Source organism: Trachinotus anak, unplaced genomic scaffold (genome assembly GCF_046630095.1).
Source record: "Trachinotus anak isolate AG129_WGS33_773 ecotype Australia unplaced genomic scaffold, CSIRO_AGI_Tana_v1 ptg000011l, whole genome shotgun sequence".
Taxonomy (NCBI): Eukaryota; Metazoa; Chordata; class Actinopteri; order Carangiformes; family Carangidae; genus Trachinotus; species Trachinotus anak.
In genome coordinates this window covers 15782886-15838059 of record NW_027273862.1, presented here as the reverse complement: position 1 = coordinate 15838059, position 55174 = coordinate 15782886, and the positions used below count along the sequence as shown (strand labels likewise).

Here is a 55174-nt window from a genome sequence, read left to right as displayed (position 1 = left end):
ATCATTTCCTAAGTTAAATTCATACCACTGCTGTTGTATCCTGCCTTCCTTCTATATTCACAGCAGATAAATGTGTATGCTTTGTGTTGATCATTGCTGTCAGGACATTAGACTGATTGGACAAACGAAGAGCCCATACAAGGCCAGGGTCAGTTTCATCTAAACTCTCAGAGCCTCTCACAGAAAGAAAACTTTAACAAAGTAGATGTTAGCTGCAGCAGCTTATTCCTTCTTCTTCTGTGGTTTACTAATTGTGTCCTGGCACAAACTCTCTGAGGATAGAGCTATTTAAACAGACAATAACGCTGTCCCTTAAGCCTGGTTTATTTCAAGTTAACTTTCCACTTGTCTCACTGCTTCACTCAGAATAAAGTGGTGACAAACTCTATGCTGCTACCTATTTGATTCACATGTTCACCCAGTCAGCAGAGGAGCTACAAAAGAAGCAGCCAGCCATTAGCAGCATGTGATTATTGACTGTCAGCTCCACTGTGTGATGCTGGAAAACAAAACTGGACTGTGAGTGTGCTCTTTGTTGTAATCTATAATAAGGTTCTCTATATTTAGACTGCTTTACTGACAGCCAGTTTATGTAACAATGTTTCAGTGTTTCATGTACCCATCATTTGCCACTTACTCAACTAATGGGAGTCCTTTGAAGAAAGTCATTTTACCGGACCTCATTATTTAGGACTCATTGTCATTGTGAAAAAATGTTAGCTTCCTGAGGCTCTTTTGTCCCCAGGAAATACTGAGATTTCTAAAGGCTTCAGTTTCAATGACATACATAAATAGATGTGGACCTCAGACAGTTTTGTTCATTTCAATCACTCTTTTCAATATACATCAAAGTAGAAGATATAGCCTACAAGAAATAAATGCCAGGGAATCACCAGATAGTCTTAGTGCTAATTAACAAATGTTAGCATGCTAACACACTCACTTAAGATGTTAACATAGTTAACATTATACCTGATAAAACTCAGCATGTCATTGTCAGCCATAGTACAGGCGCACAGAACCACTTGCATGGCTAATTCACATTAACACTAAAGATTAAAGTTTAATTCCTAACCCTAAAATCAGTTCATGCACAATGTTAAAAGCAAAAGAAAAGTCACCTCATCACTTAATGACAGAAACACAAACATTTCAAAATGATTTTTTCTTAATCATCACCCACATATGCAGTATGTCTGCAAAATAACATGGATTATGGTTTATGCCACAAAACACTGACTGCTGAGTAGCATATGTGCACGTACTCTTGTACGCCCATTGGGCTCTGACTCTTCAACACACCCTTCCCAGAATGGACGTGCGTCATGAGGGAAAAAGAAAAACTGTGTGTGGCTGTCAACACCAAGATCACTGAGGTCTAATCATTTCAGACTAATACATGGAGCCTATAGATCTACCCATACCACGAGGCTTTAGCTGTTCCAGTCCACATTGGTTGACTATACACAATCAGCACAGATTCCTCATCATCTCTCTGACAAACAGCCATTGTTCTCTGGCTTGGGGCTACCTCCTTCTGGGCCAGTATTCAAACCAAGTTCAGAGGAAACACAGCAAGGGATTCACTGCGGTGGCTCTCATGAGCAGAAAAAACAAAGAAGACCAAACCAGATAAAACCATCATGGGGATACATTAGATCATCATCGCATGAATTTCACTGGGTGGTTTGGCAGCATCAGTGCCGGAAGTTGTCACTTAAAATTCTGTGTTTTAGGTCTTTCCAAAAGAATATTGCCTGACAGAAGCATATTTTTATTACCATAATACTCTGTATAAAAAGATCCTCCACACCTATTTTATGCATTTCTAATATCAACTATGCAAGAGTATAGGTTATAACAGAGAGAGGAAACGGGACACAACTTCATGTCCAAAAAAGTGTAAAATGTAAATAAAAACAGAATGCAAATTTGCAAATCACGTAAGCCCATATTTAATTGAAAATATTTTACTTTACTTTACTTTATTACTTTATTCCAGACACATAGGTCCATATTAGTTACAAAATAAAAATAAAAGTAACAAAATAAAAATAAAAGTAGAACAAAGATACATATCAAATGTTGAAAAGCTGAAATGTTATTGTTTTATGAAAAATATATGATCAATTTGGATTTCATGCCAGCAACATTTTTCCAAAAAGTTGGGACAGGGGCAACACAACTGGAAAAGTTGTGTAATGCTAAAAAAAACACCTGGTTGAATATTTGACAACTAATTAGGTTAATTGACAACAGGTCGGTAAGATGATTGGGTATGAAAAGAGCCTCCCAGAGAGACAGAGTCTCTGTGCAGTGTAGATGGCAGGAAGTTCACAGCTCTGTGAAAGACTGCGTGGGCAAATAGTGCAACAATTTCAGATGGTATGGGGGGGCATTAGTGCCCATGGCTTGGGTAGCTTGCACATCTGGGAAGGCACCATTAATGCTGAGCGATACATACAGGTTTTGGAGCAACATATGCTGCCATCCAGATAACGTCTTTTTCAGAGAAGGCCTTGCATATTTCAGCAAGACAATGCCAAACTGCATTCTGAGCACATTACAACATGGCTCCTTAGCAGAAGTGTCTGGACGCTAAACTGGCCTTCCTGCGGTCCAGACCTGTCACCCACTGAAAACATTTGGTGCATCATGAAACGAAAAATACGACAAATGAGACCCTGAACAGTTGAGCAGTTGAAATCCTGTGGGGAAGATGAATTGAACAAATTTCTCAGCAATACAATCACAACTGTCAAATATGTCTCTCAGAAGCAGATGACATCCTGCTGTTTTTAGGAATAGTGTTCATTATATGGTAATCAAAAAACAAACTTCTATACCAGTCCATGGAGATGTTTCACAGGATAAGTGAAAACTTTGTTGCCGGTGGTGATAGAGGTAAAGTAAAGGGATCATCAAAGTACTGAATGTAATGGCAATCTATCCAATATTTTTCTCAAGATAATTCATTAAATACAAAGATGTCAACCTCATGGTGGCACTAGAGGAAAGGGTCAGTGGATCACCAAACTCAGTAGGGTTTATCCTCTGGGGACAATGATCATCATGGCAAGCCATCCATTAGATCTCAAGCTATTTCAGGCTGGACCAGAGTGTTGGACCAGCAAACTTACCGATCAGCCAACGGACAGACATTGCCAACACTCAAAAGATGGCCTTAAGCAAGACTGAAAAATATGCTCACATATATCATCACTTAAGTAGAGTATTCAATGCAAGATCAAATTGTGACTCATCAATCAAGGTCTGAATTTCAGTGTTGGAGAATCAGCCAGGGTACAGACCATATGGATATAATTGGGTCCATGCAAGACTACTCACGGAAGTGATGACAATACTGCTACTGCTATTACTTACCAACATGTACAGTTATAATACAAAAAATATATATAACCATGAATATGAAAAGTAACAAGAATAGAAATAAACTAGTGTAATAAGATAAAACACAAATAAAATAGAGAATCATCACATCACACAAATAGAATAACACACTTAAGAGAATCTAATTATTACAATATTGCACTTCTTCAATACACCATAAACCAAGAGTTAAGACTAAACCAATTCACCTTGGTGTACAGATTCATTTTGTATTATTTTTTTGACAATTTCACACAACCCAGAAAAATAACATGTACATGAAACTATAGGCCTGTATTCACAATATTATGAATGAAATGTGTATTATTTGGAAGCAGTTCGTGGTGTGATTGACTTCATCCTACAAATACATTAGCTGTGTGCTATTAGATGGATCCCCCGCTCCAGTAAGGAGACCTGAGGTCCAGAGGTGAGTTCCAGGGGAAATGATCAGGGTCCAGGTGTTTGCTGGAGCAGGTGAGTGGTGTGGTTGGTAATGGCGGTGCAGCAGGAAGGTTCAGCAAGAGCAGACAGCAGCAATGGAGCAGGCAAGAGCACGAGGAACGGAAGAGCCGAGGTTCTTATCCTGAGCTTGATTGCGAGATGAGAAACTGGTGAGCCAGGTACCCAGTGCTGTGCCACGCCCATGCTGAGAAGCATGCTTTCACACACAGACAAGGGGGAGGAGACACCAGGAAACAGACAGGGAAACAGACACAGGAAACATTGGGCCTAGAGTCACAGCAGGGCTGTGACATTCAAATTAATATAGGATATTAAGTATGGAAAGACTTTAGGTGAATCAAGTTCAATTGGTTGTGACACATTGTGACATTTCATTCCTCTCATTCTCTGTATATTTTCGCCCATGTTATCTTGGTTTACTTCCTCGCAGACAGAATACAGGTATATCATTTACTGCAGGTAATACACCATCAGCCTGGCATCATCATAATGTGACAGAAACAGATGCAGAAACTATGCAAAACATTTTCTGTCTGAAAGACTCCCATGACAAGATGGAACTATTGGACATTTTAAAAAATTGTTGTGAGGGACTTACAGTAACCCTTGTTTGCACTATAGCCTTAAAAAAAAAAAAAAAAAAAAAAAATATTGAATAACATTCTGTTGAAAGGCATTTTTCACTTTGAGTCAGAAACCAGAGACAGAGGAGGTAAACTTAGCTTCCTATCACTTCCAAATGCATTCCAAATGCTCCCTTTAGATAGATGGCTTTAGTAAACCCTCTACCCCCCTTTCGCATCTACAGAACTTACTACATTCTCATGACAAACAAGCAGGCCAGACACAACCTGTCATAACATCATCAGCCACAGCTCCCGTTCATGTCTTTTGGAAGATGATGTCTTTAATTCCAGCCTCTCTGACATTCCCTCTCCCAACTGGCTTTCTAAAAGCCATGTGGCAGATTATAAGGCCTCACTGACCAGAAAAATATCATCTCAATCATGTAATTTGGACTCTACTACTTATAATCTCTCCAGTGATCATGATCCTGCCTGGAGGTCCTGTCTGGAGGTCCTGTCTGGAGTATATGAACTACACGGCAATAAGCTCTTATCCTATCTTCCAAAACCCCACTAATAAAATCCCCAATATTCAATTCTGTTATTAATACAGTTAGAACAGCCACACACATGGCTCTCCCTTTACAACCACATAGAATTCCACATGAGTGCACAGAGCAAGGCCTCAAGAGGGTTCAAATTTGAACAATGCAGATGTTACCATTATGTATGAGGGCTATAGTGTATGTTACTCTGGTTTTGTCAAATCCATATCACTCATTAAAATCTAATTCCAAATATTTATCAGCACTCTACAGTACACTACTACTACTACTCGGCTGTAGAAATGCTTGAGGGCGATTACACAACAAACCTCTGCTAGACACAGTGCTTTAACATCCCTTGTCTTTGATCTTGTGAACCCGCAGAGGACAGCTGATTGATGAAGCTGTTGTGTTGCACTTCTCTAAAAGCCATGTGGTGGAGGATCAGTGCACTTAAGGCAATTACTGCAATGTCCATTTTGTGTCCATACACAGTTGGGAACACATAATGATTTCCTCACAGTCAATTAACCTCTTGTGATATGCATGCAATGATTATGCCCCTATAAAATCATCTTGATCATAAAATCATCCATTATTGCCAAATAATGGATCGTGTTTATCAGTGCAGCAGCATGCTTCAACGAGCTGTTTTAAGGGATCTGATTTGAATGAGGAAAATAGAATATATTGGTGAGTTTTGATTCATAGGCGTTAATGATAATAGACAACACAAAGAACTCTTTGCTGCTATTCCCCTGTTGTCCTATGAGATGCAGTTGTTGTACAACCAATGCAATCTGTTGCACAAGGCGCATTTGAGGACAAGAAAGCTCAAAATTGGACTAAACCCCAGAGCTTTTTCTAAGCAGTCAGGGGATTTACAGTGTGAGTACAAATTTTTTATCTCCATTGACAATGGGAGTAAAACATTCGTCACACAAGCCAGTTGCAGCTGTTTATCAGTAAGATGGCCAGAGACCTGTCCAACTTGGGCTTAACTGAAACCGAACATCTGCCTCCAATGAAACTCCATGGAGGTATGAACAGTTATTGGTTACAAGCGTTCTCTTCTCTCTCTGCTATTCTCCTATCCTCTTCCCATGTCTTTAGGGTTTAAGTAAGCAAGGCATTTATTAATGGCACATACACAGGGATCTTATCGCCTTAGTGAAGTTGTCACCAATGACAACTTGACCCTAGAGTGTGAAATTGGAAATTACAAGGTCATGAGATTTTAGCTGAGTCCATGCAGTTTCTTTCTTTCTTCTGAAATCATCCCACCGTAAGGCAAAGCCCTTAAGTATTGGCAGATTATGTGCGTGGTCCTTGAGTTAAAGTGACTGCTTCAATTTATTGTTCCACTTCGCTTGGCATCCATTTGACCACAAGAAGCAGAGCCAGGTTATGAACATGGTCAATGATATTCTTCCAAAGATAATGGGCAGATGCTGGGTGGCCTGGGTCTGAATTTCATTCATAATGCATGACACAGATTTTACCGTGATGCTATGGTCAAAGTGCATTTACAATAATAAAGTAATGAGATCTTGTTACAACAGGTTTTTTTCCCATATTTTGTCACTCACTACCTTCAAGATACAATAATCCACATGTGCACTTGGGAGCTGGTTTTAATTAAATGGTGTTGTTGTTAAATGTTTGTTTCTTGTGAATTAAAAAAGGACCCTTGACTTTTTATTGTCCATGTAGTCACATCTTAATGTAGTTGAGAGTTAAACACTGGGTATCCTGGTTAGTTGACTTGTCTGGTTTCACCTCACTAAACATGAGGGCAGTTCCTTCTAAACCTATTCTGAACTAGCAGAACATAAATGAAAAATAATTGGACTGTCAAATACCCTCATTCAAAGAAAATCACTTAATTTCTTTTTCTAATTTTTCTCAAATGACAGTTACCTGTACAATTTGTTAAAAAAAAAAAGAAACACAAAATATTCTCACCAACCTGGAAATATCAAGAGAGTTTTCCTTAAATATCACGTGCTAGTGTCTTTTAATGAAACAAAGCATGTTCGGCAATATTTCTATTTTTAAAAATGTGCCAAAAATATAGAACTCATCCTACACCTGTATAAAAATAAAATGACCAAGACAACTGAGTTAAATTCACACATTTTAATTATAATCTTACTGCACAGAAGATGATTCAAAAACAAAAATCATAGTATTTACAGTTTGCATAATTTTACAAAACCTTTAAAAATTTCCCATAAAAATTCCCATATAGAAAAGACTTACATGTCTAGCAATGCGATAGGACTGAGGTAGAATAAAGAGATAAAGTTTAAATATGCTTGAAGGAAAAGATTTAAAGTTAGTCATTTTGTCTTGGCTTTTACTTTTGAAACTTTAAGGAAAACATCAGGTAGAGAGACAACGTTTAATGATGCTCAAATGCATCTGGTAGGATTAAGGACCTCAAATGGACACCTCAGTCCAGCAGCATAAACTGCACTTTACATTTGTTTAATTTGTTTCTGTGCATTTATGTGACACATGAGAAATAATTTAGAGACCTAAATCAAGACAAGTGTAGTCAAGTCAATAGACATTAAAGGTCTGTCTCCTGCTTGCACTGCATACTGTAGTGTAGTTTGTTCCATAGTGCATAAACTACAGTTCATGGTTATGGTCTGGTCTTTACATAAAAAAACTCTCTTTGTACCTGAAATATGTGACACATTCATCTGTCTGGTGGGGAGGGAACAAATTTAGCATTTTCATTTACCTTAGAGGAGCCAGAGAAATAAAGAAACAAGGAAAGCACTAAGCAATAATAAATATTAAATGGCGTATTACTGCTCATTTTTATGGCCATATCTGCTGTCTGTGATTGTCCAGAATATTGCCACCATTCTGAAGGACCATCTCCACCAACAATCATGTACTATACAATGAACTTCACGATGTAACACCTTCACTTTATCCCCTCCGTATGTCTGGCACTGAAGTTCCCTCCTTAGGGAAGACATTATTTCCCTGTTGCAGTGCCTGCTGCCTTTGCACACTTTCATTTACCATACTGTTTCCTCTCCCTTTATGTGTGCCTGATGAGTTCTGCTCTACCCAGCCAACAAAACACCCCACCTCACAATGAGCACACCCCTTAGTTTATAAATACAATTTAGACTTAGATTTCCTTTCACAGTCTAAATTTTCAGGAGCAGAAAAGCAAATATTATCCAGGGGAAGAAGAAGAAGGCAGCAGTAAAATAAAAAATAATAATCAGAATAGAACATGATAATGTTAATATATGGTACTCCATTTTTAAAACAAACAAAATATCATATATTCTGTACACGATGATTAAATACAGTGTGATCAGTATACATTCCTGTGTATGAAAACCAACTTATATTTGTAATAGGAACATCAATGTAAACATAGTACTTTCTGTAAAACATGTCTTAACTCAAAATTTCCAGCACCAGCTGTTCAATGTATCATAATATATAGCATTCACAGATTAAGTATGTCTAAGGAACATCCATATCTGGAGTTACAAGATGAGAAGAAATAAAAATCCATTAAAATATCAGACAATTACTTTACTGGGCGGCTACTGTTTGTTAACTAAGAGGGAAAGATTTTGATTGATCTGCTGGGACACTCCCTTTCCATTGAAGGCAAAGAGATAGATGAACAGCCTTGGTATCCAACCAGTGGGCACTTCCTGCTCTTCAAGAGCAGCTGAGGTGACTCTGTTGGTCTTTGGACATCTGAACTGAAGTCTCACTCCCTCACAGCAAAGAGTCGGAAGGAGCCCCCCTCTATGTTGCTCTTGCTGCAAACAGATGATGCAGAAAACATGTTACGTTGGGGAACTGGAAAAGAATGATCAAAACTGAAACAGGAGAAACCCGGTTATCCTGAATTCTAATCCCTCATAGGGTTAAGCACCAGACATATTACACCTTCTGTGCCTCCGAAATGCCCACTTCTTTCAAGCAGCACACCTCCAGGCTTTCTATTAAGAAATATAAGTCTAAATATAAGTAAGCTCAGATAACCCTGAGTTATTTTCCCAGGCTTAAGAAATCTCCCTCTGGAGCCACAGTAGACATTTTACAACCATGATCAGAGGCAGAGAAGTTCTCCCTCTGATGATTAAACTGAATTTCAAGCATAAAATAGGTGGAATGCCCCTTTATGTCAAATGAAAACATATTTTTTCAAAATGTGTTTTTGTGATACTTGGAAGTCTTCTTTTTAGCATTGCTTAAGTCCTCCCAGTAGCCAAATCTATTAAAAAATGCACAATCATGTTTTTCACAATATCTTTGGGAAAAAACAGCCACTAAATGACACACTGGAAGTATTACTCATTGTTGCCGTATTTCTGAGAATGACCTTTCCAGCTACCGCATGTGTTAAACTTAATGACTTTGTAACTTGTTCATCAGTGGAGAAACCTTGAAGCTGTGCCATGATCAATAATCGTGATAGAGCAGTGCGATTGGTATCCCATCACAGATAATTATCCGTATAGGAAAGCACTGACTAAGTGGCTGACAGCATTTCCATCCTTGAGTAATTGGATAGGCTGTGATTACTTCCCCAGCAACAGAGTCCAGTCAAACCTGCCCACCCTGCCATGATGCTGGCACATGGCATGGACTCCCACTCAGCAGTTTGACCTCCTATCCCAGTGCCATGAGTGGGGCCTTCACAGCTTTGCATTAGATTTCATTGAATCAGACTTGGATTATTTTTGGCCATTCAGCATTTTGCACACTCAATTGAAATGCTTGGGTAAAGTAAGCACAGATCCCATGTGTGGCCCATCCACACACCAAACCACACCATTACTCTTACAACCCCACATGCCAGCAGAACTGGCCACAACGGCTTCTTTGCCCGAGCTTAGTCCACTGGAGCCAGCCACAGACATGAGAGTGATGTGAGAAACATGGCGTGCACGCAGGGAACCCACTACACGCAGTATTACGGGAGACATAAATCAAGTTAGGATAAAGTGAATAAAAGCACCTTTCTCAGGCATATTTTAGATTCTCTTGTCAGATTTACTTATCTAATTTTACTACAGGCTTCTTGTTTTTCATTTCAGCACTGGTGAACATATTCCCTTACATTACAACTAAGGAGTTTTGGCACTTTCACAGCTACTAAACACATAGTCGCTCGCTGATGGAAGTTGCCACACAGCATGGTTGTTCTCATTTTTAAACATAGCCTCTCTGAAATACTCTACAATGAGACTGCAAGGAACCAAATCTAAAAACACAGATTTCTGAAATTTAGGCTATCTCTAAAGACCCTGCAACTGTTTGACATGGTGCCTGACCCATCTGTCTTGATACCTTATGTTATTGTGCAACAGTACTCATCTGGGAAGATCATTTCTCTAAAAATTGAGCAGTACCTTTCAGACTGGATGCCATTTTTCAGGACTCCAACATAGCTCTTTCTCTTGTCCAGTGGCAGAACATCCACAAAACCACCATCTGCTTTGATTACCCCTGCATGGATGGCTGCTTTACAAATACTGGAGCTCTGTGAAGAAAGAGTGGAAACATGAGAAAGGCTTTTAGAAATGGAAAACGACTTTTTCACTACACGAGTATCTTTTTAATTCATTTAATACAGATACAACACAAATACAGCACAAAATATAATGCAGTAATTCACAGACACACAAGTTAGCACACACACACACACACACACACACACACACACACACACACACTCAAGCATTTGTTTCACAATCTGAGCCAGGAGTCTGGCTCCAGCACAACAGACCATGAGCTCTTATCAACAGTCTGGAGCTGAATCATTAATTTCTAGTCCAAACACAGATCACACTGTCCATACACCCCTACAACATTTCTAACCAGACAGTTTATGTCTTGTGTGTAACCAGCATCCAGCCTCTACACCACAATAGAAACACATCCAGCACCTGAGACCGCAAAACATTCTTGGGCACGTTTGCTTCTCCTACATCTGAGATAACGCGTTAGTAAGCCTCAGAATGGTCAGGCCCCTTACAGAGTATTACATCCCTGGCAGTCTCTGGCTTACCTCACCATTACTCCCATTCTCCATGAGCCAAATTCAGACTGTGATTCAATAGCTTTCCATAGATACCATGCATCACAAACCCTGCAAAATGCTCTGACTTAACCATGATAACAATCCACATATACATTGCTTTCTGTTTGAACTAATATACATTTAAAGAAAACTGCACAGACCTGAAGAGCCTGCTTTGATTTGTGATATGGTTGCTAAAGGTCATTCAGAACATACACATAGAAAACTTGTATTACTCACATCCGTGTAGATGTTGTTTCCAATAACAGGTGACCAGTAAGAAGGCTGAGTCTTGCAGTTAGCTGGACAGAAGATTCTGAGGAAGAAATTGGATTTTAGTATGAATTTGAAGGGTCATATTTATAGAAACAGAACAGAAAGAGTGGTTAAAACAATTAATTGGCTAATGATTTGATGCTTTAATGAATGGTGAAAGTTGGTGGATGTGAGAAGGCACCTTGGGCAGTGCGAGTAGGGCTTTTTAAAGGGGCAGATTTCAGCCACTGTGGTGTAGCAGTCTGCAGTCATTTCTGTCACAAAGAAGGAGAAAAAACTTAATATTCCTAATATGTGTATTTTTATAGAGTCATGACTCAAAGAGTGATTCACTTACCTTCCACTTTGGCCACCACAAAGGCATTGCCGGGTTTATATTTGCTGTAAAAGTCATCACAGTGTTTAGAAGTAAGGAACAAGTGGTGATTGGAAAAACCCATTATTGCGCAAAATGTGAATCAAAGAAGCTGGGAAATGTGTTTCAAAAGTGCTACAGTAAATCAGTACTGCATCAATAAATGGGATTCCACCCTATTTGGTAAAATTAGGCCAAGCAGAGATATTTACCTGAGAGACTCAATACCATTCTTTGTGCCTCTGACAAAGAATGGAAGCTTTTCCATTCTTGTGATGTCGACCAGTCCTCCATTGTTGTCAATCACACCAAAATGAATAGCAGCTCTGCAAATACTTGATTGCTAAAACAATTTAAAAAAAAATAATTTATAAATATTCATTTACAGTATTAACAGTTACATGATGCACGGTGTTTGTTGTTCAGACTCACCACATCATAAAAGAGAGTTCCCCAGACTTTCCCTTTCTTATTCATGCAGTTAGCTGGACAAAAGTATCTGAGGTCAAAATATGAGTTGGAGACAAGAGTCAGTTTCACACACAATAGACATATCTATAGTATATCCAAAACTGCCTTTACATTGAAATTTATAAAGATAACCAGACCTGTTGCAGGTTGCTCCTTTGCACTTATCTCTCAGTCTAGTCTCGCACTTAATGTTTTGAGCTGCAAGAAAAAAACAGACAAAAAAATAAGTGAAAAGATGCACACAATCATGGAGGGTTTGGGGTTATTTTGTATAATCACTGTAGATACCTAAGTAGGTGTTGCTGGTAGTCTTTGAAGATGGCGTCCTTGGTGTGGTAAGCTTCGGAGTGGAGGGCTTGGATACCGGTTTCTTCGGAGTGGACGGTTTAGGTTTGGGGGCAGGTTTAGCAGTAGTACGAGGCAGCAGTGGTACCTGAGGCTTCTCCACCTCATTCATGTCCTCTGTCTCTGAGCGCTGAGAGTCTATAGATGGATAAACAAATAGGGTTCAGGTTGGTAGAATATTCTTTTTTATTTTTTTTATCATCTTTGAATGAAATCATGTAGGTTTTCTCACCTTTGTAGCACAGGTTATTCCTACATCCTCCTCCATAACTGGGAGGGCACTGGGAACAAGGGCGGCCATGTTGGTATGGGGCCTCTCCAATCCAGTTGCCCCTGCAAAAGCAGCACACAATGGACAGCTTGACTAAGGTGGAAATTAATCATCAGTCAGGCATCACTGGGCTCATGGCCGTGTAATTACTTCAGCACTCTTTGCTCATGGTCAACACTCCTAGTAGTCATTAGTCCCACACTCCTCGTTGTCTCTCAGGCAATTACATCCTGTGGGCTGTCTGGAAAACAAACGCCTGCTCTGCTTTTATTTTTCTTTCCCTCTGCTTCATTATTATTTTACTTTTCTGACTTATGGAGGAATTTTAATGGCACCAATATGTTATACAAACCTTCATATCTGCACTAAAGCTATATTAGGAGCATTCAATGTAGCATTTGTCAGCACTGTAAGGAGGAGGAATGTAAACAAAAATCTCGAGAGCAGAGGTGTTGATGAACAGTGGAACATGAAGGAATACTGATCTTACTTTGGGGAATAGTTGCACACAAGGTAAACGGAATTCTCCCATATTTCTCCCCACACATCCATCCTTGGACACACGTGCACAGCACAGCCCACTCGGCTAGTGGTTGCCCAGACCAGCTGTAAAGAAGGAAATAAAGGAATGGCAAAAGTTAGCACAAACGCTTACTGAAAGAACAGACACATTATAGCAGAGTAAACTATTATCTTATAGCCTAGACGTCCTGCCTCACGTTTCCCACAGCCCATGGTTCAATCAGTCATTCCAGAGGAAGAAACTAGACTGACAGTTACGATTAATGTGGCCACTGGGACATCCAGGAGTGCCTGGTCTGTTTATTCTGCCCCAGTCAGATGCACATCATGTGTGAACCCAGTTTGCCCTCTGTGACACAATCATGATAATTTTCATCATCCAGTTAGAAGTGGAAAAAATGGTCAGTGTAGGCCCAAAACAGTCCAAGGTAAAATAAAACGCCTTATTAAACGGAAAGCTGCTGCAGTGGTGTTACAGATGAATGATGTGCCATTTGACAACGAATACAACACAGCATGTTCCATAACTCCTCCTCACTTTCCTCCCAAACTCTCAAACATGTGCGCTCTCCCTCCTCAGGAATGTTCATCTTTTTCCTGGTAGAGTTAGAGGCCGCTGGAAGCAGTGAGTCAGCACATAGACTGATGTGTGCAGAGTGCTGGTAGTTCAGCACAATGCAGTCTCTAACTGCAGAGGGTCTACCATTTCTCTGCAGAGGTAGTAATGGAGTATGACTGCCTGGATTGCAGATACATCAGCACTTCCAGCAAATGAAAGACAGAGACAAGGTGATGATGCTCCTATTTGGCACAGTCCCCTCTTGCAGCATCTTCAAAAGAATCCAGGTCAAGCAGCGAGAGATGTCTGGCGTGTCTGGAAATGACTACCAGATGACAGTGATCAGGTTTCAGGGTGAAGGCAGAGGGAGGAGTCTGGATGTTTCTGCAAACTCATCCCAGCAGCTACAAAGTAAAATCTAGGGGAAGAAGACGCCAGCTCACCCATTGCCGTTTCCTTTTGATTGATTTCTTCATTTTCTCATCTCATTTTCTCCCTAGATGTCCCACTGACTTTCTGTTTACTTTTCCAACTTGCTTGTCTTCGCTGTCTACAAGTTACTATATGCACGCCTGCCATTTAACACCTCAGTCACACCACAACTCTGCCCATAAATACTGTGAACTAATATACACGGTGTAGTGTAATATTTCTGTTACAGATAGAAGAAGGCATATGACCTGATACTAAACAGATTTTATCATAAATATAGCAGAAATTACAGTATATGGTCCAAAGGGAAATAGAAAAATATAATTCAACCTATAAAGACAGCAAACTGGATGCAAAACTTGAGACTCATGATGGACAATTCAAAAAAGAAAAAGACAGATGAAATTGAGGCAGCAGAACCAAAGATATCGTCTTTTTTACTCCATGTATTGTTCTTCCATGTAAAACCTGATGCCTACATTACCCACAATGCAACTCAATCACTAAAAGTTAAGTCAGAGATTCTGGACTGTTATGCTAGGCAATTTATCAGACTTCACGCAGCTCCTCTGGAGCCACAAAAGCCTTTAATGTGCAAAATCAGTGGAGCTCCCTTTAACCTATTTTTCATCTTTCAAAGTTTCTCCTGAACTCTTTCACCTCATCTTCTGCTGCCTTAATTTTCTTAATCTGTTTTACCTGGGTGTAATGGGTGCACATGGGCCCTGAGCAGCGTTCTGGACACCAGGGATTGCACTCATGGGGGTAAGGAAAGGTGTAGTCTTTCACCTCATCATACCAGGCCTGGACGTGGAAGGCAGGAGAGCGATATCTGTAGAGCCCATGCACAGACACACACACAAACAAACACACACAGACAGACAGACAAACAGGAGGCTCAGTCACAGGCCATCCAGGTACTAAGGGGCAAAAAGGGAAATATCTAAGGGAGCTGCCAGGTGCTTTGGCTTGACTTAAGAAACATTGCTTGAATCTCCCTGCTCCTCCCCCTCCCTTCAGGCCTCAAGATGAGTCTGACTTTGTCCTGACACATAGAACAGCAGTCTGTTCCCCTCCATAACAGTGGAAATCAAATCAGGTTTAAAAAAAAAAAACACACACACAATCAGAGCAAATCTAAACATGTCTCCACAGCTTAAGAAATCAGTTCTAGCTCTTATTATAAACATCGCTTTTTACGGTATTGAAAAGTGCTGAGCTTATAAGCGGAGAGTAGAAGGGGAGTGAAAAAAAAGGTTTGTTGGCACAGGAAGAAACGGAGGGAAGAGGGGAGGGAGGAAAGGGGCTGTGAGAATGAGAGCAGATTCCTGGAAGGGCACCTGCTGCGATAGCCACACGCTGTCATACACAGAGACCTACTGTGTCTGGTGTCTACTTGGACAGGCACTAAGAGTCCAGGGGCATGCTAGCAGTTCTGTAAAGCTGAACATGGGCATATAGTGGTGCTTTGAGCTAAATGCTAATATCAAGCAGGTATACTGTTTACCGTCTTAGTTTAACATTTGCTAATCAGGACTAAACACGAGGTACAGTTGAGGCTGTTGTGCCATTAGTTTTGCAGACATTTGTATTGGGAGCAGAAAAATATGCTCGATGATGGCACCAACGCTAATTGCAGGGGATCACCAAATTGATCAAAATTCATCTTGGAGGGGATAACCAACATCTGTACCAAATTTCATGGCAATCCAAACAATAGCAGTTGAGACATTTCACTCAAAACTACAAATGTAAACCTCATGATGGTGTGAGAGAAAAATAAGTCAACAAGTAACATAAGTAACAAAGTGGTCAACTGACCTCAAAGTATATATTATAGATATTCCTCAAAATAAGGCATCAAATGTTTTGAAATCAGAAATTGTATGATGGATGGTTTAGCATACCGACTGTGTGTCATATCTCACCTGCCCCAGTGAACAGCCAGGTTTTGTCCAATAGACATTAGCAGGTCCTGAGGTCCATGGTCCCATTGACACTCCCCTGCCCACTGAGTGGCAGACCGCTCCAACTCATCATCCCAAACCTGTACACATCAAGTAAAACAAGCTTTTTCACAAATAATTTACATATTTTACACCAATGGTGCAGACCCGGCAACAATCACCTGCAGTATCCACTACAATAGAGAGCAGTATAATCCACATCTTGTTCTGACTCAGTAGACACCTAACCACAACCTGCTCAAGGCCTCTGCTCCTGCACTTCCTTCCTTCCTAGTGAGGTGAAACTGAGCTGGACACAAGTACAACATTAACCTTAGACAGTGACATTTGAGTGGAGCAGCTGGCGCCTGGCCCTGGTCCACTACAAATCTCCAGCAATCACAGCTGAATTATCCACATTTCCTGAGAGGGTTTCTTTACAGTGTTGGAGAGGAGGGTGGAAAGCAGAGAAGACACCTGACTCCCACCATGGAGGGGTTGCTATGAATGTAGGAAGGTCTGCGTACAGCATGGCCCCTCAAAGCACATCTCCTCAGTAAATTTCCAGCCCTTTTGGTGGTCGCTTAAACATGCACACACAGACACCGCTGTAACCCCAAACAGCCATACACCAACACAAACACACACACTCTGCCTGTTCGCTGGAATTTGAGAGTGCACTGGGCAGAGTAAATCTACAGACACTTTCCTCGCAGGCTATAACCACACTCCAGAGACACACAGGCCACCATTGCTTCTTTCAACTTTATGGACCTTGTGGTTTTCAATAACTCTCTGTGTGTCTCAACAATAATCCCTCTCCTTTTTTACCCATTGATGTGCCACGTTGTCCCTTAAATTTCCAGTTCAGGCCTTATTCCCTCTGTCCTCTTTTGACCAAGCCCTCTCTCACTCTCCTGTCTTCTCCAGCACTGAGCTGTTTGCAGGTAGGACAGAGTCAGCATTATTATCCTTCTTGTAAAAGAGCAGCACAGCAGGCTGGCAATAACTCACCTACATGACTGCATGTTTCCAGCAGAGAGAAAAGGTTGTTTTTATTATACCAACACCAATTTTCTCAGTAGAATAAAACCTTAAACCTTAATTACCAGCCTCATTTCAGAGCTCAGTGTTGCTGACACATTTAAATTAAGTTCTTTGTGATATGAAGCCAAAAAATTTAAGCTGCTAACTTTTGATTATCTTCATTAATTAAGAATAACACTGAAATGGGTAATTGGGGTAATGGGACATGTCTGACCATGTACTCCATGTTTGAGGCAGTTGGGTAGACGGCGCCCCTCAGTTTGTTGTGCAGCTGGATGATCTCCTCACGGTCCGACCAGCGGATGGCCCGTCGGGTCCTATTGCCAGCTGTGTTGCTGGTGCTGTTCTGGTCTGCTTCCTCCTCGTAGCGGCTCAGCAGCTGCCTGAGCTCCTTGGAGTCAGGCAGAAAGAGGGAACCCGAGTCCCTGATGCACAACAGCAGGAGGGAGAGGGAGAGGACAGTGAGCCAGGTCATGGCAGCGCAGGTCATTCCGACACAGACTGCTGTCTGGGTTGAACTGTAAGACTGCTGTAGACGGTGGATTTTGTGTGAACGCTGCTCCTCAGAGTCCCAGACACACCCTGCAGAGAGGAAATGTTTAATGAGCCTTTCCCCACTGTGTGCGTCAACAAAGTAGAGTACAGATTACAAAATATGGGCACAGAGATTACTCAACTAATGTAGGAGATACTTCCTCTAACAAAGTTCAGAAAGTATCGCCCAGCAACACTTTCCATCAGTTGCTGTCACCTGCTTCTCTGTTGTTTTTCTGATGAGACTCAGTTCAGTCTTTTGCCAGCTTATGACTGTCTCATAAAAACTGTTACTGCTTTATTCTCTACACCAATAGAATCTGATGCAATCCAATGAAACTGCCCTGCAATAAGTCCTTCCTTTGAGAAGCTTTGTTCATTTTCTGTTTAAGTTGAAGTATTAACAATTTATGTGCTTCATCGCTTTGAGGCTGTACAGGTGGTGTATTGGAATAAAGTATAATGAAAGATGTTCCTTATGTTCTCTCCTCCACCTGTGAGTAAATGGGGATGGTCAAAACATTTGAATTGCCTGTTACCATAATATAAGCCAATACAACCTCCCCTCATAGTAACTCCAGGCTTAATAATGACTATAGATTTGAACTGACTCCTCTGTGATACAATATAATCAAAAGCAGATCATTACAAGCTTGCAAAACTGCTGTACTGGACTGAATTAGATTGCAATGGTTTACCTAATAAGCTGATCACTATATATTACAGTATATAATTAAATGTACATTGAACTACATTTAAGAGGCATGGTTTCTTCTCTCTCTCTCTCTCTCTCTGCACAGATACTGTGATGCATCAAAGATGACTGTCTTGCACTATATTGTGCAACAGAAAACATGTTATATGATTGCATTACAGTATGTGCAACATTAAATATACCATTGTCTTATTTTGAAATGCTTCAATTATTTTCTCATTAACATAAAATGACATGAACTGTACCAAAAATAACCAACCAGTTAACTTCTAAGTCCAAAAGATGAACTCTCAGTTTATTTAAGTTTATTTAACCCTCACTGCCTGACTACCATCATTTTAGTTAAAGCCCTTTAAAGAGCATTCAACCATTAATAATATAACTTTAATAAGACCTGTTATATAGAGCAATTTAAACTTCATCTGTAAATACAACACTGTCTTTGCTTTGGACTTGTACCATTGTTACACACAGTACGTTGAGAAATACTATCTACCTCTTCACCCTCATCCTTTGACTGATTATTTTCTAACCAAACTGAGCAGCAGGGTGGGAGACTAAGGAGGGAGATCTGAGTTCAGGTTGACAAGCTTTCACCCTGCTGAACTGTCTTCGAGGAAAAACACTGCATTCCTGATACATGCAAGGGCAACATTCTGTATCTGACCCTGCATCTGACCTCTCTCTGGAGGGAACAAGCAAGAGAGAAGGCGTCCAAGACTGAAGCTAAACCAAATAACACCAAGTCACAAACTGTTATAAAGAGAGAAGAGCAGTCAGTCAGTATGATCAGAGAAGAAAGACAAAAAATAAACCAAGCTCTAGCACGCACTGGTTGCTCTTATCCTTGAATCCCTTCACTTCTTTCCCTCTGGCTGAAAAGACGGCTTGAGGTCTGGCACCGGTTCTGTGTCAACATGCTGTGCCAGCTCTGGGCACTGCGAGCCAGCGGGCAGCCCAGGCACCACACCCTTCTCCTTCTCCCTGTGCCCCCTTTTCACACTGAACCTCTACCAGCTTCTGTGTCTGGGCCCTTCTCATGGCTTTCATGAATTTTATACCCGAGTGACAGACAGAGCTAAAGAGTCGGACACGCATGCATGTCCACATCTTGTCTATCTGCTGGGCTTGTTTCTGATCTGAGGAAGGGACTGACCTCCTCTCCACCCCAATATGAAGCTGAATGTAAACACAACTCATTAGGCAATACAGACAATATAGACAATTGTCCAGTTTTCTATTCTCACATGGTTTGCCCCTAGAACCATAAAAGGGATTATTTCTAAGTGTGGCTTTTTAACTTCAAATCTAGCATTAGATTTGAAATACATTTCTACTTTGCTCATAAGCCTACTGCCCATATATGTTATTTTCCATCTTGGTAGCTGCTGTTCTCCTATTGACATTTCCTTCGCAAGGAGGCAGACTCACAATGAATGGCAGTGTCTCCGCAACAGCCTCTCTCACAGTGGCATGGTTTGTAACCCACAACTCAAATATCAGAGTTGCTGGTGTCATGGGTTCATAGTGTCACACTGAGTAAAATCAGTACATCTGAAACAATGAAATGACATAATGTCAGTCAGAAGATATACCGTCTGCAAATCAGACCAGGTGCACTGCTCACCGTCTCACTTTTACAAGGTGATGTGAATTATAACATAGTAGACAGAGCCTTACCTTACCAATAGATGTGTGTAATGTCTCTTAATTGCTCACCTCTGTTGTAGTTAGTATCCAGCTGCTTGAATAGTTCAGTTTCCTCTGCGCGCAAGAGAATGGACAGGATTATTCCCTTGAGAGAGCGGCGGGCTGTTGCTTGTTGGCGGTGTTCCTGGAGCGCATAGGAACTGAGTAACTCCTGTGCAGCTCAGAGTGCCTTATATAGAGAAGGAGACCCCTCAGGACCAGAGGAAAAAATTACTGTCTCTACTCACTCCCACACTCGCCAGCCTCCCTGAAGTAGGCTATGTTCCTGGCAAAGAGCGCGCAGTGTGCGCCCGATGACGCGCAGCCTAATGTCGGTTGGAAATCTGCAGATATTGTAAATCAGCGACTGTCAGCCGAGTCAGCTGCAGGCAGATAGATCAGCATCTTTGAATCACAGAGTGACAGTTATTACCCGGACATGTATCTTCTCAAGCAGCTCCACACACGCTTGAAACATTACCACAAATTTAACAGGGGGCGGCGGTGAACAGGGAGACCCACAACTGACAGACCCGAAGTCATTGTAACAAAGTTTTAAAAAGAAAAGTGTCATTACCCTGGACTCCACGGCCGTTACTCATAACCCATTTGACAGCAATATCTGGGTTATGGTGCTTTTTAATAATTCATAAAGGGATCAATAAGTTAGAACGAAATATCTTCTTTTAAATGGTTAATAAATAGTTTACTAATACTTTATAAATGAGGTATAAGCTATAAACGAGTTGGGGTTGCCAGGCCGTGAAAAATGTATTGGCTGTAATTTATCCTTTCCATTTGGTAATAATGCAAATGTGCCTAAGTCATTATGCAGGCTGTAATCATCAAGTCTGTGGTTGTGAGTGACATTAAAACCTGGGTTGTGGTCCTGTTCTTGTAAATGAGTGATCACTGATCTGTAAAGCATTAGTAAATGATTTATCAGGGATTACTAACATTAGTGACAACTTTTATACCCTTTGTAAATGGTGCCTTATTTTGAAAGAGGCATCGATACTTGTAATAATGTGATGCATAAAGAGATGTGTAAGATCTGTCAAAATGATATGGGCCATTTCTGTCATTAATTTAAGTGCATTTTCTTGCTTTTTAAGTGACCACATATTTAGTTTTGACATATTTGTTTTGTTTTGCTGTAGTTGTGTTTCTTCACCACAAACCTTACAAATCTTCCAGCACCACTTATAGTAATGTTAAAAACTCTCAGACAATACCTCTTAGTCCTCCTTCCTACTATGTCCCTTACAAACCAGGGGTGTCAAAAGTCAATTAAGGTACAATATACATGTTTTTCATTCCTTCCCACTCACAGCAATGAATGAATCCTCATGGTTTTTGAGTAGGAAGCAGCTGCCTTGACAAATCAATTATCCAAACACAAGTCCATCCACATGTAGGAAACAGGAGTGGAAGATAACGCTGTTGGTTTTACTCCTTACAGAAAGTTCCGTTTTTGTGCATTGACACTGAATTGGCAGACCATCCCAACTCATTTTATAGACTGCAGTTTCACTAGGTGGGCAAATCAAGCGCAATCAGTTTCTGTGGTTTGTCTGGAACAAAAAAAATTAAGGGAACCTATTATAAAACCCATCAACTTTATTTGGATCATCATATTACAGGGTTCATCAGTAAATCAATATGTAAATGCTTCACATAACTTAGGTCAGGTGTTGAGAGAATAAAGCAGGGAAGAGAGCCGGCCTAGCTGGCACAGGCTAAAGCATCTCCTGCTCTCAAATGGGTGTCATCATGTTTCAGGGTCCTATCTCCTACCTGATCCAACGGACGGCTCGCTGTGTTGTGACCCACATAGTTCACATTTTATTCCACCATGAGCGTGATTTCAGATATTTACTAGAACACGGTCACTCAGGAGGAATGCCAGCAAACTGAACCCTCAGACAGATTTTCTTCCCACAAGGACTCTGCCTGTTTGGGCTTAGCACTCAGGCAAAATACATGTTTGACAGGAAGTCTGGCCCATCATGCATCTGCTTTTCTTCTTAAATGTCCTGCAGAGATGCTAGCAGGGATGGCTGCGGTCTGTAGTGAGATGTTCACAGGAAAATCACATTTCTGAGACATAAGAAAAGAAAACCTAAAGATCAAGCTCACAGCATGACCTGATGGGCTCCATCTAAATTTACCCTACCAAGCTAACTACCTGGAAATGCTAAATATTATGTATGTGTGAAAGGTGACACCACATATTTTTTATACACACACACACACACACACACACACACACACACACACACACACACATATATATATATATATATATACACATACACACACACACACACACATATATATATATTTATATATGTGTGTATGTGTATACACACACACACAAACACACACACACACACACACACACACATATATATATATATATATATAAAATATAAGTTCTATCTCTGTAAAATGTGCGTCATCATCCTGGCTTTGATCGAATTGAAAGTATGACATTTAATTGGAACATAGAGAGTCTGGTTATTCAACTTCCTGCACACATGATCATAAACAGTCTTCAGTTTCTTCAGCCACAGCAGTCAAGGAGGGACACAGTTTGGTTCTGTCTGAAGAGTAATAATACATCTGTTCTGGCTTAGTGGAATCACACTTTATTTTTGTGTACAGATCATCATTTTGATGTTTCTGATTATAACAAGTGTAAGCTTAACTTTAAACCATATTTCCTATTTGTCAAAGATGTTTGTGCATTTTTGGTGTGCTGCCATATTTTTTTTTAAATCATTTCCTCTCTAACAAATATTTTCTCTTTGTGGGTGAAGTGAGACCATCCACAAATACCAACCAATTTGCTGTGAGAAACTGTTATTGTATCATGTTCTTTGCAAAGACTTTATACACAGACCTTTAAAAACACAAATCTGATATTTTATTTAATGGCTTGCCGGTATAACACCCTGTCTTATTGATGTCTTTAATTTTTTTGTTTAAATGTTTTGTTCTTCATTACTCATCTGCATCAACCAAGAGATATCATTCATAACAGACCAAGTGGAAACTGGAAACTTACAACTCTACATTAGTCTCAGTTGAAGACAACAGTGGGATTACATAATTCAAACATCCTTCTCTTGTTTACCTTTTGACATTATATAATCTTCAGCAGGTTTTTGTAGTGTTCAAGGGGAATCACCTTCCACAACACACACACACACACTGCAGAGACTACTCTCCATACACTAAACTGAGAGCTGGTTTATTTGGACGGGGGTTTGCTGAGGTGCTTGAAGCTCTGGTTGCCATATTATTTACTTTCCTTAGAAAATGTGGAGTGCTGGTGAACCTCTAAACAAGACACAAAAATGAGATGCGGAGGAGGAAAACTGTGAGAGAATGAATGAGAAGACCATATGGTGTACGAGGCTGATTATGAAAACAAACCAGAGGGTGGCTTCTAATGAAACAGGAAATGCATTCTTTTTTCTTTCTTTTTTTAATGTGCCCTATGTGAGAGAGGTGATGGAAGACCTGATCAGTCAAATGTAATAATACAAGATGAGAATGCTGAGTAGAGAATTTTCCTTAAGGTAACATCCTGAACAAAAGACTGGTACCAATGGAAGACAGGCCAGTCCTTTATATTTGGTGAGTGTAGAGGCCATACTATGATACTTTGTTGTCATGATCACCAAACCATTCAGTGACAAATCTTACCCTGTATGACAGAATTTACATTCACTTCCCAATTCATTTACTGAGTTGTTTTCTTTGTCACCTGTCTGTGTGCTTTAACTGAAAATTTCAAACTCACCACTGAGACATCAAGAAAGGGAAATTAGCTGCCTTGATTCTGAAACTGTAACTTCAATGTGTTTTGGAACCTGCATCCATTTAGCCTTTAGACAAAAGCCATCTGACTGCTTCTGGCTTGCATATGGTGGTAGCATCACACTTCACAAGTAGTTCTGGCTCAAAAATGTAAGATGCATTTTCAAGTTGTAAAAGGCTCTTGCATGTTCATGGGTAAGTCAAATGTATGGTGTACACTTTAACCACTAACACAGCGTTAAAATGAGCAATGGGAAATAATGTTTTAGATCACAGCTCGCATGTTTCTAATTTGGTGATATAGGCTTTACGGATGTTAGGACATTTTCAGTGCACTTGTTTGATATTGAGCTGTGGTGGTTGCTGTTTCAGTAGCAGGTCTGATGGTTGTCTCCTGTCTACGAAAACAAATAAATCAACACAGTTACAAGACATTGTTTGTGAAGCAAGACATACAGATGTAACATGTTTTCATCTGCTGCTGCATGTGGTTTGAATTTGTTGCGTCAAGACAGCCCTGGATTTTGTTTTGCTCATCTCCACTCCAAATAATTATTTTGATCCTTGGTGCCTTAAAATGACCAAAAAAAAAAACATGAAGCACGTGCCTCAATCTTGTTCTATGCCCACACTGGACCCTGCAATGTTATGACCATTAAAATTACTGGCTTGTGTTGAAAAATAGGTCCTACGCAGTTTCAACAAACCACTCGTCTTAAAAAGGCCCATGAGGAGCAGGCTAACGTACATACACCATCATCATTTAAGAATGGCAGGAGGAGACACTTCTGAGTATAGGTGGTCTATCAGTGGGTGTTCAAACATGTAATTTTCTCTTCAGGCTCTGGGCCTGTTAAAAAAAAAGATCTCCTTTAGTTGCCTTCTGACATTAACAAGGAAAATACTATGCTTGATTGTAAGTTTGAGAGCAAAGCCACATTTCAGTGGACGGTTGAGCTATAGTAAAGAGAGAATAAATAGTAAGGAATACTAAAAGGGAAGAAAAACCTTACATAGCAAATTTTTCAATGATGGGTCTGCTTCCCATTAAAACAAACAGCCATGGCCCTAAAGAGAACACTGTGGGCACCGAGGGAGCCAGTTAGACCACAGGAGGGGGAGATGAGACACTACAAATACTACACATAGTATATATTGACATATAGAAACAAGAGACCAATTAACAACGTGTGGTACACCAAGACTCTATGGATTGTTTTGGTTTATTGTGCACATTGTTCTGTAGGCCAGTCCACGATCCAGAGACTGCAGATGTTTTCAGTATTCACTGTATTATAAGAAAGCCCAGTAGTCTTCTGACTACACCTCATTAGCAAACTGCTTTTTGCACAATCCTTTATTTGAACAATAAACAAAATATAATGCTGGAGGCTTAAAATTAAAAGACAGAATAGATTTTGTTTTTAGGTCATTATCCTAACAATTCCCAGCAGACAAATAGTGTTAGGAGCACATACTGAAAAGAGAGACATTGTTGAAGCATTTCACCAGCACATTTCCTGACCAGCCATGACAGACTGAGATAAAACTGTACAACAGAAAGCTCAAGGTGTCCATTTCAAAGTCCCAACTTCCACATTCTTTAAAAAAAAAAAAAAAAAAAAAAAAAAAAAAAAAAAAAAAGGGAAAGAAAATATGCAAATCAACACTGTCACAATTTGTGCAGAAATGACTACAAAGCCAGCAGCACAACTGAACTATCGTTAAAGTTGTAAGATGTATCGACTGTCTAAACGGCATGCTGTTTCCTGTGTGAAATGAGACGTGGGCTGTGACAAGACATGGCAACAAGACGTCAGATGGAGAAGGCAAAATAAAGTTTGAATTGAAGGAAAGGCAGGAGGGCCCATATGTTTTCCTTTGGTTTATCCAGGAAAGGTTTCTGACCTTGAAACCCACAAGAAAAGTCAATATGCACCACATAGTGAAGTTATATTACACATAAGCTAAATATTATTTATATTTCATGTGTAATTTTGAAAATGATTAATTTAATTTAAATTGAGAGACTGAATCAAATCAAGTCTTGTGAACTTGCAACCAAGTAAGGGACATTTTAAATTAACTTAAATCCATGTGCAGCTCTTAAAATACAGAAAAATGTTTGTACATTGCACTCTTTGATCTGAAGCATTCAAGTGTGGGACAACCGCCTTCTCACCTGTGTTCATAGTTTTTTATTGATGGACAGGTATGAGTGAGAAAGTGACATCTGTATGAGAAGGAGAAGAGGATTTTTAAAATAAAACTCCAAGAACAAAAGTCTAAGTCATGTAGAAATACTTGAGTTGATTTCATTTTGTGTTGATACTGAGATTGTGGCACTGGTGGTTGGAATGAAATGGATCTTGAGCAAAAACAAAAATCAAATTTAAAAAATGATGAAAAGAGAAAATGACAAAATGGAAATAAATATCAAGCAAAGAACTAGATCAATTTTATTCATTGTTGTGCTTTAGCCTGTGTAGTTTCTTTTCAAACACCAATTCAAATGCAAGCATATTTTTCTGAAGGGAGCGAGAGCAAGGGGACATCCAATAAATGATCAATGACAAAAAAAAACTAACATCTTTTAGTAACTTAAACAAAAATCATCACAATCAATGAATGATCCAAAAATCAACATCAACAAAAGCAAACACTATCTCCTTTTGTGCGCATGTCCGGGGTCTTTAAACAGAGCGTAGCACAGATGTAGTCCCGCTTCCCCTCAACAATCTGTTTCCCTCAACTAGGAGGAAACGCTGAGCCACAAAAGAGTAAAATACAGAGGTGTCAGGTACGTTTCCCTAACGTTTCAGACATTAGACTTGCTGTTGCCGCCTGATTAGGGTTAGGCTCGTACACTGAGTGGAAAAACGTCACACAATGAACCTAAGGCAGCCCCCGCTTTCTGCTGAGTTGGGGGTTAAGAGGGGTGGTGTGGCTCAGAACTACACTGATAAGCCACCTATACACAGGTGGAACCTTTAGACAAGAAAAGACAAAAAAAAAAACAAACAAAAAAAAAAACAATGGATAGAGAAGGAAATGTACAAAGTAAACAAGGGCAGGTTTTGCAGTGGAATCTTTCTTGATTGGGTGCCATCTCTCCAGTGCAAGAACTGAGTCTAAAAACTAGTGCAGTCTTTTAGGACCCAAACAAGTTTTCAGTCAGCTAGATTTTATATTTTTAACTTTTTTTTTCCTTTTTTTAACATTTCAATCTAAATATTTGCAAAATATGCATTTGCCTGTCATATCATAATCAATCAGTTTATACTTTGTGCACAGAAGCTTATTTGTTATTAAATCCTAAAGCGCATTAATATTTTTTAGATAGTCTTTCTAAATCTAAATCCAGATACCATAACAAGGATCTCTCAAACAAGGAAACTTTTCAGTTCCCATTCCATGTACCACCTATCTTTTAATTTTTCCCGTTTTTGATGGCTCAAGTACCGAGATTTAAAAGCATCATGAAAGTGAGGAAATGAAGGAGGAGGACTTGTTTGTGGCAGCAAAGAAGACAATCTGGCCTCGGGAGGATAGACTCATGATAATGCTGGTGCTGGGCCTTCTCAATGCACTAGGGCAAATTCAAATAGGCTTTTAAACTGCGGCAAATTCTTTTGGCCAACAGTTCTCCTCTACTAAAAGGCAAACACTGATATTTCTGGGTCAATACCTTGAAAAAGGTAATTCAAACAAGAGAAATCACCCCCGCAGTCCACTTGCAGCCTGTGGTAGATAGTTCTTCCTGTGTGACTGAGTCCACTGTTTGCTATCTGAGCCGAGCTGTGGGCTCAGTCAGGTGAGTCTCAGGTCCTAACCAGTAACCTCAGCCCAACCTCTGTCTATTCAACAGTCCTTCCTTGCTGCTTTAAAAGTAAAACAAAAAAGGAAAATAACAAAAAAAAAAAACACAGCAGTGGTGCACAGAGAAGAGAGAGCAGTCAAAGGGAAATCTTTGTGAATGCAGCTTGTTTCTCTTCTTCCGAAAAGAAAAAAAGAGACAAGGAAAAGGGTGTTGGAAAAGCTGGTTTTCAGGAAAGCGGGAACAGGAGGGAAGAAGAGGAAAATCTTGCAAGAGAAAAAGTTGGGCAGTGTTCCTGTTAGTTAGTTTGCTGTGTGTTTGTGTCGTGTAGATGTACTGTACTGTCAACGAGTGCATTTCGAGTATGTATGGTCTGTGTGTGTTTGTCAATATATTCGGGTATTCTTGCGTGTGTTGGGGGTGTGTATGTATGTGTCTACAGCAGGTCGACGCGGCGGTAGTACAGCAGGTAGGCAGTGCGCTCTGCAGTCTGCTTCACCACCTGGTACTGGTTGATGACCTTCACTGCTTGGTCGTCAATGCGCAGCCAGCCGTTAAGACCAATGTGGAAGACATCCGTGGTGTAATGACCGCCTGTCGCGCTGTTCCCATGGTGATAGACAACTGTTGAGACAGAAAAGACATTAGAGAAATGTGGGATGTTTTACAGTATCTAAAAGTCGTAGGAGTAGATGTAGCAGATTTAACATTGTCAATCAAATACATAAACAACTAAACAAAACCACACCTGCAAAGAGCCTGTAAGTTCTTTGGCCTTTCACAACTTTGCCCCGCACTCCAGAGGACAAAAGATCTGAAAGGAAAAGACGATTAGGAAAATCCACCAATTAGACCAAGAAGTTCAAAACCATTGCTTACATTATATTTAAATAATATAAGAATAAGTTGCACCACGTTCTGCTGCTGGCCTGTTAAGATTTACAAAGCACGGTATTTGTTGAATAACTGCAGCCAAAACTTAAATTTGAACAGCATATTCTACCAATATTATTTGTATTTTAGAAATTTGTCAAGCATCATATACAAACTCACATGTAGTAGGTCTCAGAAAGAAAAAAAAAAAAAAGTCGCTGGGCTGGGCACCCATCTTTTACAAAGTTCAAAAGTACTGACAGTGGTCTTTTTATTGACCAGCTCGTGGAGTTAGTTCTTATAATTACAAACTGGATCTTGTGCACATCTTAAAGTTAATAGGGCTGATTGGGTCAACTTTAGAAAAGAAAAACTCTGCTTATGAAGATACAGTAGTGGTTTTGCAACAGTGAAAATCCATAATCATACATTTCTGGTCAATGCAGGTAAATTGGATCCATAGAGAGCCACACATAGAGTGTGGGTCGATACCTTTGCTGATTTCCAGGTCAACAGGGTAATCAATATTCTTGGTCAATTTCTGGCAACCTCCAGTCTTTTCAAAAACAAATCTCTTAAGATGGAGCACCAGCACAGGAGGCAGCTCCTCCAGAGTTACCCTCCGACTTATCTCAATCTGAAAGTGAGGACACAAAGACGAGAAGTCAGAGGACATACTGTGACAGTAATAAAAGATTATCCAAGGATTAAAAAACACCATTTTTAAATACTCATAAAAGTTTATTTGTAAGTATAGGACTTACAAGGACTTAGGTAAAACCCAATAAAATTCTTCTAAACAACATAGAAACAAGAGGAACAAGTACAGAACAGAACATAACATTCGGTTGGAGATACAAGAGCTTGCTAAACCCTTAAAAGCAGTGACTCGTGAATCACTACATTTTCTGGCTTTTTACAGTACAAAAGATAAGTGTCAGGCTGTGAACCAAATTTAACCATCTCTAAAACGATAAAGACTAGAACGAGAGGTTTGTCACCAAAAAACACACTTCAAAGTGCGTGCACATTATACAGCTGCAGAGCAGATGTTCCTTGCACTAGTTGTTCCAGTTTAATGTTCACCATCTGTCCTGTTTTCAGACAAGTATTTTCCTTAGTTGTGAGGTAATGTGCACTCAAACCTAAGGCAACCATTACAATATCTGTAATCGTTGCCCAACCACAAAAATAACTTATGTGTGGTTTATATTACTTAATTATTTTTTTTTAAATGTGATAATGTGTGACATGGATACTACTTAAAACGCAGCCTAAAAGTGCACTTTTTGAATACCTCCTGCTTGGTTTTAGAAGTGTAGCCCTGGACCGACTCCCGTGCCACCAAGGTTTCTAGAGCCTCCTGGACAGTGCGGATCTTCTCTGACTGGATGTCCAGCTGCAGGGTAAAGAAAGGCTGCAGAGTGGCTGACTCTTTAGAGTTTTGTTGATACACCACCGATCTGACAAAGACACAAAACACTCAGTTAGAAATCCTGTGAAAATACAACTAAGGCATTTAGGAACTGGAAGACCATCTAATAATGAGGCAGGTTAAGGTTTAAAATATTTCAATATCAGTACCAACTTTTCAGCACCTATTCCAAAGTAATTCCTTTTTTTTTTTTTACATAACTTACTGGGCTGCAATTACTTGACTATAGTGTTTTAAAATAATTCAATCTATAGCTGTCTAAGATCAACCACCTGACACTGGAATCATGCAATGATTCAACCTTTATTAATTATTCCAGGCTCATCCTGATTGCAACATCTGACCGAGCAAATATGAAAGGAAAGCCAGCTGCGCCTGATGGTCAAAGGGTTAAACTAAAACTCTTAATATTGAGGCAAAAATCATTTTCAAATTGTTGCAGCGATTCCTAAAGACAAACCAATTACCCTGACCAGTGCCTAAAGAAGGCCATGGGTTATAGCCAAGCTCAGTGGGCGTACACATTACCCTGTGTAAACATACACTCCTGTATTCCATTTCTCTCTGGTTGTAACCGTTTCTGAGAAAATAATCCTTTACGATACTGTGCAACCAGTGTGGACCAGGATTGTGCCAGACCAGAACCTCATAGAACATATTATTTAGGCAAGCTACACCCGCACAGGTTCTTAACTTTCCAATTTGTCTGAAAGCTAAGACCTTTGTTTGTGGATGGGTGCCCCACGTCTTGCTGTCCAGACTTCTGACCACAATCAAACCACAATGGCTGTTATTCTGAAGGACTTTGGTGTTTGGTGGAGAGAAGCTGGAAATGGCTGGTGGCAGACCGATTTGTGATGACCATGAACAGAGGTCAAAAACTTTATGACTGATCCAGAATGCATGCAAAGTTAATACAATCCCACCCAAGGTTGGCATATTAACTGGGAACAGAAGCCATAACCAACTAGAGGATAAAGCTGCGTCATGAAATTTCTAATAAACTATGTACAAAGAAAAACTACAACAGTCCACACATTCAACAGCAAAAATAATTCCTTCCCACACTTAGGGTTCACTGCTTCCACTTCTCATACAAAAGAATTTCTGAAAGGCATCTTCTCAATGATCTGTCAACGCACCTGATGTGGCCACCAAAGATATCAGTGATGGGTGTGCGGACAAAGTCGGCTTGGCGAGTGATGGAAGTCTTATTTCGGGGGCCCACTTGCTCCCACTCATCTTCACTACCTTCTTCCTCCTTATCAGCAACATCTTCCTCCACACCTGGCTGGGACTCAGGTCCATTGGGTGTGGGAGCTTCTGTTAAGAAAAATATATACAATTATATCATTATAATAATACATTTATATATAAATGTTATTATGTAATTATAATATTACATTGGTGTTCACATTATCAAGCTGGTTGTTAATTTTTTTTAATGTTATGAAAATTAAAAAAAAACTTCAAACTCAACAATAGATCCTTCATTTACTCTGGTCCCATTTGATTTATGCAGAAAGTAACAGAATTTATCTTCAACTTAAACAGAGAAGACTAATGATATAAAAAGATTAATTCAATGAAATAATACCTGCAATAACCTTATCTGCACTGTGATATGGTTTTGACATGGAAGTGGTAAGAAAATGCTTACTCTCTTCCTGAGGCGAGATTAGTTTTTTCAATGCCAGCATCTCTTCATGCAATCCATTGAGAGTGAAGCCAAGATACTCCTCCGCATCCTCTTGTCGGCCCTGAGAGGAGAAGCAAAAGGATAGCAACACTAATTAAAACACTCTACAAAGAATGCCAGAATGCCAACTGTCAAATAAAAACACCAGTATGTACACATGAATGTGTCATCCACTGAGGTAGACACAGACAGCGAATTCATTAAAACTTTATCAGAATTGACTCAGCATGTCTAATGAATGAACCGCTTTTATTCAGGTAAGTTGTCCAAAAAAAAAAAAAAAAAAAAACACATGAGAACACTCCCTTCAAGAACTGTCTGTTCCAGAGGAAGTGTATTACACAAGTATGATTATTTAAAAAAAAAAAAAAACCAACAACACACTGCTAGGAATATGTAATGCATGAGATCTAGAGGCAGCACAGCCTACCTTCTCAGAGAGACTTGACTTGATGAGAGTGAGGAGTCTATAAATGTAAGTCGGCTCAAAGGGAACACCAGGCCTAATGTCTTTCATGACCTTATCACCAACAGCTGTGGACACAGTAACAAATTTCCAAACATCAGTGGCGCAGACAGAAAACTGGGTCAAATGTTTAGTCATTTCCTCTACATGCTGTCACTTCGTACCTTGCTGTTTGGCTTTTGATGGCACAGGCATGTTGTTGAACTCATTCACCAGCCTTACACTGTCAAAGACAAAGAATCTGTGTTAATGTGTCTGAGCAAACCACATTTCAACAAATTGATATCAGCGTGCAGAAACAGTACTTACAAGTTGTCTATCATGGGCGTGGAGGTACATGGTCTCTGCGTTTCATTATGCAGAGGAATGGACTTCATCAGGTGATACATGGGAGGGCACGCAATCAGGGCCTGTAGGGTCTGAGTGTCAAGAGTCAGGGAGGAAAACCATGTAGGAGAAGCAATGACAGGCTGCTCTAATCCCTCTAATTTCATACAAACACATGAATAAGTTCTAATTTGATTAAACTCAATGTTATTTTGTGGCTCAAAAAATTGAAATATCTTTTGAATTTTAGTTAGTTTAGCTAATCTAATCAAAGTGCAGGAGGAACTTTTTTCATCAGTTTCTATTAGGTTGCAACTAAAGATAATTAATCATTTGTCTATACTATGCCCTGGGGTTGCAGTCCCAGGTGCTCTCTAATTTTGTGCAATATAAACAGAGAACAGAATCAAATCCTCACACTTGAGAATAATATTACAACATTTAGTGAATTATCAAAATTGTTGACAATTTCTGTTCATTGATTAATCGCAGCAGTTATAAAACAAAAAAGATTAGTCACTGATAACATGTTTTGAGTCCATAAAAGAAAAATGCAATTTTAGGAATTTTGCTGGCAGAGCTGAAACTCACTCCTCAGCAAGTGTCAGTGAAAGAAAAACAACTACATTTCACATTAGTTAGCTATTTTTAAAAGCACATATCAGTTTTGTCTAGGACTACAATCCATTTACCCTTTGTGCTATTTGGCTTAGCACCAATGTAAGAGCAAGTCATGCTCCCAACAACTAATTATAGAAATGTGTGCATACAGTTTGGAGGGGTTAAAAGAAGTTGGTGCAAATATCTGAGTGAAAGGATACAGCGTTGATATAGCACCAGTTTCCCTTGTTGATCAGTCCTCTCGGCTGCAAAGACACTGGTTTATGTATCAACTTCACATTCTCAATAAGTTCTGGGGATTCAAACAAACACAATGTTCATAAACAGGCAGCCCTGTACAACTTCAAACAATCAAAAGACATCAGAACAATTTTGTGAGAGCATAATTAAAGTCATTAATATATAGTGTTGAATGTTGCAATACAGGTATTCAGTCTTGAATTACACAATGTAAATTTTCATTTAAACAGAAACAACTGTTCCTCCTCTTATTCCTGCCTCTTCTGACAACAGCACAAGAGACTAGCGGAGTAAGAGCAAGAAGTTGCTATACCACGCCTAGGAAGGGAGACTGCCATTCAAAAAACACAGCTCCCATGGTAACGTGGACGTTTACACATTTGATTTAAAAATAAAATAAATAAAAAACACACACACACAAAGAAAAAAAAAAAGATCAATGCCATCTCTGTAGCTGTGACAACAAGAACAATGACACATGTACATTTGGCAATACAAATGGATCAGCATTAAGTTCAGTCTTACCCCCTATAAAGAGCATGCACTTAAATAAATAATTTGACCATTGCTTTACAAAAAGGCAAGTATTATCAGAACAAGCCAAGGGGGGAGATTACTAAACTGATTTTACACTGAAATAACCAGAGTTTTACACAGAACCCATTTATTATACCGGGGCTTACCTTTTGTGAAACTGTTATTGAACATATCCTAAGGTAACACAGTTTAACAGCCAAGAAGAAAAGTATTAAATATTTAAACCAAGTAGTGCCACTGGGTCACACTGACTGACAATGATTTCTCCTGAAGGAGAAAGACGTGACAAAGTGAAACTAAATACTGTGTTGGGCAGTGCAATAAAAGCCACAGAGCACTGTGCGAACTCTGAGAGTGGCTCTTTTTCAAACAACTCTTTACTGTGTGTGTCATTTTAAGTATACAGTGAGCACACACAGATGACACTTGTAGTCTGTTACTATTTAGCACATAACTATAGATCTGCATGTTGTCTCGATTTGCAATTTTACACATGTGACCATCTCTAAACCAATTAAACCTCTGCTGCAATACTAGGGCTTGAGGCACATTCATCCTTTTCCATATCAAATCAATGCAATCTGTTATTTAGACTATATAAACAGCTGGTCAGTGGCTGTTTATTGGTGTATTTAAAAGAAGTCTCTTTCAAGTTCACATGGACCTCTGTGATGCCGCACACTGAAGCAGGCTAAACACTACCAGATGAACATGTTCAACTAAAAACGGCTTAGGAACTAAAATACACAGTACAAACAACAGTGGGGACACATTTCCATCTGCCAGTTATCAGATTACCAATTACAGTGTATAGTCTCACTATGCCACACAATTCTCCCACAGAAAAAACAATGAGTCTATAAAAGGTCAATATGACCCACTGGTGCATCTCGGTAAATCCCAGTAGTTCTTGTGTTTTAAAGAAAAACACTGGGACTGATGGCTGTCATAGTCTGCAGATAAATACAGCCACAAGATTTTTTGGTTTATAAAAAAAGTAAAGTAAAAATTTCATCTCTGTTACTGTACAATGAAAACTTTGAACCTCAAGTTAAGCCCAATATGTGCCAAGTAGGTACCTCGGTGAAGAGAGACCATGCACTGAAAATGTTAACATTTGACTAAACAGGATTGTGTTCAAAGCAGAGCTCAAAGCAAAGTGTCTGGGTGGACAGAGACAAATGAGGTCTCTGGTAAATTCCCTTTCCCTTCTGAAAGAACAACTGTATAACAACCCAAACATGTGTCCATACATGCTGCACATTCAGGTTAAGTCAAATCTCAAATACTGCACATGGCTTTTTAGAGATAGAATGGAGAAAAAACGGTTCAGAACGACTTGGCACAGCTAAATACATTGCATCTTGTATCTGGTTGCATGTTCTTAAATAAATGAATCAAAAAGTGATCTTAATTGTGCTTATAGCTGATGCCTCTACACATATAGCCAAACCACAATGGTTTGGCCTCAGTTTATTTTCTTGCCTGACCTGATCAATGAGATGTTTCAAGAAATCCTTTCCTCCTGTTGGCTGAAATAATATGGTTTCACTTGTTGAAGATGTCTTTAAATGGCAAATGTACCTTTTTGTGTTGTGTCTGTGTCAAGCTATTATGTACCTAAGAAACAGAAACAGGGTATTCACAGAGTCTTATTTCCCCCTTTCCTGAAGTTAAACACCTGACTGGTAAATGTGTACCTAAACTGCAATAATGAAGAGAATGTGTGACCATTCATTAATGCAAAATGAACTATCACACCCCATGCTATTTAATCTGCATCCTGAAAGAATGGCCAAGCCTAACTACTTCTAACCATCTCACCATCTCACCACAACTTCAAACATACATAGGTTTACTGTCTTAAGGAAGATTCCGCTACAAGATGATAAAAGAATCCAAACAAAACTAAAGAAAGAAGCCATCCACATCTAAGTTTCAGAGGAGAGCATTTTTTTTTTTAATAGGGCCTGGGTCTTGCAAGATTTTCTCTGCCTATTTATGTGTTGGGTAATGAGATAAAGTGTCTTACACAAATGAGACTAATGACCCACTATCTGACAGCTATCCTGGATGTAGTACTACCATCTAGTGTTCATTTCTTGAATTTCTTGAACAGGAAAGCACCATTTCTATAACCTTTCCTAGTGGTGAGGTGCTATTGAGCAATCTGAGCTCCTCAAATTTAATATACACTTCAAAGATTATAAGATAATCAGCGGCAGAATATTGAGTTTGGTCACTTATCTCTTCAACTTCTCTCAAACATCAAATGTTTAAAAGCTAACACTCATGAAGGAGTACAAGAAGTAGAAACAGTACAATTATTTCAACACTGCCACCAAGTGGAAGAGAAGTGAACTTAGCAGCAATGCACATTTCTCTTGCAGCAAAACACCTGACGCTGAAACAACATAAAACAGGCATGATGAATTATTTTTTAACATACACAACGAGCTTCTTCATATAATACCTGCAAGTTTAGGGGCCATTGGATCCTCTGATACATGGACAGGGCCATCTTTGACCTCCCCAACTTTCTCAGGCTGCTCTGGTGTAGCAAGGGAGGGAGACACAACTTCCACAACATTCTTTACCTCCACAAAGGCCTGAGGGCCCCCAGGCAGAGGCTTAGAGTTGTGGAAGAGGCTAGCCCAGGACTTGGGGAGGTTGGCAGTAGGTGCAGCTGGAATCGCAGACGAATGACCCTGCTCAGTCACCACCGGCTGGGCAGCAGAGTCTGGGGAGGCCTGCTGAGTCTGCTCCCCACTCTCACAGTCTTCTTTGTGTCCATCTGCACTAATGGGAGTTTCACGCTCCTCTAGCCCATTGGCCACCCCACTGTCTGCTACCTCCCTTTCCTCCAGTTCAGTAGTCGTAATGGAAGTGGCGACAGAGGGGGTGGCCACAGCAGCTGAAGGAGGAAGAGGTGATTTGGAGCAGGGGCTGTGGGGAGTATCTGAAAGTTCGGGGCTCTGTGGAGCCAAATGATCTGGCTGCTGATCTGCAGTCCTTGGTCCCTCTGTCATCCCTCTGCTTTGAGAGGAGGATGAAGAGGAGGAAGTTGCATTATTGCCATCTGATAAAGAGGCAGCTCCACTCGTTAAGTCCAAAGAAGAGTCATCAGGGCTATCACAAGTCCTCTGATTGGCAGTGGATGAAGGGGCAAACTTGGCTGCAGCCACAGCAGCCGTTGATGTTGCCGTGGAGACAGGTCCAGGGGTGGAAAGTTCAGCTCCTGACAATACCTTACCATCCACATCCTCGGCACTGTGGTGTGGGCCACTGAGTGCATGTCCATTCACCAGTGCTGTCACTGGCGTCCCATCTGCTGAACTGCTGCTGTTGTTACTGCCAGTTGACGGGTCTAGGTAGTTGTAGTACCCAGGCGGTCGCTTTTTCTTTTTCTTCCTCTCTCGCTGTCCCAGGCTGCCAGGGAGTCCGTCCATGTCCTGGCAGGGCTGGTGATTGTCCAGAGCTGAGGCCTCCGTATCAGGGCCATCCAGCGAGTTGAAGTGGGTTCCATCAGGGACATCAGCTGCTGGAGGAGCTGTCTGTTGGGCCTTCTGGGCTGACTGGCAGCCCAGGATGAACTCTGGAGCCTGGGGGTTGAGTGTGCTCGACACCTTGTATAAAGGATCGTTCACCCCAACAGGCTTCGAATCCATCACCTCGTCAACGCCAAACTCAATGCGCTGATAGTCTTCTGCTGCAGGCGACATTTCAATCAATTAGACACAAAGTTTTGTCTTTAAATGCAGCCTAAATTCTAAATGTAAAAAACGGACACTGTGGTACTTTACTCTCTACTGGGGAGTTTGGTATAGAATCTTTATTTGTGAACAAATAAGCTTTCACTCAACAGGAGTCGTGGGAGAGCTCTGACAGGATCACACGTACCAATAAAAAGAAATAAATTCTGCTGGACCTATTTTTAGCTTCAACAACTACTGCTGTGTTTGTGCTCGACTAAACCGCATTCTTTCTGTGCTTATGTGACTCCCAGAAGTGGGGTGATTCAACATTTAACATTTCCAATTGGGCAGGAGAGCACAATGTAGTCTTGAGGCTATACATTCTATGATATCCTTTAATGATAATGTTTTTCTTCACAAGTAGCAGCCAGCCATCAAATGACCAGACTTGGAAAGTCACTATAGATGTGTATGAGGTAGTGGATAATTTGTTAATTGTTAATTTTTCTTAGCATTCTGTTTTTTGTTTCCTTTATATGCCAAATGGTATACTCTATACAGGTGAAATGTTTAGAAATATATATCTAAGTGTATGGCATTTAGACGAGAAAAAAAAGGTTTGTATTAGTAGTTAAACACTTTGCGCTATTTGGACTAAACTGCCACAAAACAAACAAAAAAAAAGCACTCAAATTCAACATTTATTATTGGTGCTAAGTTTGTATTTAGTAGTTCTGATAGTTTTATTGTATGGTGTGCTTAATATGTATTTTCAAGTAATATCAAGACCAGGTCCCAAGATCTTGATGTAACGTATTGATGGACAATAATGTGTCACTGAGGATTTATTGTAACTCTTCAACATAAAATCTATCTCTAAAGATCACTTAATAAAAAGGTAGGCTAACCAGAGATTTAACTAACAATTATAGAATAAAATGATGCAATATAGTGTACAAACAGGACAACACAAAAGCATACTAAAAGACAATCAGTCCTACCTTATGCTTTCTTTCAAATATTAATAGTTTTATCGAATATTCCTTCATAGGAGTATGAAGGAATATAGTTAAAGACTTCCATTTGTGATTTTTTTTTTAATTATGATGGCAGGGGGGCAATTCATATTTTCTGGTTTGAGACCTAGACTCAAATGCCATCCAAAAGACAACTATGAACCATGTGAACGTAACAAAACGTATAACCATATATACATATACACGCAGTTTATGTATTCTGATGGCAGCATCTGATCAACATAGGATTTTATCTTTTAAATGTTGCCATTTGCTTACATGGCAATCTATCTCAAATGAAGTTGATTAACTTGTACAACTCTGTTTAATTTTACACATTCAAAAATGTCCTAGTTTTGTAATCAATATGGCCTGAAATAAAGTTGGAATGAAAATACTGCATTTCAAAATATCTCAAAATATTTTAGAGGTATGCTAATAGTGTCTTGAAAGGTTTCATAATGGACTGCACATCTGATGTACATCAATATGCATCCTTTCTTAAAATCTGAGTACTTTTTATATCACCTGAGTGTCACTAACTGCATCAGCAATGCAGAACAACAGTGCACACAAACAAATGTACATCATCATTACAAAACAATTTGTATTTCACTGTTTAGTTAAAATGTGTCGCATAGCATCTTAAATATCGGAGGTGCAAAGTGAAAAGGTAAACAAACAGGAAACATTAGTAAGTGCAAATCAGAAAAATCATCCAAGTTTTTCATTAAGACACAGCTGACTGGTCACCGAAACTGTAAACCCTGATGTTCTGCAGGGGTTAAGAGAGTATGCAAACAGCAGTTACTTCCTCTACTGGGATTAGAAGATCTTCTGTTAGTGTTACTGAAATCACACTTCATGACTGTAAAATGTATTAAGTAGGAAAACCTTAACGATGTAAGGGTAAATATGTACACACATGTTAGAAACCACATAAACCATCACTATGCCCCTGGTCAATAAGCTGTGATTGTTAAATCATACAAAAATTGAATCCGATTTTAATTCAACTTGGGAGCCCTGCAGTGGTGAAAATGCATTATATGCAAGAGAAGATAAGATACTTAGCAGTATCTTGAGCATGCAAAGCTCTACAGATTTTACCAACAGGCAAGAGAAAGAATACAGGCGCAAGATTTAGAAAGCCACCAGTTTTTGAAACCTGGATTTTGAGTTTTACAGCAAACGCACAACAGCTAGTCAAGCCACAGGGTGTCAGACTCCTCAACTCACCGCAAACCTGCAGTCCCATAGACTCCATAATATAAGGTACAGCAGGAGTGCAGTAACTTCCTAAATAATCAATACAAATCAAGGTAAGGCAAATGTTATGTGCAAATGAGTACCATTTCAAAGAAAGGTGGCTGCTATTACATTTCTCATTTGGTGGCCCAAAATTTAATGAACGAAAATTGCTAATGTATTCTTAAAATAATAAAGTGCTCAATATTTACTCAGGTTTGTAAACAATATACACAGAAATGTATCGATAAATATTTGCAAAAAATAATAACATGAATAATCTCCCATCCAGGTAAGTCAGGTCAGCTCAGTCTGGGCTTCAAGCTTACATTTGAAAGACCTGCTCTGTAAACCTACTGTGATATCAACTAAGAGCATGATAAGTCAGCTCCTGAGAGAGGACAGGGTATTTTGATGCTAATGAATAAATAAAAAAATAAAAAAACAAATCATCTGGCAAGCTAGTGTATATGAAATGTACATACCAGAAGACTGACTAACGCAGGGGACTTTGTCATTGAACGGAGGAAGCTGAGGAGACAAAATGCAAAATTAGAACAAAAAAAAAATATTAAAAATTCCACCAGTATTGAAGAATTACATTTGTAACTGAGTCTGAATCACCACCACCTTTTAAGAAAACTAAACACCAAAGTATAAAAATCAAGAGCTGAATATCTAAAGACAATTTGAGATGGACAGAAGCAAAAGGACCTAAACATACCTTTAGAAAAACTAATTTTATTGTCACTTTAATGGTGGCACCATTGGAGTAACATGTTTTAGCCAACCTTGAACCTCAGTCCAAAAGTACTATATTAGGTTTAAGTGTTAGGAAATTTTTATTATCAAACTTCCTGTGAACCCTGTCATTTTCTGTCCAAGAAGATTTTGCAGAGACTGCCAGATCTTCCTGTAAACAGTCAACCATCACAGCCACCCATGTAATCATGATTTATTAATGTAAAAACAACTACTACTACTTATTTATAATCCATCTCCTTACCTCAACATAACATCGTGGAGTCACAAAAAACTGATTGATCTCATCTGGGCTGAATTCCCCGAAGATGTACTGTGGGAAGAAATCAATAAAGCCATTAGTTGAAAAAATATATATATTGTAAAATCCACTTCTCTCAAAATGGATTATTTCCTGATATGATGCAAATTAAACATTTTGAAACTGATTCTGAATTACCAGGCACATCCTTAAAAAGTCCCAGAACATGAGATCATGCATCAGTGTAAAAGAACAAATCAAGGGAAAATCAAATGATGTTGAAGGACAGGACATTCCTCCCCATAACTTGAACTGACTAAAAAAAGTTGCCGTCATTAGATATCTAGCTAACAAGGGCTCTTACTTCAGGCAGCCATCACCTAGCCAAGACAGCAGAGCTTGCATGTGCAAAGGTAAAGCACCACATGAAATGATGAGTCATGCAGTGTTATACATAAACCATGAATACCAACAGGTCAGATTCCAGGACTCTTTGCTCTTAGTGAGGTAGATTTTACAGTTGTTAACAAAGGTTAAAACATAGAAAACCAAGCACCTTTGTCCTCAAAAAAGCAAAAGCGGGTATAACAGTCGACTATTAGCCCGAATAGTCGATGAGACTCCTCTCATCAACTATTACGGCTGCACCCTAACAGTCGATGAGAGGAGTCTTAGTTGACTCTTGGTAGGTTGGTGACATGGGAAAAAAAACAAAACAAACTGGACAGGAACTGGTGACACAGACAGACATTGTTTACACAGCTGGTCCCTGTGGTTGGTAGACTGTAATGTAATCAGTCGCCTTGGGTTTGCCTAAGTGGGCATATTTAATGATAAAATAAATGGGACAGAGAAGTAGTATGATGAAATGCAGCAGAAACTTCTTTATTTTCCCCAAAACACGCCACCAGCGGGACTCAACAAACAACTGCCTTACAGCATCTCTTAGGGGACACACTACCTCAAATGTCAAAACATTTATCATACACACATGACAGTCTGTTATAAATAAGTGTGTCAGGCAGGAAATCCACCGTGCGGGATCATTTCGAGATTGTAAGGGACAACTCAAATGCAAACTCTGAATGCAAACATTCAACTTTCCATCCTCAAACGTGGCTCATCTTTAAAACATGTCAGTAGCCTAACGTTAACCACTTAGCATGGCCACTCCAAATAATGTTCTCCTTGCTGGTTGTTCCAACGCATTCAAAATCAAATTACTGCTTTTGCCAGTGTCGTTAACAGGTTCTAACTCGCTTTGTGCACACACTTGAAAATTTATATTTCAAAGATTCATTATTTTGGTATTTCTCTGTTATGTAGCACAGTGCCAACTAGAGATGAAACAGTTACCGGTTCGACGCTAAATCAAGGTAAAAGCCAGACGGTTAGTAGTACACTTTTTAAACACAATTTTAATTATGACTTTAACTGTGGTCGATTACTGCAGTTAATTTAGCTCGCGTCAGTCGATTTATGGTGGAAGGCAGCAGTGCTCCTCCAGAGATTTTTCAGTCTTGTAATACCCTTTTTACACCAATATTAGCATGTATATATAATATGAATTAAAAACCATCTGAGAGCTTAAACCTTTGACTTTTTTTTGTAAATCACTGGCTTTGCCTTTGAAACTTTATATAGCTGGGAAATCAAACACATTTGTCAACATTCACGGTTCAGTTCAATTTTGGAGGCAATGATTTACAATAAAACCCAGAATTTTAAGGTCTCAAATGGTTTTTATTTCATGATTCCTTGCTGCTGCTTCAGAGGCATAAATAAAGGTTTTAGGGACAGCTTTGCCTCAGGTGACTCTTTACCACCAGCTTGCAGTGATACTGGCTCTCTGATCCTCCTCCTCCCCTTCCTCCGACATATCTCACCCTGAGCCTTAGACTAGCTGGTTAGCTCTTTAGCAGCTTAGCACGTTGAAGTCAGTGTGTCAATCTTATAAGTCATTGTTTTGTTTTTTTCATCCAGGTAACTGCTGTGATCTGCTTAAATATTGCTCCCCTCACTCAGGTTGATAGCAATTGTCTGAACTGTGACTTTAAAAACTTTTTTACAGCTAACACCACCTAAAAAACTAAATAAATACATGTCCTATTATGGATTTCGCCCTCCTAACACGAATTTCAGCAAATCACAACACGTCTCGAAAGCAACAGAATCACATACTACGTGTGTCCATCTGATCCGGCCTTAAAGGGAGAAGCATGTAGACATTGCACTCAGACTTAAACGGAGAACGGTGCATATGTTGCATCTGGTGTTAATGGGTTAATATCATGAACGTGTGATAAATAGTTGAGTATTGGCTTGCACCAACAACCGCTAGCTGACCAGGAAGTGCTTGGTTGGGGGCAGCCCTAGCGTATGTTTTGTCTTAACTTGATGTACTTTAACTGAATAAAACTTTTGACATTTGACTTATGCGGTTGTGATTTTAAAAACTACATGGATCCAGACTGAGTCTCTGCTAACCTGTCCTTCTAACATCAGCTGGAAATCTAGAGCAGTAAATTGTCAATAATTAAATGATGAATCAGTCACTTAAGATAACAGCTTTGACTGATTAGTTGATGGAGACAAAATGAATTGGCAACTGTCGATAATAGATTATTTATTTGGGTCACTTTTCAAACAAGCTCTGGCTCTAAGAATATGTGGGACATGGGCATGTCTGACCATCTTCTTACATTTTGTAGACAAAGATCACTTAATCGAGAAAATTAACAGTAATGAAAATATGACTTGCAGCATTAAACAATAATTAATAGGATGTGTAAAGAGAAGTAACCTAAACTCACCTGTAACAATACAACAAACTAATTAGCTTGTGGCCTCAGGCATCCCTAACAGCACCATACCTACTGACTTCAAATTAGATTTTCAGAGTTAAGTGCTCATGTCCATCAGGTTAACCAAAAACTTCTGCCACTACACCCAAGAGAAGTCAATATGCAGTCAGAGTTGTTGTGTAGACAACCTTTATTATTGGAGCACCAACAAGCTGATAAACAGGTATTGACACTGTAATTAATAGCAGGGGAGAAAGGAAGAATTGCACGGATGTTCTCCAGACAGAATTTAATTAAATAAATCACTGGATAGCGGGATGCAATATTGCTCTACCCCACTGTCCAATTATTCCTAACATTTCTTTAGTCCATTGTTTTGTACTGTTCATCCTATTTTCATATCTTATTAGCTGTAGTTGTGCTACACCCCTGACAGATGACCCTTAATGCTTTCAGGGGAACGCCACACTGTGCCACCCAAGTGTCCACATGTGCATGGAAACCACAAAGCCGCTGAGAAAAGGTGACATGAACTCACTGGCCATGCCGTTAATCCTCTCAGTGCAATAAACAGTGGGACGTGAAAGGGGAGGCACAGAGAAAAGAAAGTGCAGCTCAAGCATATGTAACTCTTTGCAAACGAGGCCCCACACGAGGGCTCACTTTGCTGAAATGGCACTACAAGCGACAAACAGCCAGCCATAATCCAATGGCCTCAGGATGGCTAATACAACCACAACAGAAAGAATGTCCCTTTGCTTCTTTCTGCAGGCATGCCACACGTACCACACTAAGCTTCCCTTGCTGTTCGTTTGGACTGAGGATTACAACAAATTAGCCATCTGTATGATTTCAACACAATTTAGTGACGACACCACACACACGCAAACACAACAGGGAGAGAGGAAGGGTATAACATAATGGATAGTAGTGCTGGAGCAGTATTAGTATTTGATGTGTATATTGTTAATATGCTGCTCTACCATTTATTTCAATTTTAGCGATACTATCTCAAGCTAAGTACAAATATGCAGAACAGATTGATTCTGGTATTTAGATTTTCATTATTGATATTTCCTCTTTTTCAACTATATGAAAGCCTCCAAAAAACAGATTACTGCTCAGACAATCTGTGAACTCCAGCCATAACAAGGGATATGGAGAGCACTACTGTGCTTGTTCTCTTAAACTGGTATGCAGTGTTATTAATGGACAACTTGGCTGAGCATGACAATGCTGTAGCACCACCACAAATAAGGTCAGACTAGTTTTCAATGAATGTCTGGAGCATGCCTGTGCCGGCATATTGGTGTGATGTAGTAATACAGTGACACATTGCTTACAAAGCATGAAATATGGAGGAGTATGACACAGGAAGAAAGGAATTATTGTCATTTATTCTGCTTAATGCCAGGTGCTATCAGACAAAAACAACTCTCAGGAATTTAACAATGTGGCACACCATTTATTGATATGATTATCAATAGGCCACAAAACCACCATATAATTTATCTATTATTCTGATTATTTGAAATTATTTAATTTCAAAGTTAGTTCTAGTTATTTGAACTTTTGATGCCTACTAGGCTTTGAAGTTAAAAGTATGCTATTGGCGTGACGATATCCAGCCAAAACCTCCTGATATTAATTATCCAGAGGACAATCAGTTCTGTGTCAAGTATACTGACTGGGTAAACCCCTTTCTGCTGTTCTCTGTAATCGACCCCTCACCATTTCCCATTCATTACTATACACAATGAGTTGCCACTTAACACCTAGCTAAAACTAATGCAGTCTAATAGTACATTATGATAGTTAAAATGTTCAGTTTTCTGGACAATTAATTTGGAAAATAATCATTGATGATGAAATTATTTACTTGCAGCTCTAATTTTGTGTACTGCAAGATTTTGATATCTAATAGCAAGCAGCATGTTAACATTGCACATTTTAGCATGCTTACAGATAGAATGATAAAAGGTTAACATTTAGTCTGTTAGTGTGAAGTACTAAGAATGATATGGTAATCTGAAAGAAGATTATTACTTCTTGTTGATAATGTGTGTTAGGTAAGTGGGAAATTGAAATTTGATCAGTTAGTGAGACCAGATTGCAGAAAAAAAAAAGGGTAAAAAAAACTTGAGAGACAGTATCACCAAAATGACTAGTACAGCACAATGGGAGTGTAAAGTAATGCTCCTGAATTTGTAGCAACACTTCTGATGCATTTTTGCTGCATTTGCACTTGGAATGACTAAGCAGAATTTTTTGGGTAATTTGGATGATAGTCTGATTTGTTTGTTCTTACACTGTAGTTTTCCCAGGAGGAGAGACGAGGATTACTATCCCACTCACAGATTTATGTTTTGGTGGAGCATTGGGTTTAACTAACAAAAGACTATTATTTTTAATATCAGTTAAAAATTTCAGAAGTGCTTCAGAGCCATACCATCCCATTGAATCATTTCTTATTACAATGAACACAGCCTATGTGGTTTATTCTGAAACTTAGTTGACTGCATTTTTAATCTCAGGAGAGTAGATCTATATCAGGCAGTCATAAGTGTGCATGCTCTAGAAGACGGCTCACTATTTACGTTGCTTTACTAGTTTAACAAGTTGAAAGGAATAAACTACAGCTGCCCTGTTCAGTGCAATAAATGTCACCTGAATGCAAAGAATCATTCCTTTGTGTTTTTAAGACAACAAAATGGAAGCACAAGCTATAACATGTTGTAGCTACACAGACGACAAATGCTATATAAAGCAAACACCTCAACTAAACCAGTAAGTCCAGATATGTGCCTAAGGAAACTTCAGTATGGATGTTGGATTTTTCATAAGTTGGTGGAGACAACTTTAGAAAACCTAACATCCATACTGACATCTACGCTGACAGGGCAATCTGATTTAACTGTTAAAACTAAACTGAGATAGGGCCCTATCTTATGCCCGGCATAAAGCACAACACAAGTGTCTTTGCTGGTTTCAGAACAACGCAGTTGCCATTTCCCCATCCAGCACCCACGCAGTTTAAAGTGGAAAGCGATTGTGCCATTGACCAACACAAACCTGGTCTTCAGTCAGTGGTGCAGTATTTCACTGTTATTCTAAGGGTGCATTGTCAAGTAATATGCACCTACATAGGCGGGCACACAACGCAGACTTTCTGCCTGATCCGCACAAGCAGAATGCGCTGAAAATGACCTTCAGATGTCTGGATAAGTCTGGTGGAACATTACAATACAGCCCTCAGCAGGTTAAAGCATTCATTGAGGCATCTTGTGTGTTGCACAACGTTGCCATGCGCCATGGACGCGACATAAATGAGGCTTTGCAAAGAAGCATTCTTCTTTAGTACCATGTAACTCCACCACGACGTTTCCCCATTCATCACCTAGAGTAAATTTCAGTCATGTTTCATAATGAACTTAAGATTTATTCTCACTTCCCATCATGTAACATGAAAGATGTCGCAAGTTGTGATTTGTGCCATTGCTTCTTTGTTGCGCATCGATTCGCTCAGCCCTTCTTTGCCCCTCAGGGCACACAGGGTCAGTCACAATGTGTAATCAACTCGCCACAAATAGAATCTAATTCTGTGGGAAAAACTGTGGCATCATAATAGCAATCTGCCAAGGTGGAAGCACGCCTGGCTTTTAAAGGGAATGGGAGATGGCACACTGTTTGGTTTATTGAATGTTACATCCAAAACAAGCCCAAGAGACTAAGTACAACTCTTTTGAAGCATACGCCTGGGGCAGCGACCGTTTTTTCCACCGTTAAAATAGCAAAAGTGATATGGGCAGACCCTAAATGCACTTGCACAATGCACTTTAAACCATGCACTGTAGGCTGTTAAAATAGAGCCCATCATCATTATTTCTGTGTTTTTTCTTAAATTCTTGCAATGGCTTTTTATTTAACAAAGCACTGCCTTTTTTTTTTTTTTTTTTTTTAAATCCATTGTCATCTCTCAACAGTGGCTCAGCTTTACTAATTAGACAAAAACTATATATGTTAACAAACTACTTTTAAATGGCACACCGGCAAGATAATGTTTTAACAGAATAAATTACAATGAACAGAATATTGCCATTTGCTGTCATATTTTGCTGTTGAAAGATTACAGCTGCATTTTTTTTTTTATCTGCAGGTGTAGCTACAGGACAGTATTGATAAGCATTTCCAGAATGACCTGTTTTGCTAAGTTCATACTCAGAAGAATGCTGACTTTTTTTGCCGGTGGTGTCTTGCTCTGCCTCTGATTATTTGGCTGCCCCACCTGTCTAACAACTTTACTCTTGTTTGGATTTGGTTGACTTTATATCAGTTAGTATATGTTATAGTGTTGTGGCTTTTCACTACACCATCTTGGTCTTTTCTCACAGAGTAAATCAATGAGACAGCAGTGCTTAGATTTGTCTACACAGTATTTTACACTGGGGGGGGGGGGGGCTCTTTGTTACACAGTTGCCAACAGGAGCAACCAAACCAAACGAAATAGTTGATAGGGGTCCAAATCCGGTTGCCCAAGGAAATTGGGCAACTGTTAATGTGGAGCTCTGTCTGTCAATACTTAAATTTAGCGATGAATAAACTCTTCCGAGTCATGCAATTCATTCACAAATGCCAACATTTGTATTGCAGCAAATGCACCATCTTGGTAGGATTATCGACATCAGCTGGCTCAGTATTTTTCATTTATTTGAGAGACAGATATTCTTTGTCCATCATTCAAAACGGAAAAAGAAGCGGTGACTGCTTTTCCCTTTACGCTTTCACTTTGTTATTGGCCAATAGAAAGACTAACGTTTGAGGCCAGGAAGTGTGAAAGCATGCAGATTTAAGTCTTTGGTGAGGTTTCTCTATCGATGGCCGTGAGCCGTTTCTTGAACTGCTGAACCCGACTGAGCATGTATCCCTAGATTTAAGTTTTATTTCATTATTACATTAATTTTTGTCCCGGTTCAACTTTAATTCAGTCATCCACTAGAAACTTCAGACCTGGCATGTCTCTGTATGCAAGCTAGACTTCAAAATGGGCCTTCCCACATGACAGCTACCTTCCTCAGAAATAACACCAAACTTGCTAAATCACCTACAATCTAAGTCACATGGGGACCGGTGGTGTAACCGCACACCTGCCCAGCACCGTGCAAGCTCAATCGTGTTTCAGACTGTTGTCTTATCAAATAAATCTTCGCTATGAACGAAGGCCCACACTGTCGCATTTCCATTTAGCTAACCAGCTAGCAGACTGGCTGCAAAGTATAACCACACCACCTGTGTCAAGCTGCTAGCTTGCTACAAGCTAAGTGAACAGCAGGAAATTGTTATATCCCAGCTCACACAACCGCTTAGAAACGGAAAATCATTTGATGCAAAACATTCCGCAAAACCGCCCTTATCCTCCCTAAATGCCCCAAGAAAAAGTGATTAGCAGGTATTTCCAGTTATGAAAATATGCGTTGAGGGAAGGCCTGTCGCTGCACTGAGCAGGTGGGCCATGCATACACGCAGCAGTATTCTGTGTCACTTTTTCTCTGGGAAATACCACATGACACTTGTGGGATTTCAGCCCAAAGCGTCACTGACTTTAGATTAAGCACGTTTTCGTGACATCCAGCTAAACGTACCTGTCATGTCCCCAAAAACTGCAGCGAATAGTACCGCTGGCTCATTTGAATGGAGAGACCTAGGGCCTGTTAGCTACCATGCTGGTGGTGTTTCAATGAGGCTTAGGGGGGGCATTAGCAAGCACTTTTCAGTACTTACTTTCAATGACACGACAAGCCAGATGTTTCAAATAACAACACGCACCTGTCCTCATTACTACTATAGTACGGCACTATTTTAGGTACGGATGTTTTACAAGTGCGGAGCGGTCGTGAGTGTATAAATAACGTTACACTGTGTGCAGCAGGAGTTGTTTTGCAGGCTAACGTTAGCCAGCTAGCTTAGCTACCTGGTTGCTGTGAGAAGCCATGCTCCCGGTGAGGTTCTCTCTTCTCCGCTGACAAGATGAAAACTCTCCCGGGAAGGTGTTGTAGGTTTATAATGACAGTTACAGAAGGTGTCCTACTTCGACGTCATTGTCATTTTCCCAACTCTGTCCTGGCAGTCGTAGGTTTCGATCCATGTAATGCATCAGCACTTCATGCTGCTCGCCTTGCCGTCACCGCCATTTCTGTCTAGCATCTTCCTCGCTTGCTAGCCGAGCCAGCGCGGTCGGTTGTAGTAGCAGCGTGAGCTCAAGGAATAACCACAAACACTTCCGGTGGTGCTTCGCTCTCGGACTTCACAATAAAAGTCCAAAGATAAATCCCTCCTGTTATTTACTGTGGTCCAGCGTTTCATGAAGTATTCACTATCCTTTAAATACTGCATCGCAAGTAAAAGCCCCGCATTGAAAATTTATACTTCGGTATAAATATGTGAGTATAATTAGGAGATTTATTAAAATTATACTTTTAGTACTGAAAGTAAATTAGTATCATTATTAAAATAAAATTATTAGTAAAACTACCTAATCAGAAAAAATATCCCCTTTGAATACTTTACTATTATAAATTCATTAGATTAGTATTTGTAATGCATTAAGTGTTCTTTTAATGTTGGATTTTGTTAGTTTTGAAAAAAAATGCCTATCACAATTACTCAGAGCTCTAAGTGCCACCTTCACGCTACTTGCTTTGACTGAACCAAACCTCCAAGTTATAAAAAAAAATGAATTCAAATTATTAAACGGAAAAGCAGCAGATCCTTGCAGTTGAGAAGATTGAACCATGATTTGATTAATTATCAATATATTTGCCAACTAGTTTTCATTCAATCAGCTTTTATATTAATAGACTAACCATTTTTGTTCTATACTGTTGGGTAGTTTAATTTTGTAATAAAATACCATATTTCATAGGTATTTCATGTAGTTACTATCACTGACTGTGGCCTGTGACCTCTAGGGTAAGCAGAGTAACACATAAGCTATTGTCACATAAACATAAATATTGTAAATGAGAGTTTGACAAAGGATTTATTTTTCCTAAAGACCAGGTAGAGCTCAAGATCAGGTAAAAAGAAGCACCTTCCTCTTTTAACTGACTGATCACAGCAGTTAAAATAGTTCTTAACCAGTCATATTCCCATGCAAAAATCATTTTAAATTAGGTCAGTCCAGTTGATTGTAAACCCAGAGTGTTTTGGGCCCCTGAAATCCTGAGGCCCTGAGACAATTGCCTGCTATGGCTGCAAATCCGGCTTTGTAGTGAAGTTACTCAAGGGACAGGAAAAAAAAATCTGCAGTATTCAGTGATAATTTATGTTCATTGATGGGTTTGTGAATTAAGGTCAACTGTCGAGGAGGTGGAGGGATGCCCTTTCTCTTAATGGATTGCATCAGAGAACTAGATGAATATAGACCAACAAGTATCTGTCCAACGTAATGACATTAGTCAACACTTTTAGGGTGACTTTTATTTTGAAATGTATCCACGCGTCGTTGGAAACGCGAGAAGGACTTTTGCCGCGAGCTTAATGATTTAAACGTGACCGCGTGCGCCGCGTGCGTTCACGTCCGGGTTGAAGCATGAATCGCAAATTTTTGTGTTTGGAAGTTGAGCACAACTGAAGTCGACATTTTTTTTTTTACGCACTTTCTGCTTTTTTTATTGAACTTTAGTGAAGCTGCCGGAGTCCGGTGATGTTTCGATATAAATGATGTTTTCTGGTTTTACTCTGTCATAAACAATGGCCTATAAAATGAAGTGGTTACAGTGCTGCAATACTGCACACATGATTTATACATGCAACAAATGGTGCTACTATAATTTGGAAAAAAAGATGTAAAACTTTTAGATTGTTGGTGTGAATTTCACTGTTTTGTTTTTTTTTTTACCTGAAATTAGCCCTAAGGTAGTGGGCGTGGCACAGCACAGGTGAGCGACAGGAGGAGGAAATCTCAAACAGGAAGTTGGGGAAAGTGGATTGTTATTTTCTCGCCACCAAAAAGAGACCACATCGCGGACAGAATCCAAAAGTAGGACATTTTGATGTTGTATCTTTGCTCATTCAGGAGTCACAACTATTTCATCTTCACGTAGAGACGTCGAAACACGGATGAATTCAGCAGCAGGGAAGCCAAGGGCGTTGCTTTGAATTGTGAGCCTCTTTTTTTTTTTAAAGAACATACTTCGGACTCCCGCGTTGAAATAAATAAAGTGTTATCACGCTAAAGATTTAATTTTCTCACTTAATTCGCCCTACTTCTGTGTGTGGGCCTCAAAATCATCACCATTTTTTTTTCTCTTCGAGTCACTTTATGAGACCTGTCTTTGGTCCTTTACCTCATTCAGTCATTAATTAAATAGTTCATGCTACGTTACTGTCCAGGGTGGCGGTAACAGAGACACAAGCCAAATATCCACTTAGTTTATTAGAGTCTGTAATAGGATTCATGACCATAATCTTCTTTTGTAGGCAGAAGATGCCTGAGAGGGGGAGACACCACCAGAGGGACCGGGACGTTTCATACAATGGAGACCAGTCTTCATATGATAGCAGGGGCCCCAGCCAAAAGCCAAGAGACATGGACGAGAGAGGCTCTGGTGGTGACAGGAGAGCCAAACAATACAGACAGAGGGACATGACAACTGCCTCTCACAAGGAGACACCTGGTTATAGAGACCATGACCACGACCGTGAAGGACCCTCAAGATTGTAAGGGAGCTTATACTTCTTATAAACAAGGCTCTGCACTCACTGTGACATCTTTCCACACAAACTAAAGGCCACCTGTATCAGGATTAAGCCACATATTTATTTGCATGTTTATGTAAAATTACATTTTATTTTCTGAAAAGAATTATATATATGTTCCACTGAAAAAAAAAAACTGAATTGTCTTTCTAGGTCCAGAGAGACATCACTGTATCACTCTGAAGGGGAGTATTATGGGCAACAGCACAGACAAGCTCTTTACAATCTCAGATACATCTTAACCAGTAGAGGCAAGTATATTTATTTTATTTTAGGCCCTTCTGGGAAATGTTAGTTGCAATCAAAGCACATGCTTATCGGCGAATGTCAAAAAATTGTAAGGATGGTCCTCAAATATATTGAAAAATATAAAATTTTATATAATTTTTTTTTTTTTTTTATAACTTTTCACCCACTACAAGTGCACATTGATGGACAAGTCAGAATGGTGCACCTGTGCAGTTTTTAGTTAACTGGAATGCAGTGCTGTTTTCTTTACATTTTCAATCTGTGGAAAACACTGCTTGTTCCTTTTGATTGGTATCTTCACAGGGCACATACTCAAAATTTGCCTTGAACATGATAATAAGCCATAATATAATATACTGTACTACTATGGGATTTTGAGGGCTGAGTTAGAACAGGCACAGGATTTTTTTTTTTCATTTGGGGCTGAAAATATTAATCTAATGATCATTTTCTCCATTAACTGATAATCATTTTTGTATATAAAATGTCAGAAAACAAAAAATGCCCATCAGATATTTTCAGGGTCTTGAGTTACATCAAACGTCTTTGTGGGGGTTTCTGAAAACCAAAGATATGTAGTTTATTATCATTCATGACAAAGAAAAGCTGCAAAGCAAACAAAACAAATCCACTCATCAGAGAAACCTTGACCAGTAAATATTTGGCATTCTTGCTTAAAAAAATTTAATTTTATTAATTTTTTTCAGCCAATGGCAGCATAAATTTGTTTCAGCTCTAGTCTCACTGTTCCATGTTGCTGTACATTCATATCAGTACTGTGTTTATCCTGTATCCCCCAGGTCTCTGCCAGCTTATGGAGCTGTTTGTGAATCTGCTTATCATCATCTGTGCTGGAGTGCCATACAGCAACAATGGGGGTTACCGTGACCTGGCCAGCCTCGGCGGACTCTACCATTATCACTTTGGTGGCGCCAATGCCTTCACTGGAGCCGATGCAGAGAGGGTGAAGGAGCTGGACCAGCTATTCCATCAGCTCAAGCGTCCTCCATACATCTTCACCATGGCTTGCGGTGGGGTTTTAATGATATACGCCTGTGCCATGTTTTCCCTGGGGATTTTCAGAGTCCCTTACCGCTGGCCCCCTGTGCTGCTGGGGGAGGCTCTGCTGAACTTCCTGATCGGCCTGGGCTACATCCCTGCCCTGGCCTTCTACTTCATTAAGCTGCAGGGAACCTACAATAATCCCATCTGTAAAGAGAGAGAGCAGATGTACAAAAGCAAAGGGCACAAGGGCTTTGAGTGCCAGTTCCACGGTGCAGATATTGCAGGAGGTCTCTTTGGGGTGCTGGGGGTGTTTGTTTTCATCTTTGGTGCAGTGTTAGCTGTCAGAGCTTTCAGGTCAGTGCGGGAGCTAAAGAAGCAAAGGACAAATGAGGACAATCATTTTTAAGCTGCCTTTTCTCCTCAAGTCAGATTGAGTAGACGTCCCTGTGACAAGGTGTATATTAGGTGTAACTGTGTATTAACTCTTGTTGAATGTGACTGGTGAAGAAGATTTTTTTTATACCCTTTTTATGTTTTGATGAATTTTTAAGTTTGATTTTGGAGAATACTTTTTTTTTTATCATTCCTCTTTTCCTGTCTGTTACATTTTGTATAAATTTGTAGTTAAAATAAACTACTACTACTGCTGCTTTGAACTTTTTCCTATAATTTGGAAGTCCTTATCGTCTTCATTTGTATGCACATTATTTCAGTAGAATAAATCATATATCTATTGCGTGACAATATCTTACCATTTTTTAGATGTCAGGCTTTGTTCCTGCCTAAAGGTCCTCCATCACTTATGAAAAAAAAGATGGATACCAGGAGTCTTGTCACATTTAACCTTATTTTTCTATATATTTGTCAACTATTATACAAGGGATGTCATTCTAAATTTAACCAACAGATGGCAGATCTACTGTGTTGAGGAATTTACTCATGACATCAACACATAGATCTTGAATGTACATATGTCCACAGAATCAAGTGTCCTCTGTTTGTTCTAATTCATTTTACCTGATTACTGTTTTCTGAGCTAAATGAATAAGAGAAAACATAACAGAGACCAAGGGAAATATATAAATAACCTCCTATTACATAATAGTTCAGAATTTAGAAATTACAGACAGAAAGACAGAATAAACTGTCCGCATCACACCTTATACTGACCAAAAAGCTGTGATTTTGATTTTATTTATTGGCATGAAATCATAATAAAAATGGTGAGCAAAATGGACACTGGACAAAAAAAATCACAGTAAAAAGTTTTATTGCTACTTGGCTTTAAGTTAACTGAAAAACAGCAAGTCTGCTTAAAACTAATGATAGCAGCATTTCAAATAAAAT

At 39.5% G+C, this 55174-nt stretch overlaps 3 protein-coding genes across 8 annotated transcripts; 1 reads left to right on the top strand and 2 right to left on the bottom strand.

The window, feature by feature from the left end:
* Positions 1-7090: 7090 nt before the first annotated feature.
* Positions 7091-20473, bottom strand: crispld2 (cysteine-rich secretory protein LCCL domain containing 2). Its single transcript, XM_071489449.1, has 15 exons — positions 20238-20473; positions 17484-17851; positions 16205-16323; positions 14976-15108; positions 13254-13369; positions 12725-12825; positions 12436-12630; positions 12285-12345; positions 12109-12175; positions 11889-12019; positions 11659-11702; positions 11503-11575; positions 11286-11361; positions 10375-10505; positions 7091-8775 (listed from the first exon to the last, which is right to left on the bottom strand). Exons 2-15 carry the CDS (start codon positions 17757-17759, stop codon positions 8724-8726), a joined length of 1575 nt encoding a protein of 524 aa, XP_071345550.1. The 5' UTR covers positions 17760-17851; positions 20238-20473; the 3' UTR covers positions 7091-8723.
* Positions 20474-26471: 5998 nt separating this feature from the next.
* Positions 26472-50043, bottom strand: usp10 (ubiquitin specific peptidase 10). Of its 4 annotated transcripts, none has more exons than XM_071488408.1 (15): positions 49785-50043; positions 41016-41084; positions 40495-40540; positions 40001-40060; positions 36524-37756; positions 33474-33565; positions 32635-32744; positions 32490-32548; positions 32290-32393; positions 31821-31920; positions 31303-31483; positions 30023-30188; positions 29218-29362; positions 28601-28666; positions 26472-28476 (listed from the first exon to the last, which is right to left on the bottom strand). In XM_071488408.1, the coding sequence occupies exons 1-15, from the start codon at positions 49803-49805 to the stop codon at positions 28289-28291; spliced, it is 2640 nt and encodes an 879-aa protein (XP_071344509.1). In that variant the 5' UTR covers positions 49806-50043; the 3' UTR covers positions 26472-28288. The 4 variants fall into 4 exon arrangements, with proteins under 4 accessions (XP_071344509.1, XP_071344508.1, XP_071344510.1 ...); XM_071488407.1 differs by having other exon boundaries at positions 36524-37759; positions 49785-50028; XM_071488409.1 differs by lacking the exon at positions 40001-40060 and having other exon boundaries at positions 36524-37759; positions 49785-50031.
* Positions 50044-51356: 1313 nt separating this feature from the next.
* Positions 51357-54483, top strand: marveld3 (MARVEL domain containing 3). Of its 3 annotated transcripts, XM_071488405.1 has the most exons (5): positions 51498-51515; positions 51724-51976; positions 52295-52534; positions 52727-52824; positions 53623-54483. In XM_071488405.1, the coding sequence occupies exons 3-5, from the start codon at positions 52302-52304 to the stop codon at positions 54231-54233; spliced, it is 942 nt and encodes a 313-aa protein (XP_071344506.1). In that variant the 5' UTR covers positions 51498-51515; positions 51724-51976; positions 52295-52301; the 3' UTR covers positions 54234-54483. The 3 variants fall into 3 exon arrangements, with proteins under 3 accessions (XP_071344505.1, XP_071344507.1, XP_071344506.1); XM_071488404.1 differs by having other exon boundaries at positions 51357-51976; XM_071488406.1 differs by having other exon boundaries at positions 51379-51854.
* The last annotated feature ends 691 nt before the right edge of the window (positions 54484-55174 follow it).

Bases quoted from the DNA above. Each gene is read 5' to 3' on its own strand.
- crispld2 (XM_071489449.1), bottom strand. From the start codon at position 17,759: ATGACCTGCGCTGCCATGACCTGGCTCACTGTCCTCTCCCTCTCCCTC. The intron at 10,506-11,285 runs GTGAGTAATACA...CTTTCTTCACAG, and splicing joins GAAACAACATCTACACGGAT to AGCTCCAGTATTTGTAAAGC. The intron at 8,776-10,374 runs GTACTGCTCAAT...ATCTGTTTGCAG, and splicing joins AATGGCATCCAGTCTGAAAG to CAAGAGCAACATAGAGGGGG.
- usp10 (XM_071488407.1), bottom strand. From the start codon at position 49,805: ATGGCTTCTCACAGCAACCAG. The intron at 40,061-40,494 runs GTATGTACATTT...TTGATTATTTAG, and splicing joins CTGCGTTAGTCAGTCTTCTG to GAAGTTACTGCACTCCTGCT. The intron at 37,760-40,000 runs GTGAGTTGAGGA...TGTCGCCTGCAG, and splicing joins TATGGGACTGCAGGTTTGCG to CAGAAGACTATCAGCGCATT.
- marveld3 (XM_071488404.1), top strand. From the start codon at position 52,302: ATGCCTGAGAGGGGGAGACACCACCAGAGGGACCGGGACGTTTCATAC. The intron at 52,535-52,726 runs GTAAGGGAGCTT...TTGTCTTTCTAG, and splicing joins CGTGAAGGACCCTCAAGATT to GTCCAGAGAGACATCACTGT. The intron at 52,825-53,622 runs GCAAGTATATTT...TGTATCCCCCAG, and splicing joins ATACATCTTAACCAGTAGAG to GTCTCTGCCAGCTTATGGAG.